The sequence below is a fragment of the Oncorhynchus tshawytscha genome, linkage group LG30 (assembly GCF_018296145.1).
Source record: "Oncorhynchus tshawytscha isolate Ot180627B linkage group LG30, Otsh_v2.0, whole genome shotgun sequence".
NCBI classification, from domain to species: domain Eukaryota; kingdom Metazoa; phylum Chordata; class Actinopteri; order Salmoniformes; family Salmonidae; genus Oncorhynchus; species Oncorhynchus tshawytscha.
The window spans coordinates 13,226,526-13,298,614 of NC_056458.1; the positions used below are offsets into that span (position 1 = coordinate 13,226,526).

Below are 72,089 nucleotides of genomic sequence, written 5' to 3' on the forward strand. Positions count from 1 at the left end.
AGTGTAAGCAAAGCAAAGTAGATGGTGAGACTTAAAGACCATTCTCTCATATACGGTACATTGACATGGAGATAATCAGCAGCTTCAGGTTCCTGGGCACCCTGATATCCTTTTCACCCTTAGTCACTTCACTCAAAAAGTCCCACCAGTGCTTCTCCACTACCCTCATCAACTTGCTGCACCACGACCTATGTACCAACTACAGCAGGTGTGGGTAATTCCAGTCCCGGAGGGCCTGATTGGCGTCAGTTTTGCCACAGCCCCAGCTAACACAACTGACTTCAATAATCACCTAATCATGATCTTCAGTTTAGAATGCAATTTGATTAATCAGCTGTGTTTGGTAGGGATGGAGAAAGAGTGTGACACCAATCAGGCCCTCGAGGACTGGAGTTGCCCACCGATGAACCACAGGGTCTGTTTTTATTGCCATAACACATGTAAATTAAATGTTGTCCATATTTACTGTAAGATTTATGGTAACATTGCACATATTGTAATATTATAGCCCCTTGACATTCATGACTTAACTACTTTGCATAATGCCCAGTCTACCCACTCTACTAATAAATCATAGATTTATTAAAATATTAAAGCTGCATTATGTATTACTGTCCAATTGATTCTGGTTGGTTGTTTTTGAAAACTTTCACTACACAACTGTTTTTTTGCTGATGGCCAATCTTGTCGGAAACTTTCATAATATCAATCATTTTGGCACACATCACCAATTAACATTGGCTGCAGTATTCTGAACTTACTAGGTGGTCATGCAATAAACGTTTTGGATAATTCCCCTTAAATGAATTCCCTTTAAATCAAATGTTATTTGTCACATGCGCTGAATACAACAGGTGTTGACCTTAGAGTGAAATGCTTACTTACAAGCCCTTAACCAACAATGTAGTTAAGAAAAATACAAAAAAATTAAATAACAATAATAATTAGAGCAGCAGTAAAATAACAATAGCGAGGCTATATACAGGGGGTACTGGTACAGAGTCAATGTACTGGGGCACCGGTTAGTTGAGGTAATATATACATGTAGGTAGAGATAAAGTGATATTAAAGTGACTATGCATAGATAATAACAAAGTAGCAGCAGCATAAAAGAGAGAGAGGGGGGGGTCAATGGAAATAGTCTGGGTAGCCGTTTGATTAGGGGTAGAAGCTGTTCAGAAGCCTCTTTGACCTAGACTTGGCGCACCGGTACCACTTGCTGTGCGGTAGCAGAGAGAACAGTCTATGACTTGAGTGGCTGGAGTCTTTGACAATGACACCTAATGTTGGTGACTGTAGAATTCAACTCTCCATTTCCTCCCTGAAGGCTGCGTAGGGTTGGGTGAATTGGTAGCCTTAAAACAATGCTGCATGTATCTGCTTCTGGGAAGATCCTGGCAGCCTTATTCTCTTGTGTGTGTAAGAACTGGATGTGGCTCCACTGGCAATCCCAGCCGAGGAATGGCTGAAGCCACCGAAGTGAAAAGGAGAACCTTCTCTAGGGTCAAAGGGTATGTGTTTCCCTCTGAAAAAAGAAGGGAAAGGGAGGGGGGGACATTAAAGTCCATAAGTAACACTTATTGGAGAACACGATACAGGGGCAAAAACAGAGTGAACCTTGCTGCTCACTAACTTCAGCAGTGTTTGGAGGTCAATGCTTAAAAATAGGCATTCAAAATAACAAAGCTCAGATACTTCCCTCAATTTATCTGTAAAAATGTTACAAGACGACGCTGTTCACTGCGGCTATGGCCACTGTTTGCGGCTAAGGAACATTAGCAAACGAACTAGTAACTAATTTAGCAATCCAGCCATGTAAATACCAGTATTCCTTTAAAAATATATATTTAAATATTACTAGCTACATATATAAAATACTCCCTTGGCCTAATCAGACTTACAATATTAGCGACACATAAAGTCAGGCCTAAGTTAATTGCACTGCTGTCTCAGCGTCTGAGCCTCCAACATAGCTGCATAGCCATGAACAGATCTGTACTCTGTGTTAGCTAGGTGATCAACTTTATGATGAAGTAATAATAATAATTGTGGCAACCTGGTTCATAGTCACGTGATTGCGGCATATAATAGCTGTAGCATCAGCAGAGGCATTCGGGAAGTTAGAGGGACATAAATTAGGTGACTTACATTATGTCTACCACTGCCCCTTGTATAATGTACATTTGCTAAAGCATTATGATGACTCAGCGACACAGTGGTAGGGATTTATTGATCTGGGTTTGAGAGTGTATAGAGAGTGCAAAAAGAAAAAAGAAAAGCGGATGGCTTGACCGTGTTTCAATTAGTGTGAAACAATGATGACCGCATGAGTCATTGTGAGAGAAATGTATAAAAGTGCCAGAAGAGAACCACCGAACGTCTACGCGCTGCACTCTAGATTCACCATAAAGTCAAACCCACAGATCAGAGCCACACTGCAGCATGGATCAGCAACCCTTCTGCAATCCGGTAACAATTCTACTTTGACATTATTTACATGTACTTTTCAGGCCCCATTATGTGTGAGTTTTGGGAGTCATTTTGATACTTCTTTTTGGTGTAATGTTCCACAATATTTTTATATTCTGGACCCACAGATGTTCCTCTAGCCCAGCACGCACTAGCACAACCGATGCAACTAAAATCAGGTGCAATGGGTTTGTTAGTGATGCATTTCGTGGACTAGAATAAAAATGGGTTCCTCAGGAACAGGACTGAAAAACATTGAATAGGTCTCTCTATATTTCCTGTCATTTTCATATCCACCTTTGACACCTAAAAACTTAAGTGATTGATATAATTAATGAAAGAAGGTAAGAAGAAAGGAAACTATAACCTTTTAGGTGGTTTTAATTAATCTAGGATTAGAGCTAATCTAGGTTTTGTAAATCTAGGTTTATAATTAATCAGAGCTGTGTGGCACCACTTCATTTTAAATCTGGCTCAGTAAATCTACAATTAACGGTTTTAAACTATGATTAGTGACGTGTTGCACCAATATATGAGTTTTTTCTTGAGTTGAAACGAAGTAGCTAGCCTACTTGACAAATGAGGCCACAAAATTACTGCTCCTTGATAAAATAATAACAATGTAACGTTTGAACTATTGCAACTCCATCGTGAAAGGATCTCATGGGTTAGCTACTGTAGCTAGCTAGTTTATAAACAAAGCTAGCTAGCATTAAATACAATGTATTATTGTCATTACTTATTTTGACATGTATTATTTGTCAGCTACACACCTGATCATGGCTTGTTAAAGTTGTTCACATTTCTCCGCTTATGAAAACCTCGTCGGAACTGATGGAGGAATTTAGTAATGTACTGGAGGATAAAAAGACAGACAACACGACTGTCAAAAATGAGGAAGACACCTGGGCCATTTTATGCCACAGATTTAATGGATCGACAAGGATTAAAGAAAAAAGGAACCCAAATCAAATGAAGGTGTGCTGGAAAAACGTCAAGCGAAAGCAAAAAAAAGGATGCAGCAGAGGCGAGTGCTATTTCAGTCCGCAGGGGGCCTCCGTCCAAGAGAATTGATCCTCTCTCCCAGAAGATTTGAGAGATGATTTCCCCAGCAGTTTGCCCCTCTCCTTAACCCTTATGATGACAACGGACAACTCGGCCCACCAATATTTAGTAAACATAAATAACTGGTAAATATCAATGACTATAATGCACGTTAAAACTAACTTACAATGTTAATTAACACAATCATCGCGGGATGAACGGTGTCAGCCACCGGTAACGTGTGGGTGCTTTATATGCGCTACAGTCAATTATGATTGCATGTATACTTATATTAAATATAACAGGAATATGTTAGTTCATGTAGAGACAAACTATTATGCTTATTTTTTTATCATAAAGTTAATTTCCGATCATCTCGATTTAGCAAACTAGCTGACTAGCTAACATTAGTCAGCTAGCTTTATGGGTGTTGTGACATGCGTATGAAATTGTAATTCTGGTTGTTTAATGTTTTAGGGACTCCTGAAACAACCAGCAAACCAGGCTGTTTAATGTGAATCAGTGGATGTAAAGAATCTAGCTAGCTAAAGCATTTTACTGCAAATTGAATGTACAATTTTGGAAGCTTGCCTTGCTGATATTTGCCATGCAGAAAGATGAAGTAACGTAGTTATTATGTTCTTGCTTATTGTGCAGTGGAGGATACAAATACCTGTATTGTAACCTGTACATTTAATATATTCACTGATCATGTATTCTACCTTGGCAAATAAAGGTGCAGCTCAGGTATGAATGTCTTTGAGATTATTTCAGTCATATCCAATACCAGGAGTATCAAATTCCAGTGTTTGAATGATGCTGTGTCTGCATTACAATTATACACTTCAACAGTGTTTACCAATCTTGGTCCCGGGACAGTGGTTACACATGGTTCCCTACGACTAGAAAAAGGATTTAACTACTTAAAAGCTGATTTGTAATTCATATATATATTTAAACAGAACATTACACTTCCTATGCATCATGTAAATACTCTAAAACCAGTTAATCGCAATATCTAATGCCCTTCACTTGCATTGATCTGATTAACACAGGATATGTTTAGTATTTCAACCAGTAGAGAATGTGACTCTTTATTGAAAGAAGTTAATTATCCAAGTGTTATAAATACATACATTATAAATATAATTGTAATATTGTAAATTCAAGTTCAATCTGTATTTCAATGCACATCTGTTGTGCATTATAAAAACAGAGGAAGAAAGGAGGTGAGAGGTGTAAGAGACAGAAAGGGAAAGAGGTAAGAACATGGGAGCATACAATTTATGAATCACAGTGCTCCCCAAATATTCTCTCAGTTCAGTTCATCACAATTGCATAATTGCGTCTAGTCGGCCCGAAGTTTATCTTAAAAGCGGATGAGGTGGCTGATGGGACTGGGGGGTGGCATCCTCTCTCACATCAAAACATATCTAAGGACGAGAGACAGATGGAGAGAGAGCATGTTTAAGCCTTGTGTTTTTATTTTTATTCTAACATTGTTAGTCATAATCAGGAGGTGAAATGCAAAACTGACCTTGGATCATTAAGTCTGGGACTACAGCATCTCTTTCTGTTTTTCAATGTAAAGCATCTCTTTAATAAATGTTCCTGTTGACCTGACCAAGTGATCTCTCACCTCTGATCATGCTGTGCCCTCTATGTTTTATTTTTTATTTAACCAGGTAGGCTAGTTGAGTACACGTTCTCATTTACAACTGCGACCTGGCCAAGATAAAGCAAAGCAGTGCGACACAAACAACAACACAGAGTTACACATGGAATAAACAAACATACAGTCAATACTACAATAGAAAAGTCTACATAAATTATGTGCAAATGAGGTAAGATAAGAGAGGTAAGGCAATAAATAGGCCATAGTGGTGAAGTAATTACAATATAGCAATGAAACACTGGAATGATAGATGTGCAGAAGATGAATGTGCAAGTAGAGATAATGAGGTGCAATGGAGCAAAATAAATAACAGTATAGGGATGAGGTAGTTGGATGGGCTATTTACAGTTGGGCTATGTGCAATGATCTGTGAGCTGGTGCTTAAAGTTAGTGAGGGAGATATGAGTCTCCAGCTTCAGTGATTTTTACAATTCGTTCTAGTCATTGGCAGCAGAGAACTGGAAGGAAAGGCGGCCAAACGAGGAATTGGCTTTGGGGGTGACCAGTGAAATATACCTGATGGAGCGTGTGCTGCGGGTGGGTGCTGCTATGGTGACCAGTGAGCTGAGATAAGGCGGGGCTTTACCAAGCAAAGACTTGTAGATGTCCTGGAGCCAGTGGGTTTGGCAACAAGTATGAAGCGAGGGCCAACCAACGAGAGCGTACAGGTCGCAGTGGTGGGTAGTATATGGGGCTTTGGTGACAAAACAGATGGCACTGTGATAGACTGCATCCAATTTGTTGAGTAGAGTGTTGGAGGCTATTTTGTAAATGACATCGGCGAAGACAAGGATCGGTAGGATAGTCAGTTTTACAAGGGTATGTTTGGCAGCATGAGTGAAGGATGCTTTGTTGCGATATAGGAAGCCGATTCTAGATTTAATTTAGGATTGGAGAGGCTTAATGTGAGTCTGGAAGCAGTTACTATCTAACCAGACACCTAGGTATTTGTAGTTGTCCACATATTCTAAGTCAGAACCGTCCAGAGTAGTGATGCTAGATGGGCGGGCAGGTGCGGGTAGCGATCAGTTGAAAAGCATGCATTTACTTTTACTTGTATTTAAGAGCAGTTGGAGGCCACGGAAGGAGAGTTGTATGACATTGAAGCTCGTCTGGAGGTTAGTTAACACAGTGTCCAAAGAAGGGCCAAAAGTATACAGAATGGTGTTGTCTGCGTAGAGGTGGATCAGGGAATCACCAGCAGCAAGAGAGATCATTGATGTATACAGAGAAGAGAGTCGGCCCGAGAATTGAACCCTATGGCACCCCCATAGAGACTGCCAGAGGTCCGGACAACAGGCCCTCCGATTTGTCAGGCTGAACTCTATCTGAAAAGTAGTTGGTGAACTAGGCGAGGCAATCATCTGAGAAACCAAGGCTGTTGAGTCTGCCCATGACCAGCTCGGAAACAGATTGCATACCGGAGAAGGTACGGTAGCGTTCGAAATGGTCGGTGATCTGTTTGTTAACTTGGCTTTTGAAGACCTTAGGAAGGCAGGGTAGGATAGATATAGGTCTGTAGCAGTTTGGGTCTAGAGTGTCTCCCCCTTTGAAGAGGGGGATGACCGCGGCAGCTTTCCAATCTTGGGGATCTCAGACGCTACGAAAGAAAGGTTGAACAGGCTTGTCATAGGGGTTGTAACAATTTTGGCAGATCATTTTAGAAAGAGAGGGTCCAGATTGTCTAGCCTGGCTAATTTGTAGGGGTCCAGATTTTGCAGCTCTTTCACAACATCAGCTATCTGAATTTGGGTGAAGGAGCAATGGGGAGACTTGCTGTGGGAGGTGCAGGGCTGTTGACCGGGGTAGGGGCAACCAGGTGGAAAGCATGGCCAGCTGTTGAAAAATGCTTATTTAAATGTTCAATTATTGTGGATTTATCAGTGGTGACAGTGTTTCCTAGCCTCAGTGCAGTGGGCAGCTGCTCTTATTCGCCATGGACTTTACAGTGTCCCAGAACTTTTTTGAGTTTGTGCTACAGGATGCAAATTTCTGTTTGAAAAAGCTAGCTTTTGCTTTCCTAACTGCCTGTGTATATTAGTTCCTAACTTCCCTGAAAAGTTGCATATCAAGGGGGCTTTTCGATGCTAATGCAGTACGCCACAGGATGTTTTTGTGCTGGTCAAGGGCAGTCAGGTCTGGAGTAAACCAAGGGCTATATCTGTTCCTGGTTCTACATTTTTATGTTGCAGTTCAGATGCGGGAGGGCTTCAGCGACACAGCTTATATTGCACCTGTACATAGCCCATCTGTAAACAGCCCATTATCTACCTACCTCATTCCCATACTGTATTTATTTATTTATCTTGCTCCTTTGCACCCTAGTATCTCTACTTGCACATTCATCTTCTGCACATCTACCATTCCAGTGTTTAACTGGAATATTGTAATTACTTCACCACCATGGCCTATTTAGTGCCTTAACTCCCTTATCTTACCTCATTTGCACTCACTGTATATAGACTTTTTGTTTACTTTGTTCGACCGTATTATTGACTATGTTTTGTTTATTCCATGTGTAACTCTGTGTTGTTGTATTGTGTCGAATTGCTATGTGTCACGTTCTGACCTTAGTTCCTTTGTTTTGTCTTTGTTTTAGTATGGTCAGGGCGTGAGTTGGGGTGGGCAGTCTATGTTTGTTTTTCTATGTTGGTTTTTGTGTTCGGCCTAGTATGGTTCTCAATCAGAGGCAGGTGTCGTTAGTTGTCTCTGATTGAGAATCATACTTAGGTAGCCTTATTCCACCTGGGTTTCGTGGGTGTTTATTTCTTGTTTAGTGTTTTGTCATTCACCTTACGGGACTGTTAGTTTGTTGTTTTTGTTCAGTGTTCATTTTGCTTCATTAAATTATGGACACTTACCACGCTGCGTTTTGGTCCTCCGATCCTTATTCGCTATTCCTCCTCAGAAGGGGAGGACGAGATCCCTGACACTATGCTTTATCTTGGCCAGGTCGCAGTTGCAAATGAGAACTTGTTCTCAACTAGCCTACCTGGTTAAATAAAGGTGAAATAAAATAAAACATAAATATAACCTAGAGGTTTTAAGGAGAAGAGAATAGACGGATGAAGAGAAGGAGAGAGACTGTTATGGAGAAAATAAGGTAGTTAAAGAGACAGTGTTCAACAGGAATCTGTGTGTCCACACCACTCTAAGTGGCTGCAAAACATTTTTTTACCTTTATTTAACTAGGCAAGTCAGTTAAGAACCAATTCTTATTTTCAATGACGGCCTAGGAACAGTGGGTTAACTGCCTGTCCAGGGGCAGAACAACAGATTTGTACCTTGTCAGCTCAGGGGTTTGAACTTACAACCTTCCGGTTACTAGTACAATGCTCTAACCACTAGGCTACCCTGCCGCCCCAACATAAACAGACACATGAGGACAAACAATATAGCGTAGTTATATATATAATTAAGTGTCTCACTATTCTCCATGGTTGGTCCTCTTGCCTATTCTTTGAAGGTGGAAGGAGCCACAGTAATACACCTGAGCCTGCTTACTGCACAACACAATCCATCAATCAGATTGATACATGAGTGTGTAGGTGTGGGTTATAGAGTGTGTCATTGTTTTGTTTTTGTACAGACATCACAGCATCCTCACCTGAGAAGTAGAAATCAAAGGGAGAGAAACTGGGAACTGAATAACTGCAGTTGACATTAGTAAATGGAAGAATACTCTTATTGCAATGTGAATTACTCTTAAAAGAGCCTTTGGTTGTGCATAGTGTAGTCTATGGTGTTGCCAGGGAACAGCATCCTCTTCAAAGAAGTAGGAGGTGAAGATCTCCTGTACACAGATTGCCTCTTGCTTGCTGGACCCCATCCTTGAAACATCCTGCAGAGCAGCAGACTTCTCTGGCACACGGCGGCGAGCTGCAGATCCCCTTCTGGTCCTCGTGTCCATCCTCAAATCAAATCCAATTTTATTTGTCACATACACATGGTTAGCAGATGTTAATGCGAGTGTAGCGAAATGCTTGTGCTTCTAGTTCCGACAATGCAGTAATAACCAATGAGTAATCTAGCTAACAATTCCAAAACTACTACCTTATACACATAAGTGGAAAGGGATAAAGAATTTGTACAAAGATATATGAATGAGTGATGATACAGAGCGGCATAGGCAAGATGCAGTAGATGGTATCGAGAACAGTATATACATATGAGATGAGTACGTAAACAAAGTGGCATAGTTTAAAGTGGCTAGTGATACATGTATTACATAGAGATAGAGTAGATGATATAGAGTACAGTATATACGTATACATATGAGATTAATAATGTAGGGTATGTAAACATATTAAGTAGCACTGTTTAAAATGGCTAGTGATATATTTTACATCATTTCCCATCAATTCCCATTATTAAAGTGGCTGGAGTTGAGTCAGTGTGTTGGCAGCAGCCACTCAATGTTAGTGGTGGCTGTTTAACAGTCTGATGGCCTTGAGATAGAAGCTGTTTTTCAGTCTCTCGGTCCCAGCTTTGATGCACCTGTACTGACCTCGCCTTCTGGACGATAGCGGGGTGAACAGGCAGTGACTCGGGTGGTTGTTGTCCTTGATGATCTTTATGGCCTTCCTGTGACATCGGGTGGTGTAGGTGTCCTGGAGGGCAGGTAGTTTGCCCCCGGTGATGCGTTGTGCAGACCTCACTACCCTCTGGAGAGCCTTACGGTTGTGGGCGGAGCAGTTGCCGTACCAGGCGGTGATACAGCCCGACAGGATGCTCTCGATTGTGCATCTCTAGAAGTTTGTGAGTGCTTTTGGTGACAAGCCAAATTTCTTCAGCCTCCTGAAGTTGAAGAGGCGCTGCTGAGCCTTCTTCATGATGCTGTCTGTGTGGGTGGACCAATTCAGTTTGTCTGTGATGTGTACGCAGAGGAACTTAAAACTTACTACCCTCTCCACTACTGTTCCATCGATGTGGATAGGGGGGTGTTCCCTCTGCTGTTTCCTGAAGTCCACAATAATCTCCTTAGTTTTGTTGACGTTGAGTGTGAGGTTATTTTCCTGACACCACACTCCGAGGGCCCTCACCTCCTCCCTGTAGGCAGTCTTGTCGTTGTTGGTAATCAAGTCTACCACTGTTGTGTCGTCCGCAAACTTGATGATTGAGTTGGAGGCGTGCGTGGCCACGCAGTCGTGGGTGAACAGGGAGTACAGGAGAGGGCTCAGAATGCACCCTTGTGGGGCCCCAGTGTTGAGGATCAGCGGGGTGGAGATGTTGTTACCTACCCTCACCACCTGGGGGCGGCCCGTCAGGAAGTCCAGTACCCAGTTGCACAGGGCGGGGTCGAGATCCAGGGTCTCGAGCTTGATGACGAGCTTGGAGGGTACTATGGTGTTGAATGCTGAGCTGTAGTCGATGAACAGCATTCTCACATAGGTATTCCTTTTGTCCAGATGGGTTAGGGCAGTGTGCAGTGTGGTTGAGATTGCATTGTCTGTGGACCTATTTGGGCGGTAAGCAAATCAAATCAAATCAAATCAAATCAAATCAAATTTTATTTGTCACATACACATGGTTAGCAGATGTTAATGCGAGTGTAGCGAAATGCTTGTGCTTCTAGTTCCGACAATGCAGTAATAACGAGCAAGTAATCTAACTAACAATTCCAAAAAAACTACTGTCTTATACACAGTGTAAGGGGATAAAGAATATGTACATAAGGATATATGAATGAGTGATGGTACCGAGCAGCATAGGCAAGATACAGTAGATGATATCGAGTACAGTATATACATATGAGATAAGTATGTAAACCAAGTGGCATAGTTAAAGTGGCTAGTGATACATGTATTACATAAGGATGCAGTCGATGATATAGAGTACAGTATCAACGTATGCATATGAGATGAACAATGTAGGGTAAGTAACATTATATAAGGTAGCATTGTTTAAAGTGGCTAGTGATATATTTACATCATTTCCCATCAATTCCCATGATTAAAGTGGCTGGAGTAGAGTCAGTGTCATTGACAGTGTGTTGGCAGTAGCCACTCAATGTTAGTGGTGGCTGTTTAACAGTCTGATGGCCTTGAGATAGAAGCTGTTTTTCAGTCTCTCGGTCCCAGCTTTGATGCACCTGTACTGACCTCGCCTTCTGGATGACAGCGGGGTGAACAGGCAGTGGCTCGGGTGGTTGATGTCCTTGATGATCTTTATGGCCTTCCTGTAGCATCGGGTGGTGTAGGTGTCCTGGAGGGCAGGTAGTTTGCCCCCGGTGATGCGTTGTGCAGACCTCACTACCCTCTGGAGAGCCTTACGGTTGAGGGCGGTGCAGTTGCCATACCAGGCGGTGATACAGCCCGCCAGGATGCTCTCGATTGTGCATCTGTAGAAGTTTGTGAGTGCTTTTGGTGACAAGCCGAATTTCTTCAGCCTCCTGAGGTTGAAGAGGCGCTGCTGCGCCTTCCTCACGATGCTGTCTGTGTGAGTGGACCAATTCAGTTTGTCTGTGATGTTTATGCCGAGGAACTTAAAACTTGCTACCCTCTCCACTACTGTTCCATCGATGTGGATGGGGGTGTTCCCTCTGCTGTTTCCTGAAGTCCACAATCATCTCCTTGTTTTGTTGACGTTGAGTGTGAGGTTATTTTCCTGACACCACACTCCGAGGGCCCTCACCTCCTCCCTGTAGGCCGTCTCGTCGTTGTTGGTAATCAAGCCTACCACTGTTGTGTCGTCCGCAAACTTGATGATTGAGTTGGAGGCGTGCATGGCCACGCAGTCGTGGGTGAACAGGGAGTACAGGAGGGGGCTCAGAACGCACCCTTGTGGGGCCCCAGTGTTGAGGATCAGCGGGGAGGAGATGTTGTTGCCTACCCTCACCACCTGGGGGCGGCCCGTCAGGAAGTCCAGTACCCAGTTGCACAGGGCGGGGTCGAGACCCAGGGTCTCGAGCTTGATGACGAGCTTGGAGGGTACTATGGTGTTGAATGCCGAGCTGTAGTCGATGAACAGCATTCTCACATAGGTATTCCTCTTGTCCAGATGGGTTAGGGCAGTGTGCAGTGTGGTTGAGATTGCATCGTCTGTGGACCTATTTGGGCGGTAAGCAAATTGGAGTGGGTCAAGGGTGTCAGGTGGGGTGGAGGTGATATGGTCCTTGACTAGTCTCTCAAAGCACTTCATGATGACGGAAGTGAGTGCTACGGGGCGGTAGTCGTTTAGCTCAGTTACCTTAGCTTTCTTGGGAACAGGAACAATGGTGGCCCTCTTGAAGCATGTGGGAACAGCAGACTGGGATAGGGATTGATTGAATATGTCCATAAACACACCAGCCAGCTGGTCTGCGCATGCTCTGAAGGCGCGGCTGGGGATGCCGTCTGGGCTTGCAGCCTTGCGAGGGTTAACACGTTTAAATGTTTTACTCACCTCGGCTGCAGTGAAGGAGAGTCCGCATGTTTTGGTTGCGGGCCGTGTCAGTGGCACTGTATTGTCCTCAAAGCGGGCAAAAAAGTTATTTAGTCTGCCTGGGAGCAAGGCATCCTGGTCCGTGACTGGGCTGGTTTTCTTTTTGTAATCCGTGATTGACTGTAGACCCTGCCATATACCTCTTGTGTCTGAGCCGTTGAATTGCGATTATACTTTGTCTCTATACTGACGCTTAGCTTGTTTGATTGCCTTGCGGAGGGAATAGCTACACTGTTTGTATTAGTCATGTTTCCGGTCACCTTGCCCTGATTAAAAGCAGTGGTTCGTGCTTTCAGTTTCACGCGAATGCTACCATCAATCCACGGTTTCTGGTTTGGGAATGTTTTAATCGTTGCTATGGGAACGACATCTTCAACGCACGTTCTAATGAACTCGCTCACCGAATCAGCGTATTCATCAATGTTGTTGTTTGACGCAATACGAAACATATCCCAGTCCACGTGATGGAAGCAGTCTTGGAGCGTGGAATCAGATTGGTCGGACCAGCGTTGAACTGACCTCAGCGTGGGAGCTTCTTGTTTTAGCTTTTGTCTGTAGGCAGGGAGCAACAAAATGGAGTCGTGGTCAGCTTTTCCGAAAGGAGGGCGGGGCAGGGCCTTATATGCATCGCGGAAGTTAGAATAGCAATGGTCCAAGGTTTTACCAGCCCTGGTTGCGCAATCGACATGCTGATACAATTTAGGGAGTCTTGTTTTCAGATTAGCCTTGTTAAAATCCCCAGCTACAATGAATGCAGCCTCAGGATATGTGGATTCCAGTTTGCAAAGAGTCAAATAAAGTTCGTTCAGAGCCATCGATGTGTCTGCTTGGGGGGGAATATATACGGCTGTGATTATAATCCTCAAGGTCCTAAACGATATCTTAACCGCCATCGATAAGAAACATTACTATGCAGCCGTATTCATTGATCTGGCCAAGGCTTTCAACTCTGTCAATCACCACATCCTCATCGGCAGACTCGACAGCCTTGGTTTCTCAAATGATTGCCTCGCCTGGTTCACCAACTACTTCTCTGATAGAGTTCAGTGTGTCAAATCGGAGGGTCTGCTGTCCGGACCTCTGGCAGTCTCTATGGGGGTGCCACAGGGTTCAATTCTTGGACCGACTCTCTACTCTGTATACATCAATGAGGTCGCTCTTGCTGCTGGTGAGTCTCTGATCCACCTCTACGCAGACGACACCATTCTGTATACTTCTGGCCCTTCTTTGGACACTGTGTTAACAACCCTCCAGGCAAGCTTCAATGCCATACAACTCTCCTTCCGTGGCCTCCAATTGCTCTTAAATACAAGTCAAACTAAATGCATGCTCTTCAACCGATCGCTACCTGCACCTGCCCGCCTGTCCAACATCACTACTCTGGACGGCTCTGACTTAGAATACGTGGACAACTACAAATACTTAGGTGTCTGGTTAGACTGTAAACTCTCCTTCCAGACCCATATCAAACATCTCCAATCCAAAGTTAAATCTAGAATTGGCTTCCTATTTCGCAACAAAGCATCCTTCACTCATGCTACCAAATATACCCTTGTAAAACTGACCATCCTAACAATCCTCGACTTTGGCGATGTCATTTACAAAATAGCCTCCAATACCCTACTCAACAAACTGGATGCAGTCTATCACAGTGCAATCCGTTTTGTCACCAAAGCCCCATGCACTAGCCACCATTGCGACCTGTACGCTCTCGTTGGTTGGCCCTCGCTTCATACTCGTCGCCAAACCCACTGGCTACAGGTTATCTACAAGTCTCTGCTAGGTAAAGCCCCACCTTATCTCAGCTCACTGGTCACCATAGAAGCACCCACTCGTAGTGTGACAAGAGATGAAAAGAATCTACCCACGCCATCAAGCAATGGGGACAACAACACAGGGCATTCATGGGACCTCATGGAACCATGGACCGCACCTGCAGAAACTGGACAACAGGGGGAAGCAGAGGAGATACCTATCATAGACTTCTCCCAGCTGACGCTTGACATACCACCTACGCCACCTCCAGTGGTAGAAACAACCAGCTGGTATGATTGAGTAGAATCAGCCAACAGCAACACGGAAGCAGCAATGTGAGAGTCAGTAGTGCATGACCTTAAATGGTAATAATAGGAAGCTTCCGTTTAACACACAGGCCTAAGGTTACGTAGGTCTACAGCCCCAGTGGGAACTTCCCCTGTAAAAAAGTATATAAAGAGAACAGAGATCATAAGACAGCATGATCCTCGAGACAGACTTCATATGGAGAATCATCACAGGTAAATTTACTATTGCACTATACTCTTTTTGTTAGACTATAACAATATTTGAGAACTGGATTATTTTGCCTAAGTACTTATTGGATCACTATCTGAATATACTTGGTGGAATTTAGTGACCCCGAGACTGAGTCTACGAAACAGAGGTCTAAATGCCTCATGAATACAGACGAAGTGGCAGTCACTCAGTGAGACATCAGGTACAGATGTGATTGGCAATACAAGGAAACAGCAACGTACCAGTTACAATATATTGAGTCCATACACAGAGTTGGAAGTGTATTAAGATATTGGAATTCGGAATCTAGCGTCATAGCTGTGAGAATACCAATTACAGGAAAGTGACCAAGGGGCTGAACATTTAAGGTAATTTAACTATTTTTGCTATTTAGTCTATTGTTAGAAGCGTTAACGCATTTAAAGTTTTGCAATATTATCTGGCATAGCTTAAAGCATTAAGGATTGATTGAGCATTATTGTTGTATTGAGAAACTGTATAACCATTGAATTGTGATGTGTATAAGACAAAAAACCGAGTGACTAAATAAAAGCTTAAAACTTTGACAACTAGGCCAGATTAACGATCTGGAGAGCAAACGCCTTTGGCACTCTCACTGAACAAAAGTAACCCTGGCTATAGGTTAAAGTGATTGTACTAAAGAATATTTCATTGTGTGGACAATAATATATTTTTAAGAGTCAAAACATATACCAATACTAGTTTCCGAGTGACTACTAGCTGACGAGCATAATAATAATAACTAATAGGAGTTATTAGGTATTGATATAGACATAGGTAAAGAAATATAGAAGGAATCCATAACGCTTAAGAATATTTAAATAGGAGTATATCTATCCAAGGCCTCATACTAGACCGGAAAAATAAGGGAGTGACAATGTGAACAAACCCAACTCACGCGAAGGGCCATTACGAATAAAAAGGAAGGTTGGTAGGGCCGCACGGCAAGGCCCTTGTTACACCGAAGTAACTAAAATCCTAAAGTACTCAGCCTAGCCAGAGGACGGGGTAGAGGCTTTTGCTGCAGGTATTGGGCAAAAGTCAGCACCGTGACAGTAGCATGCGCTCCAGCAGGTATACATCACTGGTCACCCCCAAAGCCAATTCCTCCTTTGGTCGTCTTTCCTTCCAGTTCACTGCTGCCAATGACTGAAAAGAACTGCAAAAATCTCTGAAGCTGGAGACTCATATCTCCCTCACTAGCTTTAAGCACCAGCTGTCAGAGCAGCTCACAGATCACTGCTCCTGTACATAGCCCAATCTTGGTCCTGGGACAATGGATACACATTGTAATGAATAGACTAGAAAAAGGATTTAACTAGTTAAAGGCTGATTTGTAAATAAATATATATATATACACAGAAACATAATTCCTTCTAGTCGGCCCGAAGTTTATCTTAAAAGCGGGTGAGGTGTTGATGCGAATGGGGTATGGCAACCTCTCACATCAAAAAAATCTAAGGATGAGACAGATGGAGAGAGAACATGTTTATGCCTTGTGTTTTTATTTTTTATTCTAACATTGTTAGTCATCATAATAATTAGAGAAACTGGGAATTGAATAACTGCAGTTGACATAGCTAACTAAATGGAAGAATACTCATATTGCAATGTGAATGGCTCTTAAAAGAGCCTTTGGTTGTGCATAGTGTAGTCTATGGTGTTGCCAGGGAACAGAGCCCTCTTTGAAGAAGTAGGAGGTGAAGATCTCCCGCACACAGATTGCCTCTTGCTGCGTTGTTGGACCCCATCCTTGAAACATCCTGCAGAGCAGCAGACTTCTCCTCTGGCACACGGCGGCGAGCTGCAGATCCCCTCCTTGTCCTCGTGTCCATCCTCATGAAGTTATGCAGGACACAGGTAGCCTTCACACACCTGAATTCCTCCAGGAGGCAGTCCAGATGGCCCTGGTCACCCAACCTTGCAGTGCCCTACACATTAAATGTAGGCAATTGTTTTGAATTTGTAGGCAATCGTTTTGAATCTGTAGGAATATGGAAGACAATGTAGTTATACTTTTACATCACCAGGTCATTGTGATTACTAAAGTATAATATCCCTGATAACAAATCATGATAACATTGGATTGATAGATGCATGGGCGCACACATGTGCATGTGACAATAACAGGATCATATCAAGGATAGCATCACAAATGAATACATAAATACCAGTCAAAGCTTGATGAGTTGATCATTTGAGTCAGCTGTGCAGTGCTGAGACAACAACAACCTTCACCCCTTTGAGACCCCAGGACTGAGAACCACTGCTCTTCATGGGGACCTCTTCATGTGTAGAGAGGCTTTCAAAGCTCTCTATCTGAGGACAGAAAACCACAACAGACTTCATTATAGTCAAATTACATCGCACTGAATATTATGTTACTATTATCTCCGTCCTTACTTCTAGGGTTAGGTACTACACAAAAGTACCTGCCCTATCCAGAATAGCCTACTCTCTCACTTTGAGTTGGGGTAGCTATCCTTTCACCCCCCTCCATGACTGTTCGCTAGCTACCTACAAATGCATTTGGAGTTAGTTTTTTACAGTGATAAATACATCAAGATAGCTAGCTGATATGAAGTTAGCTAGCTAAGTAAATTAAATATCACCAGCTACCTATCTATACAGTATGTGAAGTTGGCTAGATAGCTAGCTCATTTAAGTTAGTCTGCACTGTAGCTAGTTAGCTAATAATAGATTCATTTTTATTTATTTTTAAAAACATTTTTTAAATGTATTTACTTACTTGAATAGGTTCTCCCAGCCATGTGGACAGTTGGAAACAGGGCAGCAAAGTTTGTTTGTCACCAGCGCATTTTAGAGGATATTACTATAGACTATGTCCCTATTTACTAACCAGACCTTCATACAAACTTGCTATGCTGAATTCTCTTGAGGCCAGCATGCCCTCAAGAGTCACAATGGCCGGCCTAAGCGGCAATTCACCGCTATTTAGTGTACATGCACCGTTAGCCACCCTATCCATGAATCTCTAGTGACATCCCTGGTAGGTAATATGACCAGGTAACAGCTAGGATGTGGTGCTGAGGCAGCCATGGACCAAAGAGGCCATGCAGGTTCTAGGGTGGGCTCCATAGACAGAGGCCTAGGACTGTCCAAAAAAATGTTAGGTGTAAATGGGCACTTGTGAAGCCAGGTATGCCCATGTGGTGACCTTCAGATCCTTTTCCAATTTAAATTCCTTAAATACTTCTGGTCCTAGAGTAATATGTGAAAGTAATATACCAATTAACCAATCAATTCTCACGAAGGAACGGTTACAATGGAACTAAACCATTTCAATGGGAAGTGAATTGCAATCACCAATCGGCAAAGGCCGCTGCGCAATGCAGGTATACTTGGCATAAAATGTGTCAGTTGCCATCTTATCTGAGCGTCACCGTTTCAATTACTACGTTCAAGTTAGACTACACTTGCAAAACTGGGTCAAGCCATCCACTCTTCAGTTTCCTCCTGAATTTGTATGCGCGGAATCACAACACTTTATGATATTGCGTGTTTTCTGGAAACTGAGTCGGATGCACTCACGCACAGATATAGACCATAGCTACAAATCATTCCAAGCAAACCGTTTGAATTACACTTACTCGATCTTCCATAATTATAACAAATCGTTTATTTCATTTTCGTGCTTTATCAAAAAATACTTTTGATATCACGGATAAAGTGAGGCAGCTAATGGGGTGATGTTAAGCAAAAGTTAAATTGTTAAAGCAAGATGTTTTTAATTTTGGCTAACTTATAAAAATTTTAAAAAACACTTATTTACATAAGTATTCAGACCATTTGCTATCACACTTGAAATTGAGCTCAGCTGCATCCTGTTTCCGTTGATCATCCTTGAGATGTTTCTTCAACTTGATTGGAGTCCACCTGTGGTAAATTCAATTGATTGGACATGACTTGGAAAGCATACACCTGTCTATATAAGGTCCCACAGTTTATAGTGCATGTCAGAGCAAAACCAAGACATGAGGTCGAAGGAATTGTCTGTAGAGCTCTGAAACAGGATTGTGTCAAGGCACAGATCTGGGGTAGGGTACCAAAACATTTCTGCAATAGTGAAGGTCCCCAAGAACCCAGTGGCCTCCATTTTTCTTAAATGGATCAAGTTTGGAACTACCATGACTATTCCTGGAGCTGGTTGCCCAGCCAAACGGAGCAATCGGGGGAGAAGGGCCTTGGTCAGGGATGTGACCAAGAACCCAATGGTCTTTATTTAACCAGGCAAGTCAGTTCAGAACAATTTCTTATTTACAATGACGGCCTACCAAAAGGCAAAAGGCCTCTTGCTGGGACGGAGGCTGGGATTAAAAAAAATAAAATATGACAAAACACAACATTGAGACCTAAAACAACATAGCAAGGCAGAAACGCATGACAACACAGCATGGTGGCAACACAAGGCAGCAACACAAAACATGATACAAACATTATTGGGCACAGACAACAGCACAAGGGGCAAGAAGGTAGAGACAATACGTCACGCAATGCAGCCACAACTGTCAGTTAGCGTGTCCATGATTGAGTCTTTGAAGGAAGAGACAGAACTGTCCAGTTTCAGTGCTTGTTGCAGCTCGTTCCGGTCGCTAGCTGCAGCAAACTGAAAAGACTAGCGACCCAGGGATGTGTGTGGTTTGGGGACCTTTAACAGAATGTTAGACAGGTGTTGTATGTGGAGGATGAGGACTCCAGTAGATATCACAGATAGGGGGAAGTGAGGCCTAAGAGGGTTTTTAAAAATAATCACCAGTGGGTCTTGCGATGGGTATACAGAGATGAGGAGTGCAGTGATCCAGTGCCTTGCAAAAGTATACATCCCTCTTGGCGTTTTTCCTATTTTGTTGCATTTCAACCTGTAATTTAAATAGATTTTTATTTGGACTTCATGTAATGGACAAACACGAAATAGTCCAAATTAGTGAAGTGAAATTTTAAAAAATGTAATAAAATATATAAATGAAAAGTGGTGCGTGCATTTGTATTCACCCCCTTTGTTATGAAGCCCCTAAATAAGATCTGGTGCATCCAATTACCTTCAAAAGTCACAAAATTTGTTAAACAAAGTCCACCTGTGTGCTATCTAAGTGTCACATGATCGTTTTTCAACAACTCCACAAATTTTGGGAAAATTCCAGAAAATTCCACCATGGCTTTGGAAGCTTCTGATAGGCTAACTGATGCCAAGCATCACGTCTGGAGGAAACCTGGCACCATCCCTACGGTGATGCATGGTGATGGCAGCATTAAACTGTGGGGATGTTTTTCAGCGACTGGGACTAGGAGACTAGTTAGGCACGGTCGATTAATTAGGGCCGATTTCAAGTTTTTATAACAAATCGTAATCAGCCTTTTTGGATGCTGATTATGGCTGATTACATTGCAATCCACGAGGAGACAGCGTGGCAGGCTGTGACCACCTGTTACGTGAGTGCAGCATCAAAAGGACCTTGTGGCTGCAAGGAGCCATGGCTAGTTGCTAGCAAGCATTAAACTTATCAAATAAAAAACAATCAATCTTCACATAATCACTAGTTAGCTACACATGGTTGATAATATCACTAGCTTAAATAGCTTGTCCTGCGTTGCATATAATCAATTCGGTGCCTGTTAATTTATCATTGAATCACAGCCTACTTCAACTTTGCCTAACTTGTGATGATTTAACAAAATCACATTTGCAAAAAAAGCACAGTCGTTGCACAAATGTGCCTTACCATAAACATCAATGCCTTTCTTAAAATCAATACACATAAGTATATATTTTTAAACCTGCATATTTGGTTAAAAGAAATTCATGTCAGTTGGCAATATTAACTAGGGACATTTAGTCACTTCTCTTGCGTTCAGTGCAAGCAGTCAGGATACATACCGCAGTTTGGCCTCCTGGCTTGTTGCGAACTGTGTGAAGACCATTTCTTCCTAACAAAGACCATAATTCATTTTCCAGAATTTTACATAATTATGACATAACATTGAAGGCTGTGCAATGTAAAATCAATATATAGACTTAGGGATGCCACCCGTTCGATAGAATACATAACGGTTCCATATTTCACTGAAAGAATACGCGTTATGTTTTATAGATGATAGTTTCCAGATTTTCCCATAATAATGACCAAAGACTCGTATTTCTGTGTTTTTATTATATTATAATTAAGTCTATGATTTGATATTTGATAGAGCAGTCTGAGCGGTAGTAGGCAGCAGCAAGCTCGTAAGCATTCATTCAAACAACACTTTACTGCGTTTGGCAGCAGCTCTTAGCAATGCTTGAGGCACAGCGCTATTTATGACTTCAAGCCTATCAACTCCCGAGATTAGGCTGGCAACACTAAAGTGTCAATAAGAACATCCAATAGTCAAAAGGTATATGAAATACAAATGGTATAGAGAGAAATAGTTGACGAGTCAAAATTCCTATAATGGATCGAATCCCCGAGCTGACAAGGTAAAAATCTGTTCTGCCGCTGAACAAGGCAGTTAGCCTACCAGGGAGCAGTGGGTTGTCATTGTAAATAAGAATTTGTTAAATAAAAGATCCTCTCTAATCTTTACAGGAATGTGGTTCTGAATACAAACAGCAACACCTCCACCACTGGCATTTCTGTATTTTCTGTAAATGTTATGACCTTGTATTGCTCCCACTTTATCAAAGGTATTGTCTAAGTGTGTTTCAGAGATAGTCAGAATATGAATGTCGTCTGCTACTTGCAAGTTATTCATTTCATGAACCCTGCTACATACAGTGCCTTGCGAAAGTATTCGGCCCCCTTGAACTTTGCGACCTTTTGCCACATTTCAGGCTTCAAACATAAAGATATAAAACTGTATTTTTTTGTGAAGAATCAACAACAAGTGGGACACAATCATGAAGTGGAACGACATTTATTGGATATTTCAAACTTTTTTAACAAATCAAAAACTGAAAAATTGGGTGTGCAAAATTATTCAGCCCCTTTACTTTCAGTGCAGCAAACTCTCTCCAGAAGTTCAGTGAGGATCTCCGAATGATCCAATGTTGACCTAAATGACTAATGATGATAAATACAATCCACCTGTGTGTAATCAAGTCTCCGTATAAATGCACCTGCACTGTGATAGTCTCAGAGGTCCGTTAAAAGTGCAGAGAGCATCATGAAGAACAAGGAACACACCAGGCAGGTCGAAGGGGGCCGAATACTTTCACAAGGCACTGTATGTTAATGTAGGCTATTTTGAGCACTTTTCTGGGATGCTTGCTTGTTTTCATTGATTTACTGGGAAGCTTAGCAGAAGTAGATATTCTCATGTTATTTATGTTAGTGTATGGTGAGCTGCACACAGTGGACTTCCTACTAGGGCACACCGCCTCAGTGCTAACAGCATAAATCTGGTTCATAGACCCGTGATTGCGGCAAACTGGTTCATAGTCACGTGATTGCGGCATATAATAGCTGTAGCATCAGCAGAGGCATTCGGGAAGTTAGAGGGACATAAATTAGGTGACTTACATTATGTCTACCACTGCCCCTTGTATAATGTACATTTGCTAAAGCATTATGATGACTCAGCGACACAGTGGTAGGGATTTCTTGATCTGGGTTTGAGAGTGTATAGAGAGAGTGCAAAAAGAAAAAAGAAAAGCAGATGGCTTGACCGTGTTTCAATTAGTGTAAAACAATGATGACCGCATGAGTCATTGTGAGAGAAATGTATAAAAGTGCCAGAAGAGAACCACCGAACGTCTACGCGCTGCACTCTCTAGATTCACCATAAAGTCAAACCCACAGATCAGAGCCACACTGCAGCATGGATTATCAGAAACCCTTCTGCAATACGGTAACAATTCTACTTTGACATTATTTACATGTACTTTTCAGGCCCCATTATGTGTGAGTTTTGGGAGTCATTTTGATACTTCTTTTTGGTGTAATGTTCCACAATATTTTTATATTCTGGACCCACAGATGTTCCTCTAGCCCAGCACGCACTAGCACAACCGATGCAACTAAAATCAGGTGCAATGGGTTTGTTAGTGATGCATTTCGTGGACTAGAATAAAAATGGGTTCCTCAGGAACAGGACTGAAAAACATTGAATAGGTCTCTCTATATTTCCTGTCATTTTCATATCCACCTTTGACACCTAAAAACTTAAGTGATTGATATAATTAATGAAAGAAGGTAAGAAGAAAGGAAACTATAACCTTTTAGGGTGGTTTTAATTAATCTAGGATTAGAGCTAATCTAGGTTTTGTAAATCTAGGTTTATAATTAATCAGAGATGTGTGGCACCACTTCATTTTAAATCTGGCTCAGTAAATCTACAATTAACGGTTTTAAACTATGATTAGTGACATGTTGCACCAATATATGAGTTTTTTTCTTGAGTTGAAACGAAGTAGCTAGCCTACTTGACAAATGAGGCCACAAAATTACTGCTCCTTGATAAAATAATAACAATGTAACGTTTGAACTATTGCAACTCCATCGTGAAAGGATCTCATGGGTTAGCTACTGTAGCTAGCTAGTTTATAAACAAAGCTAGCTAGCATTAAATACAATGTATTATTGTCATTACTTATTTTGACATGTATTATTTGTCAGCTACACACCTGATCATGGCTTGTTAAAGTTGTTCACATTTCTCCGCTTATGAAAACCTCGTCGGAACTGATGGAGGAATTTAGTAATGTACTGGAGGATAAAAAGACAGACAACACGACTGTCAAAAATGAGGAAGACACCTGGGCCATTTTATGCCACAGATTTAATGGATCGACAAGGATTAAAGAAAAAAGGAACCCAAATCAAATGAAGGTGTGCTGGAAAAACGTCAAGCGAAAGCGAAAGCAAAAAAAGGATGCAGCAGAGGCGAGTGCTATTTCAGTCCGCAGGGGGCCTCCGTCCAAGAGAATTGATCCTCTCTCCCAGAAGATTTGAGAGATGATTCCCCAGCAGTTTGCCCCTCTCCTTAACCCTTATGATGACGACGGACAACTCGGCCCACCAATATTTAGTAAACATAAATAACTGGTAAATATCAATGACTATAATGCACGTTAAAACTAACTTACAATGTTAATTAACACAATCATCGCGGGATGAACGGTGTCAGCCACCGGTAACGTGTGGGTGCTTTATATGCGCTACAGTCAATTATGATTGCATGTATACTTATATTAAATATAACAGGAATATGTTAGTTCATGTAGAGACAAACTATTATGCTTATTTTTTTATCATAAAGTTACTTTCCGATCATCTCGATTTAGCAAACTAGCTGACTAGCTAACATTAGTCAGCTAGCTTTATGGGTGTTGTGACATGCGTATGAAATTGTAATTCTGGTTGTTTAATGTTTTAGGGACTCCTGAAACAACCAGCAAACCAGGCTGTCGTAATGTGAATCAGTGGGTGTAAATAATCTAGCTAGCTAAAGCATTTACTGCAAATTGAATGTACAATTTTGGAAGCTTGCCTTGCTGATATTTGCCATGCAGAAAGATGAAGTAACGTAGTTATTATGTTCTTGCTTATTGTGCAGTGGAGGATACAAATACCTGTATTGTAACCTGTACATTTAATATATTCACTGATCATGTATTCTACCTTGGCAAATAAAGGTGCAGCTCAGGTATGAATGTCTTTGAGATTATTTCAGTCATATCCAATACCAGGAGTATCAAATTCCAGTGTTTGAATGATGCTGTGTCTGCATTACAATTATACACTTCAACAGTGTTTACCAATCTTGGTCCCGGACAGTGGTTACACATGGTTCCCTACGACTAGAAAAAGGATTTAACTACTTAAAGGCTGATTTGTAATTCATATATATATTTAAACAGAACATTACACTTCCTATGCATCATGTGAATACTCTAAAACCAGTTAATCGCAATATCTAATGCCCTTCACTTGCATTGATCTGATTAACACAGGATATGTTTAGTATTTCAACCAGTAGAGAATGTGACTCTTTATTGAAAGAAGTTCATTATCCAAGTGTTATAAATACATACATTATAAATATAATTGTAATATTGTAAATTCAAGTTCAATCTGTATTTCAATGCACATCTGTTGTGCATTATAAAAACAGAGGAAGAAAGGAGGTGAGAGGTGTAAGAGACAGAAAGGGAAAGAGGTAAGAACATGGGAGCATACAATTTATGAATCACAGTGCTCCCCAAATATTCTCTCAGTTCAGTTCATCACAATTGCATAATTGTGTCTAGTCGGCCCAAAGTTTATCTTAAGCGGGTGAGGTGGCTGATGGGACTGGGGGGTGGCATCCTCTCTCACATCAAAACATATCTAAGGAAGAGAGACAGATGGAGAAAGAGCATGTTTAAGCCTTGTGTTTTTATTCTAACATTGTTAGAACCTCTGATCATGCTGTGCCCTCTGTTTTATTTTTTATTTAACCAGGTAGGCTAGTTGAGAACACGTTCTCATTTACAACTGCGACCTGGCCAAGATAAAGCAAAGCAGTGCGACAAAAACAACACAGAGTTACACATGGAATAAACAAACATACAGTCAATAACACAATAGAAAAAAGTCTACATACAGTGTGTGCAAATGAGGTAAGATAAGAGAGGTAAGGCAATAAATGGGCCATAGTGGTGAAGTAATTACAATATAGCAATGAAACACTGGAATGATAGATGTGCAGAAGATGAATGTGCAAGTAGAGATAATGAGGTGCAATGGAGCAAAATAAATAACAGTATGGGGATGAGGTAGTTGGATGGGCTATTTACAGATGGGCTATGTACAGGTGCAGTGATCTGTGAGCTGCTCTGACAGCTGGTGCTTAAAGTTAGTGAGGGAGATATGAGTCTCCAGCTTCAGTGATTTTTGCAGTTCGTTCCAGTCATTGGCAGCAGAGAACTGGAAGGAAAGGCGGCCAACGAGGAATTGGCTTTGGGGGTGACCAGTGAAATATACCTGCTGGAGCGTGTGCTGCGGGTGGATGCTGCTATGGTGACCAGTGAGCTGAGATAAGGCAGGGCTTTACCTAGCAAAGACTTGTAGATGTCCTGGAGCCAGTGAGTTTGGCAACAAGTATGAAGCGAGGGCCAGCCAACGAGAGCATACAGGTCGCAGTGGTGGGTAGTATATGGGGCTTTGGTGACAAAAGAGATGGCACTGTGATAGACTGCATCCAATTTGTTGATTAGAGTGTTGGAGGCTATTTTGTAAATTACATCGGTGAAGACAAGGATCAGTAGGATCGTCAGTTTTACGAGGGTATGTTTGGCAGCATGAGTGAAGGATGCTTTGTTGCGATATAGGAAGCTGGTTCTAGATTTAATTGTGGATTGGAGTTGCTTAATGTGAGTCTGGAAGCAGAGGTTATAGTCTAACCAGACACCTAGGTATTTGTAGTTGTCCACATATTCTAAGAACCGTAAAGAGTAGTGATGCAAGACGGGCGGGCAGGTGCAGGCAGCTATCAGTTGATAAGCATTCATTTAGTTTTACTTGCATTTAAGAGCAGTTGGAGGCCACGGAAGGAGAGTTGTATGGCATTGAAGCTCGTCTGGAGGTTAGTTAACACAGTGTCCAAAGAAGGGCCAGAAGTATACAGAATGGTGTCGTCTGCGTAGAGGTGGATCAGAGAATCACTATCAGCAAGAGAGATAATTGATGTATACAGAGAAGAGAGTCGGCCCGAGAATTGAACCATGTGGCACCCCCATAGAGACTGCCAGAGGTCCGGACAACAAGCCCTCCGATTTGTCAGACTGAACTCTATCTGAGAAGTAGTTGGTGAACTAGGCAAGGCAATCATGTAAGAAACCAAGGCTGTTGAGTGTAACGATATGAATGTGGTGATTGACAGAGTCGAAAGCCTTGGCCAGGTCGATGAATACAGCTGCACAGTACTGTCTCTTATCGATGACTGTTATGATATCGTTTAGGACCTTGAGCATGGCTGAGGTACACCCATGACCAGCTCGGAAACCAGATTGTATAGCGTAGAAGGTCCGGTGGGATTCGAAATGGTCGGTGATCTGTTTGTTAACTTGGCTTTCAAAGACCTTAGAAAGGCAGGGTAGGATAGATATAGGTCTGTAGCAGTTTGGGTCTAGAGTGTCTCCCCCTTTGAAGAGGGGGATGACCGCGGCAGCTTTCCAATCTATGGGTATCTCAGACGATACAAAAGAGAGGTTGAACAGGCTAGTCATAGGGGTTGCAACAATTTCGGCAGATCATTTTAGAAAGAGAGGGTCCAGATTGTCTAGCCTGGCTAATTTGTAGTGGTCCAGATTTTGCAGCTCTTTCACAACATCAGCTATCTGAATTTGGGTGAAGGAGCAATGGGGGATGCTTGGGCGAGTTGCTGTGGGAGGTGCAGGGCTGTTGACCGGGGTAGGGGTAATCAGGTGGAAAGCATGGCCAGCTGTTGAAAAATGCTTGTTTAAATTTTCAATTATCGTGGATTTATCGATGGTGACAGTGTTTCCTAGCCTCAGTGCAGTGGGCAACTGGAAGGAGGTGCTCTTATTCTCCATGGACTTTACAGTGTCCCAGAACTTTTTGAGTTTGTGCTACAGGATGCAAATTTCTGTTTGAAAAAGCTAGCCTTTGCTTTCCTAACTGCCTGTCTATATTGGTTCCTAACTTCCCTGAAAAGTTGCATATCAAGGGGGCTATTCGATGCTAATGCAGTACGCCACAGGATGTTTTTGTGCTGGTCAAGGGCAGTCAGGTCTGGAGTGAACCAAGGGCTATATCTGTTCCTGGTTCTACATTTTTATGTTGCAGTTCAGATGCGGGAGGGCTTCAGCGACACAGCTTATATTGCACCTGTATATAGCCCATCTATAAACAGCCCATTATCTACCTACCTCATTCCCATACTGTATTTATTTATTTATCTTGCTCCTTTGCACCCCAGTATCTCTACTTGCACATTCATCTTCTGCACATCTACCATTCCAGTGTTTAATTGCTATATTATAATTACTTCACCACCATGGCCTATTTATTGCCTTAACTCCCTTATCTTACCTCATTTGCACTCACTGTATATAGACTTTTTGTTTTCTTTGTTCGACCGTATTATTGACTATGTTTTGTTTATTCCATGTGTAACTCTGTGTTGTTGTATTGTGTCAAATTGCTTGTTCTCAACTAGCCAACCTGGTTAAATAAAGGTGAAATAAAATAAAACATAAATATAGGCAAGGCTTTGGCTCATTAAGCCAGGGAGTGCTTGGGGATAAAGGAGGAAGTAGCCTGGATAAAGGGGCAGAGAATGGAGATAGAAATGTGTGATATGTCGAGTGGGAGAAGAGAGAACAGTGGCTGTGAGATTACCTGTTGTGAACCGGACTGTTGGATTACCCCCTTTGTGTACCAAACCGGATTGGCTGAGGGTCCGAGTTTAAGGATTACCCTTGGAAAATGGAACGGACAACGAGCAGCTTGTGAACTGAAGTAATTGATGAATTCCCCTTCTTCACCCGTGTACAAAAATCCCTAATAAACTCCCAATTTGTGTTCTAGTTGTGCTACTGGTGCATGTTTTGTTATTGAACTTGGTGACATGGAAAACCCACACCCTTGAGCCTGCTACACAAGTTTATGAGTTAATCCATGTTGGTGCAACCCACCTTAGATTGTTATAGGTTACAAAATGCTTGATGTAGCCATTGTGTACATTTAATGTTTTCAACTACCATAAGTCTATTGCAAAGTCCCTAACCTAATCAGGCAGACAACCTAACTACTAGCTGGTGAAAGAGATGAGACACCCAGCCTGGTCAAGTGTTTCTTTGCTTCATGTCCTAGAGCGTGCCATTCACTGGCTGTATCCAGGGAGGTCTGCATGAGGGGAAGACCATCACTGTGACAGGGAGAGTCCTGCCAAATGCCAAGAGGTAGACCTACCTAGTAGTGCATACATATTTTTTTAACTAGGACAGCCATGTCTTTTTTAGCTCAGTCTTGTCACTCACTATCAGCACAAGGGATCTTGTTAAACCTAATCACTTTAAAATATGGCCCCATTTCTTCTCTCTAGGTTTCATGTGAATTTGCAATGTGGCTCAAAAGAAAAACCTGACGTAGCCCTCCACTTCAACCCCCGATATGATGAATCCAAACACCATGTGGCCTGCAACACCATGCTGAGCTCTAAGTGGGGCCCAGAGGAGCGTAAATATTATATACCCATGACCCAGGAGGAAAGATTTACCCTCCTGTTCCTGGTCAACCGAGATACATATTCGGTCAGTAGACTTTTATCACTTATACTTAGGCTACACATTTTTGTTTTACTGTCGACTTATTGAATTGTTATCAATATTCTAGAGCAAAAAAGATTCAAACCATAATTTTTTTCTCCATGTGCCATTGATTTCTTGTCTCTCCTAAATCCGGTCTTATCCCAGGTGATTGTGAATGGTGCCCACTTCATGGAGTACCTGCACCGGATGTCAATCACCCAAGTGGACACCATCTTCGTGTCTGGGGACGTGGAGATCGAATCCATTGCCTTCTCCAACTCTGCAGTGAGTGAGTATCTGACAGGTCCTCCGTTTAGGAGAGTACTGTACATCTTTGCAGTATTCTAGAGAAACTATTATGCATATTTTCTTATCATAAAGTTAATTTCCGAAAATCTCGAATAAGCTAGCTAACATTAGTCAGCTAGCTTTATGTGTGTTGTGACATGCGTATGAAATTGTAATTCTGGTTTAATGTCTTAGGGACTCCTGAAACAACCAGCAAACCAGGCTGTCGTAATGTGAATCAGTGGATGTAAAGAATCTAGCTAGTGTGGGATCCTGTATTTTACATTATAGCTATTAGCATATTATATGATTAAATATTATCTGATGTTGGTTGTGTGAGGTGTCTGCATTTGTGCACTGGAGCATCATTATGAGATTAAACAACTGCTTACTACTTGCCTGTTTGTGTGTGACAAGAACTGAGTAACATGGTGTGACCTGCATGTTGCAAAACTGTAGATAACAGCCCAGCAGATGCTTTGTCCTTGTGTTTGTATTTAACAATATTGAGCACATGGTGTGACTTGCTGTATCTTACAAAGTTGTGATAGGGAGGGGTGGTCATCACAAGGTTTAACTGAGATGGAAAAATACTGAACAACACAATAGCAGGAACTGAGCAACTGTTATAACTAGGGGGTGATACCAGAACAGTAGGAATCTTTCCATCGACGGAGGGAGGACTCGGGGACCCGCCTGAGCGCCTGCGATAGGCTGGGCAACTTTAAACCACGCCCAGCCTCTACTGTGATAGTTCCAACCCGTCTGTTGGCCTATGTCTATCACAGTATAAGAACTGTTTACGTACATCCTGTCAGTTCTCTGTTCTGCCCTACGTGGTATTACAGTGAGCCCGTATAAACGAAAGTTGCATTTGCCATTTATTACTTAGCTAATAAAAAATACATAGTATACAATCGGTGACTCAGTGTTATATTTATCCTGATACCAGATTCGAATTTACGCCACTCTAACACTAGCTAAAGCATTTTACTGCAAATTGAACGTACAATTTTGGAAGCTTGCCTTGCTGATATTTGCAATGCAGAATATGAAGTAACGTAGTTATTATGTTCTTGCTTATTGTGCAGTGGAGGATACAAATACCTGTATGGCTGTTTAGCTAGTTATTTAGCTGATCTGTGTATGGGCCCAAACAATTGGTATACATATCAGTTCAGAACCTAGCTAGGAACCTCAGCTGTCATAGCCAGTTGTCATTCAGACGGGTTTGAAGTTGATATTTTAATGAAGCCTGTGGATTGAGTAGAATATAATATAACTTTGTGCCAAGGATGCAAGTCGTATATACATGTAGTTATTACCATGCATGAGATCCATCCCCACACTGTAGCCTGTACATTTAATATATTCATTGATCATGTATTCTACCTTGGCAAATAAAGGTGCAGTTCAGGTATGAGTATCTGAGATTGAATCGAAAATCAAATCAAGAGTCGGCTTTCTATTCCGCAACAAAGCCTCCTTCACTCACGCCGCCAAACTTACCCTTGTAAAACTGACTATCCTACCGATCCTCGACTTCGGCGATGTCATCTACAAAATTGCTTCCAACACTCTACTCAGCAAACTGGATGCAGTTTATCACAGTGCCATCCGTTTTGTCACTAAAGCACCTTATACCACCCACCACTGCGACTTGTATGCTCTAGTCGGCTGGCCCTCGCTACATATTCGTTGCCAGACCCACTGGCTCCAGGTCATCTACAAGTCCATGCTAAGTAAAGCTCCGCCTTATCTCAGTTCACTGGTCACGATGGCAACACCCATCCGTAGCACGCGCTCCAGCAGGTGTAGCTCACTGATCATCCCTAAAGCCAACACCTCATTTGGCCGCCTTTCGTTCCAGTTCTCTGCTGCCTGTGACTGGAACGAATTGCAAAAATCGCTGAAGTTGGAGACTTTCATTTCCCTCACCTAACATCTGCTATCTGAGTAGCTAACCGATCACTGCAGCTGTACATAGTCCATCAGTATATAGCCCACCCATTTTTACCTACCTCATCCCCATACTGTTTTTATTTATTTACTTTTCTGCTCTTTTGCACACCAATATCTCTACCTGTACATGATCATTTATCACTCCAGTGTTAATCTGCAAAATTGTAATTATTCGCCTACCTCCTCATGCACACAATGTATATAGACTCCCCTTTTTTTTCTACTGTGTTATTGACTTGTTAATTGTTTACTCCATGTGTAACTCTGTGTTGTCTGTTCACACTGCTATGCTTTATCTTGGCCAGGTCGCAGTTGCAAATGAGAACTTGTTCTCAACTAGCCTACCTGGTTAAATAAAGGTGAAATAAAAAAAATAAAAAATAAAAAATCATGATAACATTGGATAGATAGATGCATGATAGATGCATGGGCACACATATTGACAATAACAGGATCATATCAAGGATAGCATCACAAATTAATACATAAATACCACTCGAAGCTTGATGATGAGTTGATCATTTGAGTCAGCTGTGCAGTGCTAAGACAACAACAACCTTCACCCCTTTGAGTCCCCAGGACAAGGACTGAGAACCACTGCTCTTCATATGTAGATAGGCTTTCATAGCGCTCTTTAACTGAGGAAAGATAACCTCACCATAAACAGACTTCATTATAGTCAAATTACACCGCACTGAATATTATGTTACTATTATCTCCGTCCTCACTTCTAGGATAAGGTACGACACAAAAGTACCTGCCCTATCCAGAATACAGTCGTGGCCAAAAGTTTTGAGAATGACACAAATGAATGTTCAAAGTCTGCTGTCTCAGTTTGTATGATGGCAATTTGCATATACTCCAGAATGTTATGAAGAGTGATCAGATGAATTGCAATTAATTGCAAAGTCCCTCTTTGCCATGCAAATGAACTGAATCCCCCCCAAAACATTTCCACTGCATTTCAGCCCTGCCACAAAAGGACCAGCTGACATCATGTCAGTGATTCTTTCGTTAACACAGGTCTGAGTGTTGACGAGGACATGGCTGGAGATCACTCTGTCATGCTGATTGAGTTCGAATAACAGACTGGAAGCTTCAAAAGGAGGGCGGTGCTTGGAATCATTGTTCTTCCTCTGTCATCCATGGTTACCTGCAAGGAAACACGTGCCGTCATCATTGCTTTGCACAAAAAGGGCTTCACAGGCAAGAATATTGCTGCCAGTAAGATTGCACCTAAATCAACAATTTATCGGATCATCAAGAACTTCAAGGAGAGCGGTTCAATTGTTGTGAAGAAGGCTTCAGGGCGCCCAAGAAAGTCCAGCAAGCGCCAGGACCGTCTCCTAAAGTTGATTCAGCTGCGGGATCGGGGCACCACCAGTACAGAGCTTGCTCAGGAATGGCAGCAGGCAGGTGTGAGTGCATCTGCACGCACAGTGAGGCAAATACTTTTGGAGGATGGCCTGGTGTCAAGAAGGGCAGCAAAAAAGCCACTTCTCTCCAGGAAAAACATCAGGGACAGCCTGATATTCTGCAAAAGGTACAGGGATTGGACTGCTGAGGACTGGGGTAAAGTCATTTTCTCTGATGAATCCCCTTTCTGATTGTTTGGTGCATCCGGAAAAATAGCTTGTCCGGAGAAGACGAGGTGAGCGCCACCATCAGTCCTGTGTCATGCCAACAGTAAGCATCCTGAGACCATTCATGTGTGGGGTTGCTTCTTAGCCAAGAGAGTGGGCTCACTCACAGCAACTTCTCCCAACCACCCAGGAACAGTTTGGTGATGAACAATGCCTTTCCCAGCATGATGGAGCACCAGCTACCTATCTATACAGTATGTGAAGTTGACTAGATAGCTAGCTAGCCAACTAGCTAGCTCATTTGAGTTAGTCTGCACTGTAGCTAGTTAGCTAATAATACATCGTTTTTTAAAAACATTTTTGAAATGTATTTACTTACTTTTATAGGTTCTCCCAGCCATGTGGACAATTGGAAACAGGGAAGCAACGTTTGTTTGTCACCAGAGCGTTTTAGAGAATATTATTATTGAACTATGTACCCATTTAATAACTAGACCTTCATACAAACTTGCTATGCTGAATTCTTGACGCACAATGGACCAAATAGGCCGTGTAGGTTCTAGGGTGGGCTCGATAGACAAAGAGGCCTGTGAGGTGTAAATGAAGCCAGGTATGCCCATGTGGTGGCCTTCAGACTAGATGCAATCCTTTTCCAATTTAAATTCCTTAAATACCTCTGGTCCTAGGGTAACTTATGTGAAAGTAATATATCCAGTCACCTATCAATTCTCACGAAGGAACGGTTACAATGGAACGAAACCATTTCAATGGGAAGTGAATTGCAATCACCAATCGGCAAAGGCCGCTGGGCAATGCAGGTATACTTGGCATAAAATGTGTCAGTTGCCATCTTATCTGAGCGTCACCGTTTCAATTACTACGTTCAAGTTAGCCAACACTTGCAAAACTGTATGGAACGTCATTTCGGTCAGAAAGCACATGTTAAAAATGCAATCTTTTTAATGCTACGAGTGTAAAGTAAGCAGGTTCAGGAGCTAAGTTAGCGCGGTCACTCGTTAAGTTAACGCACACGCACATTAAATAACACACATTAAATTAATTTGTATGCGCGGAATCACAACACTTTATGATATTGCGTGTTTTCTGGAAACTGAGTCGGATGCACTCACGCACAGATATAGACCATAGCTACAAATCATTCCAAGCAAACAGTTTGAATTACACTTACTCGATCTTCCATAATTATAACAAATCGTTTATTTCATTTTCATGCTTTATCAAATAATACTTTGGTATCACGGATATAGTGAGGCAGCCCTAGCCTAATGGGGTGATGTTTAGCAACTGTTAAATTGTTAAAGCAAGATGTTTTTAATTTTGGCTAATTTATTAAAAAATATATTTAAAAAATGAAAGACCTTATTTACATAAGTATTCAGACCCTTTGCTATAACACCCGAAATTGAGCTCAAGTGCATCCTGTTTACATTGATCATCCTAGAGACGTTTCTACAAATTGATTGGAGTCCACCTGTGGTAAATTCAATTGATTGGACATTATTTGGAAAGACACACACCTGTCTATATAAGGTCCCACAGTTGATAGTGCACGTCAGAGCAAAAACCAAGCCATGAGGTGAAAGGAATTGTCTGTAGAGCGCTGAGATAGGATTGCGTTGAGGCACAGGTCTGGGGAAGGTTACAAAAAATGTCTGCAACATTGAAGGTCCCCAATAACCCAGTGGCCTCCATTTTTCTTAAATGGATCAAGTTTGGAACTACCATGACTATTCCTGGAGCTGGTTGCCCAGCCAAACGGTGCAAACAGGAGAGAAGGGCCTTGGTCAGGGATGTGACCAAGAACCCGATGGTCTTTATTTTATTTAACCTTTATTTAACTAGGCAAATCAGTTCAGAACAAATTCTTATTTACAATGACGGCCTGCCAAAAGGCAAAAGGCCTCCTGCGGGGACGGGGGCTGGGATTAAAAATATGACAAAACACAACAAGAGAGACAACACAACACTACATAAAGAGAGACCCAAGACAACAACATAGCAAGGCAGAAACACATGGCAGCAGTACAAAACATGGTACTAACATTATTGGGCACAGACAACACAAAGGGCAAGAAGGTAGAGACAACCATACATAATGCAATGCAGCCACAACTGACAGTAAGAGTTTCCATGATTGAGTCTTTGCATGAAAAGACTGAGATTAAACTGTCCAGTTTCAGTGTTTGTTGCAGCCCGTTCCGGTCGCTAGCTGCAGCAAACTGAAAAGACTAGCGACCCAGGGAGGTGTGTGCTTTGGGGACCATTAACAGAATGTTAGACGGGTGTTGTATGTGGAGGATGAGGGCTCCAGTAGATATCACAGATAGGGGGAAGTGAGGCCTAAGAGGGTTTTTATAAATAAGCATCAACCAGTGGGTCTTGCGATGGGTAAACAGAGATGAGGAGTGCAGTGATCCAGTGCCTTGCGAAAGTATTAATCTCCCTTGGCGTTTTTCCTATTTTGTTGCATTTCAACCTGTAATATAAATAGATTTTTATTTGGACTTCATGTAATGGAAAAACACAAAATAGTCCAAATTGGTGAAGTGAAATCATCTGTCACATAGAGTTATTAAAACTTGTTTTTCAACCACTCTACAAATGTCTTGTTAACAAACTATAGTTTTGGCAAGTTGGTTAGGACATCAACTTTGTGCATGACACAAGTCATTTTTTCAACAATTGTTTACAGACAGATTATTTCACTTATAATTCACTGCATCACAATTCCAGTGGGTCAGAAGTTTACACACACAAAGTTGACTGTGCCTTTGCAGCTTGGAAAATTATGTTATGGCTTTAGAAGCTTCTGATAGGCTAATTGACATCATTTGTGTCAATTGCAGGTGTACCTGTGGATGTATTTCAAGGCCTACCTTCAAACTCAGTGCCTCTTTGCTTGACATCATGGGAAAATCAAAAGAAATCAGCCAAGACCTGTAGACATCGACAAGTTTGGTTCATCCTTGGGAGCAATTTCCAAACACCTGAAGGTACCATGTTCATCTGTACAAACAAAAGTACGCAAGTATAAACACTATGGGACCACGCGGCCGTCATACCGCTCAGGAAGGAGACGCGTTCTGTCTCCTAGAGATGAACGTACTTTGGTGCAAAAAAGTGAAAATCAATCCCAGAACAACAGCAAAGGACCTTGTGAAGATGCTGGAGGAAACAGGTACAAAAGTATCTATATCCACAGTAAAACGAGTCCTATATCATCATAACCTGAAAGGCCGCTCAGCAAGGAAGAAGCCACTGCTCCAAAACCCGCCATAAAAAAGCCAGACTACGGTTTGCAACTGAACATGGGGACAAAGATCGTATTTTTTGGAGAAATGTCCTCTGGCCTGATGAAACAAAAATTGAACTGTTTGGCCATAATGACCATTGTTATGTTTGGAGGAAAAAGGGGGAGGCTTGCAAGCCCAAGAACACCATCCCAACCGTGAAGCACGGGGGTGGCAGCATCATGTTGTGAGGGTGCTTTGCTGCAGGAGGGATTGGTGCACTTCACAAAATAGATGGCATCATGAGGCAGGACAATTATGTGGATATATTGAAGAAACATCTCAAGACATCAGTCAGGAAGTTAAAGCTTGGTCACAAATGGGTCTTCCAAATGGACAATGACCCCAAGCATACTTCCAAAGTTGTGGCAAAATTGCTGAAGGACAACAAAGTCAAGGTATCGGTGGGGCCATCACAAAGCCCTGACCTCAATTCTATAGAAGATTTGTGGGCAGAACTGAAAAAGCGTGTGCCAGCAAGGAGGCCTACAAACCTAACTCGGTGACACCAGCTCTGTCAGGAGGAATAGGCCAAAATTCACTCAACTTGTTGTGGGAAGCTTGTGGAAGGCTAGCTGAAACATTTGACTCAAGTTAAACAATTTAAAGGCAATGCTACCAAATACTTGTCACGCCCTGGTCTTAGTATTTTGTGTTTTCTATATTTATTTGGTCAGGCCAGGGTGTGACATGGGTTTATTTTGTGTTGTGTTTATGTATGGGGGTTTTTCGTAGGTTTTGGGATTGTGGCTTAGTAGGGTGTTCTAGCAAAGTCTATGGTTGCCTGAGGCGGTTCTCAATCAGAGGCAGGTGATTCTCGTTGTCTCTGATTGGGAACCATATTTAGGCAGCCATATTCTTTGAGTGTTTCGTGAGTGATTGTTCCTGTCTCTGTGTTTGCACCAGATAGGACTGTTTCGGTTTTCACGTTCCGTTTGTTGTTTTTGTATTGATCGTGTTTTGTCTTCATTAAACATGTATCGAATTAACCACGCTGCATTTTGGTCCGACTCTCCTTCAACGGAAGAAAACCGTAACAATACTAATTGAGTGTATGTACATTTCTGACCCACTGGGAATGTGATGAAAGAAATAAAAGCAGAAATAAATCCTTCTATCTACTATTATTCTGACATTTCACATTATAAAAATAAAGTGGTGATCCTAACTGGCCTTAGACACGGAATTTGTACTAAGATTAAATGTTAGGAATTGTGAAAAACTGAGTTTGAATGTATTTGGCTAACTTCCGACTTCAACTGTATATACACCTGTTCTGAAAGGCCCCAGAGTCTGCAACACCACTAAGCAAGGGGCAACACCAAGCAAGCAGCACCATGAAGACCAAGGAGCTCTCCAAACAGGTCAGGGACAAAGTTGTGAAGAAGTACAGATCAGGGTTGGATTATAAAAAAAGATCAGTAACTTTGAACATCCCACGGAGCACCATTAAATCCATGATTAAAAAATTGAAAGAATATTGCACCACAACAAACCTGCCAAGAGAGGGGCGCCCACCAAAACTCTCGGACCAGGCAAGGAAGGCATTCATCAGAGAGGAAACAAAGAGACCAAAGATAACCCTGAAGGAGCTGTAAAACTCCACAGCGGAGATTGGACTATCTGTCCATAGGACCACTTTAAGCCGTACACTCCACAGAGCTGGCTTTACAGAAGAGTGTACAGAAAGAAAATAAGAAAACAGGTTTGGTGTTTGCCAAAAGGCCTGGGAGACTTCTCAAACATATGGAAGAAGGTACTCTGGTCAGATGAGACTAAAATTGACCATCAATAAAAACGCTATGTCTGGCGCAAACCCAACACCTCTCAACACCCCGAGAATTCTATCCCCACAGTGAAGCATGGTGGTGGCAGCATCATGCTGTGGGGATGTTTTTAATCGGCAGGGACTGGGAAACTGGTCAGAATTTAAGGAATGATGGATGGCGCTAAATACAAGGAATTCCTTGAGGGAAACCTTTTCCAGAGATTTGAGACTGGGACGGCGGTTCACCTTCGAGTAGGACAATGACTCTAAACATACTGCTAAAGCAACACTCAAGTGGAAACATTTAAATGTCTTGGAATGGCTTAGTCAAAGCCCAGACCTCAATCCAATTGAGAATCTATGTTATGACCGCTGGAGCAGTTTTGCCTTGAAGAATGGGCAAAAATCCCAGTGGCTAGATGTGCCAAGCTTATAGAGACATACTCCAAGAGACGTGCATCTGTAATTGCTGCAAAAGGTGGCTCTACAGAGTATTGACTTTTGGGGGGGGGATTAGTTATGCACGAGAGGTCCGTGGGGCGACGCACAATTGGCCTAGCGTCGTCCGGGTTAGGGAGGGTTTGGCCGGTAGGGATATCCTTGTCTCATCGCACACCAGCAACTCCTGTGGCGGGCCGGGCGCAGTACGTGCTAACCAAGGTTGCCAGGTGCACAGTGTTTCCTCCGACACATTGGTGTGGCTGGCTTCCCGGGTTGGATGCGCGCTTTGTTAAGAAGCAGTGCGGCTTGGTTGGGTTGTGTATCGGAGGACGCATGACTTTCAACCTTCGTCTCGTACAAGCCCGTACGGGAGTTGTAGCGATGAGACAAGATAGTAGCTACTAACAATTGGATACCACGGAATTGGGGAGAAAAAGGGGTAAAAATTCACACACACACAAAAAAAAAAAAGAGAATCTATGTTATGACTTAAAGATTTCTGTACACCAGCGGAACCCATCCAACTTGAAGGAGCTGGAGCAGTTTTGCCTTGAAGAATGGGCATAAATCCCAGTGGCTAGATGTGCCAAGCTTATACTTATATACATACATACATTATACATACTCCAAGAGACGTGCATCTGTAATTGCTGCAAAAGGTGGCTCTACACAGTATTGACTTTGGGGGGGTGAATAGTTATGCACGCTCAAGTTTTCTGTTTTTTTTTGTCTTATTTCATGTATGTTTCACAATAAAAAAAATGTTGCATCTTCAAAGTGGTCGGCATGTTGTGTAAATCAACAATCAATTTCAGGTTGTAAGGCAACAAAATAGGAAAATTGCCAAGGGGGGTGAATACTTTCGCAAACCACTGTATGTCCTATAACAGGGCTGCCCAAACCTCTTCCTGGAAATCTACTGTCCTGTAGGTTTTCTTTCCAACCCTAATTTAGCTGTTCTGATTCAGCTAATTAAGGTATTGTTGAGCAGCTAATTAGTAGAATCCGGTGTGTTAAATTAGGGTTGGACTGAAAACCAACAGGATAGTAGATCTCCAGGAAGAGGGTTGGGCAGCCCTGTCCTATAAGGAGCATTGGTGGCAAATCTGATGGCCGTATGGTAAAGAACATTTAGCTGCTCGAGAGCACCCTTAACTGCCGATCTATAAATTACGTCTCCGCAATCGAGCATGGGTAGGATGGTCATCTGAATCAGGGTTAGTTTGGCAGCTGGGGTGAAAGAGGAACGATTACAATAGAGGAGACTAAGTCTAGATTTAACTTTAGCCTGCAGCTTTGATATGTGCTGAGAGGGACAGTATACCATGGTGAGACAGCTGAGACAGCAGATGTTCTGACTTTATACACTGCACTCTTTGAGAGAGGTAGTTAGCAAATCAGGCCAAAGACCCGTCAGAGACACCAATACTCAAGAATGCAATGGTCTACTGTATCAAAAGCTTTGGCCAAGTCAATAAAAATGCAGCACAACATTGCTTAGCATCAAGGGCAATGGTGACATCATTGAGGACCTTTAAGGTTGCAGTAACACGTCCATAACCTGAGCGGAAACCAGATCGCATTCCAGAGAGAATACTATAGACATCAAGAAAGCCAGTCAGTTGATAATTGACAGGTTTTTCCATCACTTTTGATGAGAGAGGAGAGACAGGTAAAAACAATGTCAAGAGATATGCTTGGAGATGATAGGGGCAGCAACCTTAAAGACGAAAGGGTCTAAACCATCTGACCCAGAAGTTTTTTGGGTCAAGTTTAAGGAGCTCCTTTAGCACCTCGGACTCAGTGACTGCCTGCAGGGAGAAACTTTGTAGCGGGCAAGGGAAAAAGAGGGAGGAGCGTTGGGGCTAGTCGCATTAGAAGGGGTGGGAGATGAGGAAATGTTGGAAGGGCAAGGAGGCATGGCTGAGTCAAATAGGAATCCTGACTTAATGAAGGGGTGATTAAAATAGCTCAGCTATGTGTTTCTTGTCAGTAACAACCACATCAACATTAAGGGACATGGGCACTCTAACAGAGCTCCAGAGTTCCTTTGTGGAGATGGGAGAACCTTCCAGAAGGACAGCCATTTCTGCAACACTCCACCAATCAGGCCTTTATGGTAGAGTGGCCAGACGGAAGCCACTCCTCAGTAAATGGCACATGACAGCCCACTTGGAGTTTGCCAAAAGGAATCCAAAGGACTCTCAGACCACGAGAAACAAGATTCTATGGTCTGATGAAACCAAGATTGAATATTTTGGCCTGAATGACAAGCGTCACGTCTGGAGGAAACCTGGTACCATCCCTACGGTGAAGCATGACGATGGCAGCATCATGCTGTGGAGATGTTTTTCAGCAACTGGGACTGGGAGACTAGTTAGGATCGAGGGAAAGATGAACGGAGCAAAGTACAGAAAGATCTTTGATGAAAACCTGCACTAGAGCACTCAGGACCTCAGACTGGGGTGAAGGTTCACCTTCCAACAGGACAACAACCCTAACCACACAGTCAAGACAACACAGGGGTGGCTTCAGGACAAGTCTCTGAATGTCCTTGAGTGGTCGGGTCAGAGCCCGTACCAGAACCAGACCGAACATCTCTGGAGAGACCTGAAAATAACTGTGCAGCGACGCTCCCCATTCAACATGATAGAGCTTGAGAGGATCTGCAGAGAAGAATGGGAGAAACTCTCCAAATACAGGTGTGCCAAGCTTGTAACGTCACACCCAAGAAGACTCGAGGCTGTAATCGCTGCCAAAGCTGCTTCAACCTCAATTTGCTCAATTGTGTGTGTGTGCTGTTTGTAAGTCATGACCGTGAACACATCTTGCTTTAACAATTTAACATTCGCTAAACAGCATACTCGTTAGGCTACTGCATCCTCTGCGACCTCACCTGTGATATCAAAGTCATTTTTGATAAGGCAAGAAAATAAAATTAACGATTTGGTATCATTTTGATTATGGAAGATTGAATAAATGCGGTTCAAACTGTTTGCTTGGAATGATTTGTTGCTATCGTCTCTATCTGTGCATGAGAGTGCATCCGACTCAGTCTCCCTACCAGAAAATACGTATAACAACGATGACCGCATGAGTCATTATCTGAGAAACGAAACTAATGGAAGAGGAAACAAAATACTAAATAATTTACGAATGCCGCGTTCAACACAACTGGGAACTCGAAAATCTCCGACATCATTTTGTTCAAAACAAATCGGAACTCGGAAAAAATACTAGCTCCGACCTGGAATTATCGATTTGGACAGTCAACCAACTCGGATTTCCAACTGGGGAACTTGTGCCTCTTTCTAGAGCTCCGAATTTCCGACCTGAAGTTCACTGACGTCATGATTTCCCCTCGTATTTTTCCGAGTTACCAGTTGTTTTGAATGTGGCAGAAGAGAACCGCCGGACCTCGATGTGCTACACTCTCTAGATTCACCAAACAGTCGCACAGACACACTGGAGCATGGCTTGTCAGCAACCCTTCTTCAATCCGGTAAAAATCTAATTTGACAGTATTTACATGTCTTTTTTAGCCCCCATTATGTTTGAGTTATAGGAGTCATTTTGGTGATTATTTTTGGTGTAATGTCCACAATATTTTTATATTCTGGACCCACAGATTTTCCTCTAGCCCAGCACGCACTACCACATCCGCTGCAACTAAAATTAGTTGTAATTGGGTCTGTTAGTGATGAGTTTAGTGGACTAGAACAGGACTGAAAAACATTGAATAGGTCTGTCGATATTTCCTGTCATTTTCATATCCACCTTTGACACCTAAAACCTTAAGTGATTGATATAATTAATTTAAGAAGGTAAGGAGAAAGGAAACTAACCGTTAGAATGTTATCGGTTACACAATGCTTGATGTGTTGATTGTTAGTGTAACGGATGTGAAATGTCTAGCGGTAGCCTAGTGGTTAGAGCATTCGACTAGTAATCGAAAGGTCGCAAGTTCAAATCCCCGACCTGACGAGGTACAAATCTGGCGTTCTAACCCTAAACAGGCAGTTAACCCACTGTTCATAAGCCGTCATTGAAAATAAGAATTTGTTCTTAACTGACTTGCCTAGTAAAATAAAGGTATAATTTTTTTTTAAGCGTTTCAATCGGTGACGTCACTTGCTCTGAGACCTTGAAGTAGTATTTCCCCTTGTTCTGCAAGGGCCGCGGCTTTGTGGAGCGATGGGTAACGATGCTTCGAGGGTGACTGTTGTTGATGTGTACAGAGGGTCCCGGGTATGGGCGAGGGGACTGTCTAAAGTTATACTGTTACATTAACGTTTAACGTTTTCAACTAAGTCTATTGCAAAGTCCCTCGCCTTATCAGGCAGACGACCTAACTACAAGCTGGTGAACGACATTAGCTACCCAGCCTGGTCAAGTGTTTTTTGCTTCATGTCCTAGAGATTGCCATTCACTGGCTGTATCCAGGGAGCTCTGCATGAGGGGAAGACCATCACTATGACAGGGAGAGTCCTGCCAGGATCCCAGAGGTAGACCTACCTAGTAGTACATCTCTTTTTCACTGTAGGACAGCCATGTCGTCTTTAGCTCAGTCTTGTCACTCACTATCAGCACAGAAGGGATCTTGTTAAACCTAATCACTTTAAAATATGCCCCCCTTTTTTCTCTCTGTAGGTTTTATGTGAATTTGCAATGTGGCTCAAGAGGAAATCCCGATATAGCCCTCCACTTCAACCCCCGATATGATGAATCCAAAGACGTTGTGGTCTGCAACACCATGCAGCACTCTAAGTGGGGCCCAGAGGAGCGTGAATACCCAGCACCCATGACCCGGGGGGCCAACTTTACCCTCATGTTCCTGGTCAACAGAGATTCATATTCGGTCAGGAGACTTTTATCACTTATACTTAGGCTACACATTTTTTTTTACTGTGGACTCATTGAATTGCATTGTATCTCTGTTCTAGAGCAAAAAAAGATTCAAACCCTTATTCATTTTATTTTTCCTCCATGTGCCATTGATTTTCTTGTCTCTCCTAAATCATGTCTTATCCCAGCTGATTGTGAATGGTGCTCACTTCATGGAGTACCTGCACCGGCTGTCGTCCTCCAGAGTGGACACCATCTTCGTGGATGGGGGAGTGGAGATCCAATCCATTGCCTTCTCCAACCCTGCAGTGACAGTGAGTATCTGAAAGGTCCTCCGTTTTGGAGAATACTGTACATCTTTGCATTCCAAAGGATCAGTCTTGAACAAGGACAGATGGTCAGTTGTTTGGAATGCTACCCAGTCTGCAAAACAAGTTGCAACTTGCAATGGTCATGGTCGGAGTGTATAATGATTGTAAGGATGTTTTGGACATATATTTAGTGTCCAAAAAAAGTATTTCCCTCAGTTCCTACTTTAATCAATTAAATAAATTGTTTTCAGACTTACAAACCAAGGGTTTGTCCATATCCTACACAGACAAATGAAATGTGTTTTCTTTTCTCCAGCCACCTCCTCCCCAACCAGGATATCCTGTCCATCCACACAGTGTGAGTATTCTCCAGACAGACTGATCAACAGGTTTCTTAGTTAAACAAGTGTTAACGAGTTTTAGTATTTGGATTTACATAAGGCCTGCAGTTGTATGGAAACACTTGTTACTACTAAGCACATTACTACATATGTGTCCTCACAAAACAGTAGCATAGGCCATTACTCAAGAGAGACATTTTGTTTACAGGGTCAACGGAACCAAGCCATGTCTCATCAAAGTAAATCAGGTCCCAAAACTCCTCCTCAATGGTGTAATGCCACACAGGTAGATTATAGCATTCTGGGTTGGAGGCTAATTTGGTGTATTTAGCTTTTTTCCTTGTGGTGGGTGTTGTCATAAGATGGCTGGATTTCATTCCATTCAGTCAATTTTAACTTTGATGGTTGATCATGCTTTCCTTGTATTCATGGTTTCCTTGTTTAATTTGATACTTGTTTGACAACTGTTTGTTTGTTTTGTAGGCTTTCTCGGCTGCGTTTTGTGCCCCAGGATTTTTTCAGGTGCATTGCATTCAAATGAATCAACTTTTTAGAGTTCAAAATTTGTAGAGTAGAGGCCAACATCAGGAACTTTATTGGAGTCGTATCATTGATCTATCTAAAGGAATAAAGCTGATATGAAAATGAAGCTCTGACCAGATTAAATAGTTTAGAGAATGTACTGAAAGGTGCTATTCTTCAGATGGTAATGTACAAGGTTTATTTTACAGACACCCCCTCCATACACCCCCCAGCCATCCTTCGTAAGTACCCCTTCTTTAACCTACAGACTAAGTGCAGACTGAACAATTACATTAATTGATTTAGTATCGATCGAGTAAAGTTTCGTATCGAGTAAACCGATTGTTATGGACCCTGTGTTCTCAGGTTGTGCCATATAAAAATATAATGGTAGGTGGACTTTACCCAGGCAGAAACATCATCGTCCAGGGTGTGGTCAACCACAACGCTGATAGGTAAGTAACGATTACTCATTTTAAACACATCTGGCATTATTAATTTGTTTGTCACCTGCTATGGGTCGGAATTGGTACTATGAATTGTGTACCTGTACATTACAGACAATCCAGATAGATGGTAAGTCCTTTTTAGATTAGTCTCACCCTCCAAATGATTTGCATAATTTTTCTTTCACGATTGTGTAACACTCACCACCAGCAAAGTTCTCCCTCTCTAGAAACAGTACATTACAGAGCTATACAGTACTATGTCATTCCTTCAGCATATCAATGGCCGACATGGGTAAGGGTGATACTCTTTGTAGGCTTACCTTTGCACACCCTTTCCTGTATCTACCACAGAGCGTTCATTTATTTGGTCATCTAACATATTCCTGGCCAAGCCTTATGACCATGATCATGGTCTTTATGGTTCCAGGTTCTATGTTAACCTGCGTTTCAACTCGGAGGTGGCGCTCCACTTCAACCCCAGGTTTGATGAGAACACTGTCGTGCGTAATAGTCTCCTGAAGGAACAGTGGGGTCCAGAGGAGAGGAAAGGGGGCATGCCCTTCTACAGAGGCCAGCCTTTTACGGTATAAACTCCATTATACCTGATTGTAGACTGTATTATGGAAGCTAGCTATATTTTCATTTTTGTTTTGTTTTTGTGCATTGACAAGAATTTGAGCTGAAATTAGTTCTGAATGTGTTTTAGCTGCAATACTACTGTGTGCTTTTCCTTGGATGAACTCAGCACTCATGTCGGGCTCTCTGATTCAGGTGACCATTACGTGTGACACCAAGTGCTACAGGGTGATGGTGAATGGAGTCCAGATGTTCAGCTACAACCACCGCCACTTCCTGCTCCAGCAGATAGATATCCTGGAGGTGGAAGGGGACGTAAGCCTGTCCTCTGTGCTGTTCTAAGTAATGACTCTGTCCTCTGTTATGGTTTGAGTCACATACACTGGGGTCAAAGGTCAACAGGGGTAGGATCTGATCAGGACATTATAAAGACCGATGGGTGAGAAACCATCTCTTCTGTGTGTGGATGTTTTGCTATGTGGCTGATGGCGAATATTGATATCATGTTGGGCAAGATGTTTTCATCAATATTTTTATCTCTTTCATAAACTATTTAATTTAGAGTAGACTATGTAAAATATTGTCTTCTATTTATCAAATTCCACATACTTACTGTATGTCTGTTCTCTCTGTACCGACAATGTTTCTACATCAAATAAACTTCAATATTGGAACTTAGATGTTGTCATAATTCTACATCACCGCTAGGGGGCAGAGAGGTTCTGATAAAATTACTAACTTTGCCCTGCTTCAGATTGCCGTGGGAGGGATCAGATTTTTTATTAAAAACTCAATTCTAAGGATTTTGACAAAGTAAATACTGATGACATTAACGGAGCTGTGAATCATTATAATTACATGAAGTGTATTCAAATGACTCTGGGAGTTCCAGGTGGTTAGAAATGGGCTAGTAGGCCGGTCAACAGATGTATGCCCTAGTCGGCTGGCCCTCGCTACATATTCGTCGCCAGACCCACTGGCTCCAGGTCATCTACAAGTCTATGCTAGGTAAAGCATCGCCTTATCTCAGTTCACTGGTCACGATGGCAACACCCACCCGTAGCACACGCACCAGCAGGTGTATCTCACTGATCATCCCTAAAGCCAAAACCTCATTTGGCCGCCTTTCCTTCCAGTTCTCTGCTGCCTGTGACTGGAACGAATTGCAAAAATCGCTGAAGTTGGAGACTTTTATCTCCCTCACCAAACATCTGCTATCTGAGTAGCTAACCGATCACTGCAGCTGTACATATTCCATCGGTATTTAGCCCACCCAATTTACCTACCTCATCCCCATACTGTTTTTATTTGATATACTTTTCTGCTCTTTTGCACAACAGTATCTCTACCTGCACATGTTCATCTGGTCATTTATCACTCCAGTGTTAATCTGCTAAATTGTAATTATTCACTCCTATGACCTATTTATTGAATACCTCCTCATGCCTTTTGCACACAATGTATATAGATTTGTTTTTTCTACTATGTTATTCTATTATGATACTCCATGTGTAACTCTGTGTTGTTGTTTGTTCACACTGCTATGCTTTATCTTGGCCAGGTCGCAGTTTTAAATCAGAACTTGTTCTCAACTAGCCTACCAAATAAATTTGAACACTGTGAAGCTTTTATTTGGGCTGCAATTTCTGAAGCTGGTAACTCTAATGAAAATATCCTCTGCAGCAGAGGTAACTCTGGGTCTCCCATTCCTGTGGCGGTCCTCATAAGAGCCAGTTTTATCATAGCGCTTGATGGTTTTTGTGACTGCACTTGAAGAAACTTTCAAAGTTCTTGAAATGTTCCGTATTGACTGACCTTCATGGCTCAAAGTAATGATGGACTGTCATTTCTCTTTGCTTATTTGGTATTTTACCAAATAGGGCTGTCTTCTGCCTTATCCCTACCTTATCACAACACAACTGATTTGCTACAACAAATGAACTTTTAAGAAGGCTCGCCTGTTAATTGAAATGCATTCCAGGTGACTACCTCATAAAGCTGGTTGAGAGAATGCCAAGAGTGTGCAAAGCTGTCATCAAGGCAAAGGGTGGCTATTTTAACAATCTCAAATATGAAATATATTTTGATTTGTTTAACACTTTTTTGTTTACTACATGATTGAATATGTGTTATTTCATAGTTTTGATGTTTTCACTATTATTCTACAATGTTGAAAATAGTAAAAATAAAGACAAATCCTGGAATGAGTAGGTGTTCTAAATCTTTTGACCGGTAGTATATATATTTTTCTCTCACAAAGTACCTTGTAGCCATCCTTTTCATCTGTATGCCTCCGGGCAGCCCTACATCCTTACTGCCACCAGTCATTTTTCACTGTGCTATTTAAGAGGTAGCTCAGTGGTTGCGTAGGGGTGCTTTCAATCTATGGTGTGCATTCGTGCATGTATAAATACATTCTTTCATGGGGGTGCTAGGCCTATTCTTTGCAGGGCTTCAGCACTGTCTTGCCCCTCCCTGAAGCTGCCCATGACTGCCTGGTTGTACCAAAATTATTTAGACCAGTGCTGCACAAGTTGGCCTTTCTTTCACTAAAACAGATGCCTATGCAACATTCTTTAGATTAGTGAAATGAGTTCATTTTGCAGCATGTGATTTGATATGCTTTCTGAGGAGACCAAAATGGCATTTATTCACAAAGAGCCCCTTCACACAGGATCAAAGCATGGTAACATTACATGTCAACAAATTTGGATGACAAAGTATGTCAAATCAAAGTTTAGGGCGGATGCAGCGAAATGCTTATGGTACTGGCTCCTAACAAAGCAGTAAAATGTCAATCAAGTACACAAATAATACAAATAAATAAATAAATTTAGAACGAATCTAATTAACAACCCAAATAGCACTGTAACAGAATTGAATTTTCACGATATTAAGAATGGTATGTACAGCAGTAGATACAGTGAGCTCCAAAAGTAATGGGACAGTGACAATTTTTGTTGTTGTTTTGGCTCTGTACTCCAGCACTTTGGATTTTAAATGATACAATGACTATGAGGTCAAAGTGCAGTCTGTCAACTTTAATTTGAGAGTATTTTCCTCTATAGCGGGTGAACTGTTTGGGAATTACAACACTTTTTGTACATTGTCCCCAATTTTAGGTGACTAAAAGTATTGGGACAAATGCACTCATATGTGTATTAAAGTAGTAAAAAAGTCAGTGTTTGGTCCCATATTCCTAGCACGCAATGATTACATCAAGCTTGTGACTCTACAAACTTGTTTGGTTGCGTTTGCTGTTTGTTTTGGTTGTGTTTCAGATAATTTTGTTCCCAATAGAAATGAATGATAAATAATGTATGGTGTCATTTTGGAGTCACTTTTATTGTAAATAAGAATAGAATATGTTTCTAAACCCTTTACATTATCATACCCCCAAGACATGCTAACCTCTCACCATTACAATAACAGTGGAGGTTAGCATTTTTGCAGCAGTAGGATATTTGTGTGTCTGTAACGTTCTCACTCATCATTATAGAACAGCAGCAAAAAAAGCTCTATTTTCATGTTGCTTATGAGTGCATTTCACACTTCTTTTGGATTATAATTGGATTTTAAGGCTTGTATGAATGTCCTGCTTAATATAATGTTTGTCTCATCATCGCAAATCAGTTGCATTGTACTTTTAAAAAATGGCTCTTTGGCTAGCTTTTGCCATAGCCAATTCCAATGAGCGTTAGCATTCTAGCTAACAACGGCTGCCTCCAAAATAGTTTATTTGCAAGGATCACAACCAAATATAATCTTACGCTTCGATCACACTGACAGCGTCATTGTCATTGTGCAAAATAGTACGCAGCATCATCTGGATATGTCTGCAACAAAAGTTCATCATTCACCTTCTGCTACCATTTCTGTCAAGAGGTCAATGCATACAGTTTGATGCATACATTATGCACCACACCGAACGCACTGCAACTGCCTGTGCAACGCAATGCTGCGAGTCAAATGCAGCCGTTTCATTGGAAATTAATTTAATTCTGGTGTACCAAAATGCAATGACGGTGTCGGTGTGATTGGAGCGTTAGAGACTGTTCACGCAAGAATCAAAACATAATTGTTAGCATATGAGAACCCCAAAAACGTATTTTGTTTAGAAATAATACAAACGTAAATCTAGGCTATGTTGAATGGGCGCAGATTGCGATGGCTTTCTTACTGCCGCCAAGAGTCACGCATATCTCTGCCTGCTGTCAGTGTGTCGTGTACTGGAAAAGGGTCAATAGGTTGCACCTCTGTCACTCGGTCCCGTCGGAGTGTGGCGTCAGGAAAATAACCTCACACTCAACGTCAACAAAACTAAGGAGATGATTGTGGACTTCAGGAAACAGCAGAAGTTGCGCAAGTCGTCAAATATACAAGGGCTGCATAGCGAACATAACAAATACAACTGTTTATATGGATTCTCATGACAATTTAAATTGGCATACGCTACAGTGTATGGGAATTGACGCTGTTGACTGCGTCTCCTCTTGTGGTTTTGAGCTCTTCAAACACACCGACAGCTCATTGCATTTTGGTACACCGGTATTACATTCATTTCCAATGAAACGCTGCGTTTCCCTTGCAGAATTGCGCTGCAGAAGCAGTTGCAGTGTGTTCGGTGTGGTGCATACGTTGACGTATGCGTCAAACTGTATGCGTGGACGTCTTGACAGAAATGGCAGCAGAAGGTGAATGTTTCACTTTTGTTGCATACATATCCAGATGATGCTGCGTAATATTTTGCGCAATGTCGGTGTGTTCGAGTGGCCTGCTTTCAGTACGTTTTTAATGTTCTGGAATGTTCAATTGAACGGAAACGGTGCTGTACTGAACTACCAGTTGAAAACCAGGGAGGTTCGGGAACGCTGTCAGCATGGTCACTTCCCTTTAAATGCATCACTCATTGTTTCAAGCCACACCCACCAAACGGGAGCAGATGCACCTCAAAGTCTGTTCAAGAACGTTTTGGGGAAACGTCTTGTTCAGTACAAACCGTTCTGCAACGTAGCAAACGATCAAGCGAACTGAACACACTTCTGATTTTATAGACTAGTAACATGGTAAACGTAAATCCGGGACACTCAAATGGGTATGTTATGTTCGGTGTGGTTACACAAGATTGATAGAAGGTTACTTACTAACAACCCAAAAGTTACGTGTTTGAATTTCATCACGGGCAACTTTAGCATTTTCGCTAACTACTTACTACAAAGCAAGTCTAGCTTTGGCTTTGATAAATGCAACATGTAAAGTGTTGGTCCCTGTTTTATGAGCTGAAATAAAATACCCCATACATTTTCCATATATACAAAAACAATTATTTATCTTAATTTTTGTGCACACATTTTAGTAAGAATTTCTCCTTTGTCAAGATAATCCATCCACCTGACAGGTGTTGCATATCAAGATGATTAAACAGCATTATCATTACACAGCTGCACTTTGTGCTGGAGACAATAAAAGGCCACTTTAAAATGTTCAGTTTTGTCACACAACACAATTCCACAGATGTCTCAAGTTTTGAGGGAGTGTGCAATTGGCATGCTGACTACAGGAGTGTCCAACAGAGCTGTTGCCAGAAAATTGTATGTTCATTTCTTTACCATAAGTAATTTTAGAGAATTTGGCAGTACATCACAAGCACATGTAACCACACCAGCCCAGGACTTCCACATCCAACTTCTTCACCTGAGGGATCGTCTGAGACCAGCCACCCGGACAGCTGATGAAACTGAGGAGTATTTCTGTCTGTAATAAAGCCCTTTTGCAGGGAAAAACTCATTCTGAGTGGGTAGGCCTGGCTCCCAAGTAGGTGGGCCTTTGGCCTCCCAGGCCCACCCATGGCTACGCTTCTCTGCCCAGTCATGTGAAATACATAGATTAGGGCATAATGAATTCATTTCAATTGACTGATTTCCTTATAGGAACTATAACTCAGTAAACTAATTGAAAATGTTACATTTATATTTTTGTTCTGTATAGTAAAACAATAATTGTTCTTATGCAATGGATAGACTGTGTCCTTAGGTTGTCATAAGAAATACTATGTACACTTTGTGAGAGAAAAATTCACTGCTAAAAAAGTAAAGGGAACACTTAAACAACACAATGTAACTTCAAGTCAATCACACTTCTGTGAAATCAAACTGTCCACTTAGGAAGCAACACTGATTGACAATAAATTTCACATGCTGTTGTGCAAATGGAATAGACAACAGGTGGAAATTATAGGCATTTAGCAAGACACCCACAATAAAGGAGTGGTTCTGCAGGTGGGGACCACAAAACACTTCTCAGTTCCTATGCTTCCTGGCTGATGTTTTGGTCACTTTTGAATGCTGGCGGGTGCTTTCACTCTAGTGGTAGCATGAGACGGAGTCTACAATCCACACAAGTGGCTCAGGTAGTGCAGCTCATCCAGGATGGCACATCAATGCGAGCTGTGGCAAGAAGGTTTACTGTGTCTGTCAGCGTAGTGTCCAGAGCATGGAGGCGCTACCAGGAGACAGGCCAGTACATCAGGAGACGTGGAGGAGGCCGTAGGAGGGCAACAACCCAGCAGCAGGACCGCTACCTCCGCCTTTGTGCAAGGAGGAGCAGGAGGAGCACTGCCAGAGCCCTGCAAAATGACCTACAGCAGGCCACAAATGTGCATGTGTCTGCTCAAACGGTCAGAAACAGACTCCATGAGGGTGGTATGAGGGCCCAACGTCCACAGGTGGGGGTTGTGCAGGACGTTTGGCATTTGCCAGAAAACACCAAGATTGGCAAATTCGCCAATGGCGCCCTGTGCTCTTCACAGATGAAAGCAGGTTCCGACTGAGCACATGTGACAGACGTGACAGTCTGGAGACGCCGTGGAGAACGTTCTGCTGCCTGCAACATCCTCCAGCATGATCGGTTTGGCGGTGGGTCAGTCATGGTGTGGGGTGCCATTTCTTTGGGGGGCCGCACAGCCCTCCATGTGCTCGCCAGAGGTAGCCTGACTGCCATTAGGTACCGAGATGAGATCCTCAGACCCCTTGTGAGACCATATGCTGGTGTGGTTGGCCCTGGGTTCCTCCTAATGCAAGACAATGCTAGACCTCATGTGGCTGGAGTGTGTCAGCAGTTCCTGCAAGAGGAAGGCATTGATGCTATGGACTGGCCCGCCCATTCCCCAGACCTGAATCCAATTGAGCACATCTGGGATATCCTGTCTCGCTCCATCCACCAACGCCACGTTGCACCACAGACTGTCCAGGAGTTGGCGGATACTTTAGTCCAGGTCTGGGAGGAGATCCCTCAGGAGACCATCCGCCACCTCATCAAGAGCATGCCCAGGCGTTGTAGGCAGGTCATACAGGCACTACTGAACCTCATTTTGACTTGTTTTATGGACATTACATCAAAGTTGGATCAGCCTGTAGTGTGGTTTTCCACTTTAATTTTGAGTGTGACTCCAAATCCAGACCTCCATGGGTTGATAAATTTGATTTCCATTGATAATTGTTGTGTGATTTTGTTGTCAGCACATTCAACTATGTAAAGAAAAAAGTATTTAATAAGAATATTTCATTCATTCAGAACTAGGATTTGTTATTTTAGTGTTCCCTTTATTTTTTGAGCAGTGTATATTACATACAATTAGATACAAAACTTCTGACTTTATCATTGGCTATTAAGGAACTCCCCTTTTCTCATGCATTCAGCCACCCCCCCCCCCTCCCCCTCACAGCCAGTAGGCAACTCTATTCATACTGTAGGTACGAAAGGCTCATCTGTAGGTGAATGAGGGAAATATATTTTCTAAGGAACAATCTGCTAAGAGATCATTCATAGGTTTAAAGGCAAGCCCATCATCCTTTCTTAAATATTAACATTGAATTATTTCCTGGGAGAAAAGAGGCAAGGAGGGACATCAGAAAAAAAGGTTACACAACAGCGTAGAATACCAGCACATATGGCCACAAGAAGAGACTAGAGGTCGACTGATTAATCGGAATGGCCAATTAATTAGGGCTGATTTCAAGTTTTCATAACAGTTGGAAATCTGTATTTTTGGGAGCCGATTTGCCGATTTTTAAAAACATTTTTATACCTTTATTTAACTATGCAAGTCAGCTAAGAACACATTCTTATTTTCAATGACGGCCTAGGAACGGTGGGTTAATTGCCTCGTTCAGGGGCAGAACGACAGATTTTCACCTTGTCAGCTCAGGGGATACAATCTTGCAACCTTACAGTTAACTTGTCCAACGCAATAATGACCTGCCTCTCTCTCGTTGCACTCCACAAGGAGACTGCCTGTTACGCGAATGCAGTAAGCCAAGGTAAGTTGCTAGCTAGCATTAAACTTATCTTATAAAAAACATTCACAATCACTAGTTAACTACACATGGTTGATGATATTACTAGATATTATCTAGCTTGTCCTGTGTTGCATATAATCTGACTGAGCATACAAGCATACAAGTATCTAAGTATCTGACTGAGCGGTGGTGGGCAGAAGCAGGCGCGTAAACATTAATTCATACAGCACTTTTGTGCGTTTTGCCAGCAGCTCTTCGTTGTGCGTCAAGCATTGCGCTGTTTATGACTTCAAGCCTATCAACTCCCGAGATGAGGCTGGTGTAAGCGAAGTGAAATGGCTAGATAGTTAGCGCGCACTAATAGCGTTTCAAACGTCACTCGCTCTGAGCCTTCTAGTAGTTGTTCCCCTTGCTCTGCATGGGTAACGCTGCTTCAATGGTGGCTATTGTCGTTGTGTTGCTGGTTCGAGCCCAGGGAGGAGCGAGGAGAGGGACGGAAGCTATACTGTTACACTGGCAATACTAAAGTTCCTATAAGAACATCTAATATTCAAAGGTTAATGAAATACAAATGGTATAGAGGGAAATAGTCCTATAATTCCTATAATAACTACAACCTAAAACTTCTTACCTGGGAATATTGAAGACTCATGTTGAAAGGAACCACCAGCTTTCATATGTTCTCATGTTCTGAGCAAGGAACTGAAACATTAGCTCCTTACATAGCACATATTGCACTTTTACTTTCTTCTCCAACACTTTGTTTTTGCATTATTTAAACCAAATTGAACATGTTTCATTATTTACTTGAGGCTAAGTTTCTGGCCTTTAAAAAAAAAAAAAGATCATCACTGGGAGCTGGCGGATGGAGGACAGCTGTTAGTGTGTTCTTCAAGTCCTCCTTATTCTTGAAATCTGAATGCTTTTTGCTGGCTATTTTACCTTTGTAAATAGTTTTTTTATTTTTTATTTACACACAGGGCTGTGACGGTCATAGAATTTTGGATGACTGTTATTGGTCAGCCAAATGACGGCGGTCGTTGTTCTAATTTTTTGAATTGCAAAACATTTATTTGTTTGTTTTTTAAAGCACATTTTGTACACTCCTCCACTCCTGACTGCATGTGCTGCTTAGCAGGGAGAAGGGCGCTGCCTAGGCAACCAAATACTTATTTTATACAACACCTTGCTTGTTTCAGCAAGGAGCAACCAAATTTCATCACGTTTTAAAGAGTCCGTGCTACCGCAGAAACTGACTCAATGCCCGGCCCGGCCGCCCCGTCTTCAGTCAGCTGTTTGTTTATTATATATTTTTCTTTTTCGATGGTATTTATTCATAATCGTGAGTTACATATACGGCTTAAATATACAGCTTTCCACTTTGTTGCCCATGTCACTGCCAGTCAATTTAAAAGCATGACATATTAAACCCTTACTAGTAATTAGAAAATCCTTATATTTTCAATTAAATATTTAACTTAATGATCCACCACTATTGTCCCCAAGTAGAACCCTCTTTGTCCCCAGTCCTCCCACGGTGTGCTGGGGTAATGGCAGATCCCAGGGGGAAAAATACAGAACAAACTATTTTGGTGTCCTCTGGTACATTCTAATGCCTTGATTCCATCTGAAATACACAGCTAAATTGTTGAATTCTTTAATGACTGCCTCCTAGATTGGGGAAATGAGTTGTGGTATTGAGTAGAAATATATGACTTTAAAATAGCAGAAAATGTAAGAATTCAGTGTGTTGTAAGTTGTTTTGGATATGGTCTAGGCCTGTATGTTCTAGGGCTGTGACGATACCAATATCACAATATTTTATTCCATGGCAAAAATGAGAACAAGCATGCAACTCTCTGGTCCTTTAAAAACCTGCTGTATGCAAAATATTGTGCTAAAGCTTGGAAAATAAGTAAATGTGACTCTGGATGACAACATAATGATTTTGTTTCCAACATTGGGGCTATTCTCCTAAAGAAGTTAAATCCGCTTCTTGTTTTGTTTCCTTGCCATGATACTATCGTGATACTGGTATCGTCCCGACCCTAATATGTTCAGGACTATTTTCTAAGTAAGATAACCTTTTGTTTAACATTTTCTGCTAGTTTTACTGCAAGATATGAATTGCCACGATGTTTGTTCTTCAAATTATGTATTTTATTGGCTCTGACTGTGGACCCTAATTTGGGTGAACTATCCCTTTAACAGTTAGGCCTGTCATTCACTGTGGGTGGGATTGTCAGGGGAGGGAGAAGGTTGCTTGTGAGTCACAGAGTTGGTAGGGGGTCAGACCTGTCAATCAATCACTGCGGGTGGACTTTGAGGGAAGGCAGTAGATTCGTCAGAAAAACTAGTGTAGTCTACTCTTTGAATTTATTGTGGCAAAAACCTAAGACAAAAGGTTGTGTTCTGTAAAGTAAACATGGATTCCTTGTTGAGAAACAACATTTTCAGGGGGATGACCCACAGATTGTGCACCCCCATTTTATACGAAGTCAGGGGCCCATTATAGCCTACAGGTATGCTTGAAGAATGAAGCAGGTTAAACATGTGCTTGGCTACACAGAAAGCATCAGCAGTATTTTGGACCAAAATTAGGCTTTTTCTCGGCTACTTATTGTTCCTACAGTGAGGATTCAACATCTTAATTAAATGTTTTCATAATTTATCTGCAGATAATCGCCAAAAAGCAGTAGTAGCCTACTACTATGTAAATTAGGGAGCCAAATGAACAGCTCTCTCTCTGACTCAGTTCCGACATTCAGTTAAAAAATGGCTGTCACTTGTGAACAACTCATCACTAGGCTACACTGACAAGTCACTTTAGCGCTCACTGGCAAGTGTCGACATGGACTTCACATCTTAGGAAAATAAAAGCAAGATTTGGTTTACTTGTCCCGATGCGATACCATGGACATTTAACTATGGTGTATGAATAGCAAAGGGATATAGGATATTGACTTTATTCAGTCAGTTCGACACCTTTTTATAAACTAGTCTGCTGTTAAAACACTTGCTGTTCGGTCGTCAATCAAAGCACAGTAAATAGCCTTTGCGCCCTGACTCCTTGGCTGGCTATATGAAACACGCTAAATACATTGATTTGCGCTAAACATTAATTAAGTGGATTTCAATTAATTGTTACCACTTACATGGGACTTGTAAATTCACTCACAGGGGACGATGAAGCGCCATGCTCTCCCTGCTCCGTGAAAATACATTTTGACTGCAGCCAACCACAGCAAACATAAATAACACGGATACTGAGAGGCAGGACAGACAGCAGACTGACAAACCAGCAGTTACCCTGTCATCGCTCACTTTGTGACTGACAGGCGCCTGTTCTGTCAATAGATTACTAGAAGATGTACTGTGTATCGTTCATTCTAGCGGGAGAAGGCTATACAGACTTTTCTGACGAGGGAATTGAACTTTTTAAATTAAAAGAATCCTAGTTAATTTATGAAGTGGAAAAGTAGGCGCTTAGAGAGCACTGAATGTGTGGCTTCATTTTTATGCAGAGCTCTCTCTGCTTTCGTGGTGCTCCGCACTGTCCATGGTGTAGTTGTTCAGGGATGCCAGCCTTGTCACTGGAGCTGACTGACTGACTGACTATTCTCTGTGTGGGATGGCTTTGATCCTCATCCTCAGCTATCAGTGGTTTCTCTCCTCTGGGTTAAGAGGGCAGTGCGGACATCGATTTAAAGGTTTTCTTCTTTTTGACCTCTAACCTTTCCTTCCTCCTCTTCTCCCTTCCCTCCATCCCTCAGCAACCGAAGGACTGCATGCGTCTGGACGAGACCATGCTGGTGAAGCAGCTGCTGCCAGAAATCTGTCACTTCATCCACAACTACCGCGAGGGCCACCAGCATAGACAACCCACCCAACTCACGCTCTGACCATACTAAAACAAAGACATAACAAAAGGTCAGAATGTGACAGGTGGGTAGTATATGGGGCTTTGGTGACAAAACAGATGGCACTGTGATAGACTGCATCCAATTTGTTGAGTAGAGTGTTGGAGGCTATTTTGTAAATGACATCGGCGAAGACAAGGATCGGTAGGATAGTCAGTTTTACGAGGGTATGTTTGGCAGCATGAGTGAAGGATGCTTTGTTGTGATATAGGAAGCCAATTCTAGATTCAATTTTGGATTGGAGTTGCTTGATGTGAGTCTGGAAGCAGAGTTTACAGTCTAACCAGACACCTAGGTATTTGTAGTTGTCCACATATTCCAAGTCAGAACCGTCCAGAGTAGTGATGCTAGATGGGCGGGCAGGTGCGGGCAGCTATCAGTTGAAAAGCATGCACTTAGTTTTCCTTGCATTTAAGAGAAGTTGGAGGCCACCGAAGGAGAGTTGTATGGCATTGAAGCTCGTCTGTAGGTTAGTTAACACAGTGTCCAAAGAAGGGCCAGAAGTATACAGAATGGTGTCGTCTGCGTAGAGGTGGATCAGGGAATCACCAGCAGCAAGAGATATCATTGTTGTATACAGAGAAGAGAGTCGGCCCGAGAATTTAACCCTATGGCACCCCCATAGAGACTGCCAGAGGTCCGGACAACAAGCCCTCCAATTTGTCAGACTGAACTCTATCTGAGAAGTAGTTGGTGAACTAGGCAAGGCAGTCATTTGAGAAACCAAGGCTGTTGAGTCTGCCCATGACCAGCTCGGAAACCAGATTGCATAGAGGAGAAGGTATGGTGAGATTCGAAATGGTCGGTGATCTGTTTGTTAACTTGGATTTTGAAGACCATAGAAAGGCAGGGTAGGATAGATATAGGTCTGTAGCAGTTTGGGTCTAGAGTGTCTCCCCCTTTGAAGAGGGGGATGACCGTGGCAGCTTTCCAATCTTTTGGTATCTCAGACGATACGAAAGAGAGGTTGAACAGGCTAGTCATAGGGGTTGTAACAATTTTGGCAGATCATTTTAGAAAGAGAGGGTCCAGATTGTCTAGCCCGGCTAATTTGTAGGGGTCCAGATTTTGCAGCTCTTTCACAACATCAGCTATCTGAATTTGAGTGAATGAGCAATGGGGAGGCTTGGGCGAGTTGCTGTGAGAGGTGCAGGGCTGTTGACCGGTGTAGGGGTAACTAGGTGGAAAGCATGGCCAGCTGTTGAAAAATGCTTATTTAAATGTTCAATTATCGTGGATTTATCGGTGGTGACAGTGTTTCCTAGCCTCAGTGCAGTGGGCAGCTGGGAGGAGGTGCTCTTATTCTCCATGGACTTTACAGTGTCCCAGAACTTTTTTGAGTTTGTGCTACAGGATGCAAATTTCTGTTTGAAAAAGCTAGCCTTTGCTTTCCTAACTGCCTGTGTATATTGGTTCCTAACTTCCCTGAAATGTTGCATATCAAGGGGGCTATTCGATGCTAATGCAGTACGCCACAGGATGTTTTTGTGCTGGTCAAGGACAGTCAGGTCTGGAGTGAACCAAGGGCTATATCTGATATTGCACCTGTACATAGCCCATCTGTAAACAGCCCATTATCTACCTACCTCATTCCCATACTGTATTTATTTATTTATCTTGCTCCTTTGCACCCCAGTATCTCTACTTGCACATTCATCTTCTGCACATCTACCATTCCCGTGTTTAACTGGTATATTGTAATTACTTCGCCACCATGGCCTATTTATTGCCTTAACTCCCTTATCTTACCTCATTTGCACTCACTGTATATAGACTTTTTGTTTTCTTTGTTCTACCGAATTATTGACTATGTTTTGTTTATTCCATGTGTAACTCTGTGTTGTTGTATTGTGTCGAATTGCTTTGCTTTATCTTGGCCAGGTCGCAGTTGTAAATGAGAACTTGTTCTCAACTAGCCTACCTGGTTAAATAAAGGGGAAATAAAATAAAACATAAATATAACCTAGAGGATTTAGGGAGAAGAGGAGAGAGGGATGAAGAGAAGGAGAGAGACTGTTATGGAGAAAATAAGGTAGTTAAAGAGACAGTGTTCAACAGGAATCTGTGTGGCCTCACCTGGTGTCCACACCACTCTAAGTGGCTGCAGAGAACTTTATGCTGAAAAACAAACGGACACACGAGGGCAAACAATATAGCATAGTTATAGAAATAATTTAGTGTTTTACTTTTCTCCAAGGTTGGCCCTCTTGCCTAATCTTTGAAGGTGGAAGGAGCCACAGTATTACACATGAGCCTGTTACTGCATAACACAATCCAATCAGATTGATAAATGTGTGTGGGTTATAGGGTGTCTCTTTGTTTTTGTACAGACAGCACCCTCACCTGAGAAGAAGAAATCAAAGGGAGAGAAACTGGGAACTGAATAACTGCAGTTGACATAAGTGAATGGAAGAATACTCTTATTGCAATGTGAATGGCTCTTAAAAGAGCCTTTGGTTGTGCATAGTGTAGTCTATGGTGTTGCCAGGGAACAGAACCCTCTTCAAAGAAGTAGGAGGTGAATATCTCCTGTACACAGATTTCCTCTTGCTGCAATGTTGGACCCCATCCTTGAAACATCCAGCAGACTTCTCTGGCACATGGTGGCGAGCTGCAGATCCCCTCCACGTTCTCGTGTCCATCCTCATGAAGTTATGCAGGACACAGGTAGCCTTCACACACCTGAATTCCTCCAGGAGGCAGTCCCAGATGGCCCTGGTCACCCAACCTTGCAGTGCCCTACACGTTAACTGTAGGCAATCGTTTTGAAGGAATCTCCAGTTACAAGGTATCTAGGAATATGGAAGATAATGTAATTATTTGACTTTTACATCACCAGGTCATTGTGGATTGCTAAAGCATAAAAACATTGGATTGATAGATGCATGGGCACACATATGTGCATGAGACAATAACAGGATCATATCAAAGATAGCGTCACAAATGAATACCACTCGAAGCTTGATGAGTTGATCGTTAGTGTCACGCCCTGGGGGGGAGCTCAGGGCTCAGGGAGAGTGTGGCAGAGTCAGGAGTCAGACCTGAGCCAACTCCCCCTGTTTATCGTGAGGAGCCAAGGAGGAGACCAGAACCAGAGCCGGTGTTGGAGGTGAGCGAAGCAGAGACTGTGAAGGAGTTAATGGGGAAATTGGAGGAGAGAGTAATGAGGGAGTTGCTGTGTTGGTGTTTTAAACATGGAATTCGCCCGACGGAGCGTGTCGGAGTTTTGATGGCACCTGGGTCAGCGCTCCATACTCGTCCTGAGGTGCGTGTTAGTCGGCTGGTGAAGATGGTGCCAGCCTCACGCACCAGGCCTCCTGTGCACCTCCCTAGCCTTGCACGTCCTGTGCCAGCACTGCTCTCAAGATCTCCAGTATGCCTTCACGGTTTAGCCCATCCTGTGCCACCTCCACACACCAGTCCTCCGGTGGCAGCTCCCCGCACCAGGCTTCCTGTGCGTGTCCTCGGCCCAGTACCACCAGTGCCAGCACCACGCATCAGGCCTACAGTGCGCCTCACCTCTCCAGCGCTGCCGGAGCCTTTCTCCTCTCCTGCGCTGCCGGAGTCTCCCGCCTGTTCAGTGCTGCCAGAGCCTTCCTCCTCTACAGCACTGCTGGAGTCTCCTGCCTGTTCAGCGCAGCCAGAGCTGCCAGCCTGCATGGAGCAGCCAGAGCTGCCAGCCTGCATGGAGCAGCCAGAGCTGCCAGTCTGCATGGAGCAGCCAGAGCTGCCAGTCTGCATGGAGCAGCCAGAGCTGTCAGTCTGCATGGAGCAGCCAGAGCTGTCAGTCTGCATGGAGCAGCCAGAGCTGTCAGTCTGCATGGAGCAGCCAGAGCTGCCAGTCTGCAAGGAGCTGCCAGTCTGCAAGGAGCTGCCAGTCTGCAGGGAGCTGCCAGTCTGCAGGGAGCTGCCAGTCTGCAAGGAGCTGCCAGTCTGCACGGAGCCGCCAGAGCTGCCAGTCTGTAAGAAGCCGCCAGAGCTGTCAGTCAGCGTGGAGCAGCCAGAGCCGCCAGTCAGCATGGAGCAGCCAGATCCATCAGTCTGCCAGGATCCGCCAGTCAGCCAGACTCTTCCAGATCCGCCAGTCAGCCAGACTCTTCCAGATCCGCCAGTCAGCCAGACTCTTCCAGATCCGCCAGTCAGCCAGACTCTTCCAGATCCGCCATTCAGCCAGACTCTTCCAGATCCGCCAGTCAGCCAGACTCTTCCAGATACGTCAGTCTGCCTGAGCTTCCTCTCAGTGCTGGGCTTCCTCTCAGTGCTGGGCTTCCCCTCAGTGCCGGGCTTCCTCTCAGTGCTGGGCTTCCCCTCAGTGCCGGGCTTCCCCTCAGTGCCGAGCTTCCCCTCAGTGCCGAGCTGCCCCTCAGTCCAGTGGGGTTCTGGGTGAGGACTACTAGGCCATGGTCGGCGGCGAGGGTGGACTATCCTAGGACGCGAGGGGGATGAACTAAGACATTGATAGAGTGGGGTCCACGTCCCGCGCTGGAGCCGCCACCATGGACAGACGCCCACCCGGACCCTCCCTATTGTTTTGATGTGCGTCCGGGAGTCTGCACCTTAGGGGGGGGGTGGGGTTCTGTCACGCCCTGGTCGAAGTATATTATGTTTGTCTTCATTTATTTGGTCAGGCCAGGGTGTGACATGGGTTTTTGTGGTGCGTTTTTGTCTTGGGGTTTTGTGGGGTGTCTAGCATAGTCTATGGCTGCCTGAGGCGGTTCTCAATCAGAGTCAGGTGATTATCGTTGTCTCTGATTGGGAACCATATTTAGGCAGCCATATTCTTTGAGTATTTCGTGGGTGATTGTCCTTATTGTCCTTATTGTTCATGTCTCTGTGTTTGTTTGCACAAGATAGGCTGTTTCGGTTTTCACGTTACGTTTATTGTTTTTGTATAGTTCGTGTTTATTTCTTCATTAAACATGTATCGTATTAACCACGCTGCATTTTGGTCCGACTCTCTTTCACCCGAAGAAAACCGTAACAGTTAGAGTCAGCTGTGCAGTGCTAACAACGTTCCCCCCTTTGAGTCCCCAGGACAAGGACTGAGAACCACTGCTCTTCATGGGGACCTCTTCATATGTAGATAGGCTTTCATAGCGCTCTTTAACTGAGGAAAGATAACCTCACAAGAAGCAGACTTCATTATAGTCAAATTACACCGCACTGAATATTATGTTACTATTATCTCCGTCCTCACTTCTAGGGTAAGGTACGACACAAAAGTACCTGCCCTATCCAGAATACAGTCGTGGCCAAACGTTTTGAGAATGACACAAATGAATTTTCACGAGGTCTTCTGTCTCAGTTTGTATGATGGCAATTTGCATATACTCCAGAATGTTATGAAGAGTGATCAGATTAATTGCAATTAATTGCAAAGTCCCTCTTGGCCATGCAAATGAACGGAATCCCCAAAAAACATTTCCACTGCATTTCAGCCCTGCCACAAAAGGACCAGCTGACATGACAGTGATTCTTTCGTTAACACAGGTCTGAGTGTTGACGAGGACATCGCTGGAGATCCCTCTCTCATGCTGTTTGAGTTCAAATAACAGACTGGAAGCTTCAAAAGGAGTGTGGTGCTTGGAATCCTTGTTCATCCTCTGTCAGTCATGATTACCTGCAAGGAAACACGTGCCGTCATCATTGCTTTGCACAAAAAGGGCTTCACAGGCAAGGATATTGCTGCCTGTAAGATTGCACCTAAATCAACCATTTATCGGATCATCAAGAACTTCAAGGAGAGCGGTTCAATTGTTGTGAAGAAGGCTTCAGGGCGCCCAAGAAAGTCCAGCAAGCGTCAGGGCCGTCTCCTAAAGTTGATTCAGCTGCGGGATCGGGGCACCACCAGTACAGAGCTTGCTCAGGAATGGCAGCAGGCAGGTGTGAGTGCATCTGCATGCACAGTGAGGCAAAGACTTTTGGAGGATGGCCTGGTGTCAAGAAGGGCAGCAAAGAAGCCACTTCTCTCCAGGAAAAACATCAGGGACAGACTGATATTCTGTAAAAGGTACAGGGATTGGACTGCTGAGGACTGGGGTAAAGTCATTTTCTCTGATGAATACCAACTTTAAACATCTGCTATCTGAGCAGCTAACCAATCGCTGCAGCTGTACATAGTCCATTGGTAAATAGCCCACCCAATTTACCTACCTCATCCTCATACTGTTTTTATTTATGTACTTTTCTGCTCTTTTGCACACCAGTATCTCTACATGCACATGACCATCTGATCATTTATCACTCCAGTGTTAATCTGCTAAATTGTTTAAAAAAAAATTATACTGTGTTATTGACTTGTTTATTGTTTACTCCATGTGTAACTCTGTGTTGCTGTCTGTTCACACCGCTATGCTTTATCTTGGCCAGGTCGCAGTTTTAAATCAGAACTTGTTCTCAACTAGCCTACCAAATAAATTTGAACACTGTGAAGCTTTTATTTGGGCTGCAATTTCTGAAGCTGGTAACTCTAATGAAAATATCCTCTGCAGCAGAGGTAACTCTGGGTCTCCCATTCCTGTGGCGGTCCTCATAAGAGCCAGTTTTATCATAGCGCTTGATGGTTTTTGTGACTGCACTTGAAGAAACTTTCAAAGTTCTTGAAATGTTCCGTATTGACTGACCTTCATGGCTCAAAGTAATGATGGACTGTCATTTCTCTTTGCTTATTTGGTATTTTGCCAAATAGGGCTGTCTTCTGCATTATCCCTACCTTATCACAACACAACTGATGGGCTACACAAATGAACTTTTAAGAAGGCACGCCTGTTAATTGAAATGCATTCCAGGTGACTACCTCATGAAGCTGGTTGAGAGAATGCTAAGAGTGTGCAAAGCTGTCATCAAGGCAAAGGGTGGCTATTTTAACAATCTCAAATATGAAATATATTTTGATTTGTTTAACTCGTTTTTGTTTACTGCATGATTGAATATGTGTTATTTCATAGTTTTGATGTTTTCACTATTATTCTACAATGTTGAAAATAGTAAAAATAAAGACAAATCCTGGAATGAGTAGGTGTTCTAAATCTTTTGACCGGTAGTATATATATTTTTCTCTCACAAAGTACCTTGTAGCCATCCTTTTCATCTGTAGGCCTCCGGGCAGCCCTACATCCTTACTGCCACCAGTCATTTTTCACTGCGCTATTTGAGAGGTAGCTCAGTGGTTGCGTAGGGGTGCTTTCAATCTATGGTGTGCATTCGTGCATGTATAAATACATTCTTTCATGGGGCTGCTAGGCCTATTCTTTACAGGGCTTCAGCACTGTCTTGCCCCTCCCTGAAGCTGCCCATGACTGCCTGGTTGTACCAAAATTATTTAGACCAGTGCTGCATAAGTTGGCCTTTCTTTCACTAAAACAGATGCCTATGCAACATTCTTTAGATTAGTGAAATGAGTTCATTTTGCAGCATGTGATTTGATATGCTTTCTGAGGAGACCAAAATGGCATCTTATTCACAAAGAGCCCCTTCACACAGGGTCAAAGCATGGTAACATTACTTGTCAACAAATTTGGATGACAAAGTATGTCAAATCAAAGTTTATTGATCGCATACACAGTTTAGTAGATGTTAGGGGGGATGCAGTGAAATGCTTATGTTACTGGCTCCTAACAAAGCATTAAAATGTCAATCAAGTACACAAATAATACAAATAAAGAAATAAATTTAGATGAATCTAATTAACAACCCAAATAGCACTGTTACAGAATTGAATTTACACGATATTAAGAATGGTATGTACAGTAGTAGATACAGTGAGCTCCAAAAGTAATGGGACAGTGACAATTTTTGTTGTTGTTTTGGCACAGTACTCCAGCACTTTGGATTTTAAATGATACAATGACTATGAGGTCAAAGTGCAGTCTGTCAACTTTAATTTGGGAATATTTTCATCTATAGCAGCTGAACTGTTTAGAAATTACAACACTTTTTGTACAATGTCCCCAATTTTAGGTGACTAAAAGTATTGGGACAAATGCACTCATATGTGTATTAAAGTAGTAATGCAGTGTTTGGTCCCATATTCCTAGCACGCAATGATTACATCAAGCTTGTGACTCTACAAACTTGTTTGGTTGCGTTTGCTGTTTGTTTTGGTTGTGTTTCAGATGATTTTGTTCCCAATAGAAATGAATGATAAATAATGTATTGTGTCATTTTGGAGTCACTTTTATTGTAAATAAGAATAGAATATGTTTCTAAACACTTTACATTCATGTGGATGCTACCATGGTTACGGATAGTCCTGAATGAATCGTGAATAATGTTGAGTGAGAAAGTTATAGACGCACGAATATCATACCCCCAAGACATGCTAACCTCTCACCATTACAATAACAGTGGAGGTTAGCATTTTTGCAGCAGTAGGATATTTGTGTGTCTGTAACGTTCTCACTCATCACTATAGAACGGCAGCAAAAAAAGCTCTATTTTCATGTTGCTTATGAGTGCATTTCACATTTCTTTTGGATTATAATTGGATTTTAAGGCTTGTATGAATGTCCTGCTTAATATGTTTGTCTCATCATTGCAAATCAGTTGCATTGTACTTTTAAAAAATGGCTCTTTGGCTAGCTTTTGCCATAGCCAATTCCAATGAGCGTTAGCATTCTAGCTAACAACTGCTGCCTCCAAAATAGTTTATTTGCAAAGCTCACAACCAAATATAATCTTACGCTTCGATCACACTGACAGCGTCATTGTCATTGTGCAAAATAGTACGCAGCATCATCTGGATATGTCTGCAACAAAAGTTCATCATTCACCTTCTGCTACCATTTCTGTCAAGAGGTCAATGCATACAGTTTGATGCATACATTATGCACCACACCGAACGCACTGCAACTGCCTGTGCAAAGCAGTGCTGCGAGTCAAATGCAGCCATTTCATTGGAAATGAATGTACTTCTGGTGTACCAAAATGCAATGACGGTGTCGGTGTGATTGGAGTGTTAGAGACTGTTCACGCAAGAATCAAAACATAATTGTAAGTGTATGAGAACCCCAAAAACGTATTTTGTTTAGAAATAATACAAACGTAAATCTAGGCTATGTTGAATGGGCGCAGATTGCGATGGCTTTCTTACTGCCGCCAAGAGTCACGCATATCTCTGCCTGCTGTCAGTGTGTCGTGTACTGGAAAAGGGTCAATAGGTTGCACCTCTGTCACTCGGTCGCGTCATGTGGTTATTATGAATGTTGTCAACCTGCCTTCTATCAGTGGCACCATAGTGATGCCCTAAAGAGGTGATAAACCCAGTCATTTTGGATTGAGGATACTGTTTAGTCTAAATTAAACTATAGTGCCTGGAAATTCGCTGAAGTTGCGCAAGTAGTCAAATATACAAGGGCTGCATAGCGAACATAACAAATACAACTGTTTATATGGATTCTCATGACAATTTAAATTGGCATAAGCTGCAGTGTATGGGAATTGACGCTGTTGACTGCGACTCCTCTTGTGGTTTTGAGCTCTTCGAACACACGGACAGCTCATTGCATTTTGGTACACCAGTATTACATTAATTTCCAATGAAACGCTGCGTTTCCCTTGCAGCATTGCGCTGCAGAAGCAGTTGCAGTGCGTTCGGTGTGGTGCATACGTTGACGTATGCGTCAAACTGTATGCGTGGACGTCTTGACAGAAATGGCAGCAGAAGGTGAATGTTTCACTTTTGTTGCATACATATCCAGATGATGCTGCGTAATATTTTGCGCAATGTCGGTGTGTTCGAGTGGCCTGCTTTCAGTACGTTTTTAATGTTCTGGAATGTTCAATTGAACGGAAACGGTGCTGTACTGAACTACCAGTTGAAAACCAGGGAGGTTCGGGAACGCTGTCAGCATGGTCACTTCCCTTTAAATGCATCACTCATTGTTTCAAGCCACACCCACCAAACGGGAGCAGATGCACCTCAAAGTCTGTTCAAGAACGTTTTGGGGAAACGTCTTGTTCAGTACAAACCGTTCTGCAACGTAGCAAACGATCAAGCGAACTGAACACACTTCTGATTTTATAGACTAGTAACATGGTAAACGTAAATCCGGGACACTCAAATGGGTATGTTATGTTCGGTGTGGTTACACAAGATTGATAGAAGGTTACTTACTAACAACCCAAAAGTTACGTTTTTGAATTTCATCACTGACAACTTTAGCATTTTAGCTAACTACTTACTACAAAGCAAATCTAGCTTTGGCTTTGATAAATGCAACATGTAAAGTGTTGGTCCATGTTTTATGAGCTGAAATTTAAATATCCCATACATTTTCCATACACCATACATTTTCCATATGTACAAAAACAATTATTTCTCTTAAATTTTGTGCACACTTTTTAATGAGAATTTCTCCTTTGTCAAGATAATCCATCCACCTGACAGGTGTTGCGTATCATGATGATTAAACAGCATTATCATTACACAGCTGCACTTTGTGCTGGAGACAATAAAAGGCCACTTTAAAATGTTCAGTTTTGACACACAACACAATTCCACAATGTTGATCTTATGCAATGGATAGACTGTGTCATAAGGTTGTCATAAGAAACACTATGTATATTATGTAACACTAGATACAGAACATCCGACTTTACCAATTGGGGCGGCACGTTCGCCCTTTTTCCCCCTAAAATTACATACCCAAATCTCACTGCCTGTAGCTCAGGCCCTGAAGCAAGGATGTGCATATTCTTGGTACCATTTGAAAGGAAACACTCTGAAGTTTGTGGAAATATGAAAGAATGATAGGATAAAATAACACAATAGATCTGGTAAAACATAATACAAAGAAATAACCAACTGTTCTTTCGTATTTTTTTGTACCATCATCTTTAAAATACAAGAGAAAGGACATTATGTATTATTCCAGCCAGGTGTACTTTAGCAGTGTATGTGCAAAGTTTTAGACAGATCCAATGAACCATTTAATTTCTGTTCAAAATTTTGTATCAAGACTGCCCAAATGTGCCTAATTTGTTTATTAATAACTTTTCATCAAACAATAGCTGTAATAGCTACTGTAAATTGGACAGTGCAGTTAGCTTAAATTCTTGTTAATCTTTCTCCCAAAATCAGATATGTCTATGTCCTGGGAAATGTTATTGTTACTTACAACCTCATGCTAATCGCATTAGCCTACGTTAGCTCAACCGTTCCGTGGACGTTAACTGACGCCTAGATAAATATAGGTAAAACATTATTTAAAAAAAATATCATTAGCTATTAAGGAACTCCCTCCCCTTTTCTCTCGCATTCAGCCCCCCACTCCTCACTCCACAGACACATTCACAAATAGCAGCCAGTAGGCTACTCTATTCATACTGTAGGAACGAAAGGCTCATCTGTAGGTGAATGAGGGAAACATATTTTCTAAGCAACAATCTGCTAAGAGATCATTCATAGGTTTAAAGGCAAGCACATCCTCCTTTCTTAAATATTAACATTGAATTATTTCCTGGGAGAAAAGAGGCAGGGAGGGACATAACAGGAGAAAAAGGTTACACAACAGCGTAGAATACCAGCACATATTACGGACTGGAGTATTATATTGTACATATTGATGATGTACACAGATCGAATGGCTATCTGGTGTACTGTTACCATGCATTTTCTTATAATGTAACTGCAAAATGTTTATGGTTCTGTTTCTTCCGTATCTAAAATCACAAGGCAGTGTGACATCATCGGTTTGTTATCTAAAGCCTGTCATTGATGAAAACACACGGCATTGGTCCAATCCCCCGTTTTTACATTCATACTAGTCGCCGCAAAGATTCTTGCGACGCACGCGCAGTAATGTTAGCTGTTTCTCAAACAGCATCAGTGCCTGCTTCATTTCATTGAGAAGGAGGATTCAAACTTCCGGTACTGTCATGGCGACATGGTGGTGTGTCTGCTAAAATAAAGAAAAATAACCCCATCAACATTGGATTTTGAGCATTAACTGGTTGCAAATAGCAGAGGAATCATTATTTATACGGATAATTCAGGTGGCCCATCGCGGCTCGCACCCGGCCGGCCATGGCGGCGCATAAACCCGTGGAATGGGTTCAGGCCGTAATTAGTAGATTCGACGAGCAGGTAAGAATAACACATCGTATCAGACATTGTGCCTCTGCCTTGTCCCTGTAACATCATGGAGGTCGTGGCTTTGGCGACGGGATCATTTGAAGAAAGCTGCACTGTCATGACTGGTGTGTTTTGTGCCGATCTAGCTCGTTCGCTCGCTCAACACACCGCTCCTGCAGAGCCGCATCATCACACACAGGACTCGGGAGCAAGTGACAGCGACAGAGGGCGAAATAGCACATGGCAAATTTGTCCCAAACATTTGAGATACCATTTAAAATTCATAAGGATAATACCACGAGGATGTACTCTCTATATAAACAAAGGAGTCGACAGAGTACGCATTTCGCTGTTAAAAAGGAAGAACTAGCTAGATGTAGACTTAAGCAGCGAGTTGTTAGCTTGGTTAGCAATACATTCAGCTTCTGCCAGTAACACTGTGCTAACTATAGATAGCTAGCTAGCCACTGCGAGCTTTGTTGATATCCAATTTGTCATCCTGAAGCTAGTGTCCAGTAATTCATGCGCAAATTCAATTTCCATTTACCTACCTAGTAACTCCTCTTGGACTACAAATCAAATTGTTTGTCTATACTACAAATAGTTTGTTTATAGCCTGTTGGCTATTACAGTAGCTGCTAGCTAGTCATATCCTGTGTTATTTTAGCTGCGTCCAGTTTGTTTAGCCAACAGTGTGTGTGTGTGGACTGTGGACTTTTCTATGCAGACTGACAAGCATGTTCTCATCCATTGCATTGGGAAACATTGGTGATGATGGGTATCGAAGCTTTTTTCTGAATGAATTTATTGATCTACTTTGCTCCCCTCACAAAATCTCACCAATATCTCAATTTTCCTTCTCGTGCTATCCTATATGATGCAGTATGGGCTATGGTTGTACAGTATTCGGCTTGTATGCAAAGCAGTGATTTCATTGTATCGTCCTTATACGTGTTCACATTGTAATGTATAGGCCGAGCTAGTCTGTAATTCTGATCAGTGACGTTTGTAGTATATTGCAGTATACACGGAGTGTACAAAACATTAGGAACACCTTCTCTTTTCATGACAAACTGACCAGGTGAAAGCTATGATCCCTTAATGATGTCACCTTCAATCAGTGTAGATGGGGAGGAGACAGGTTAAAGAAGGATTTTTATGCCTTGAGACGTGGATTGTGTATGTGCGCTATACAGAGGGTAAATGGGCAAGACATAAGATTTAAGTGCCTTTGAACGAGGTATGGTAGTAGGTGCCAGGCGCACCAGTTTGAGTGTGACAAGAACTGCAATGCTGCTGGTTTTTCACTCTCAATTGTTTGAGAAGCATTGGAGTCACCATGGGCCAGCTTCCCTATGGAATGCTTTTGACACCTTGTAGAGTCTATGCCCCTACAAGTTGAGGCTGTTCTGATGTCAAAAAGGGATGCAACTCAATATTAGGAAAGTAATCCTAATGTTTCGTGAACTCGGTGTATATGTTATGCCTACATGATGAACCTGTGGGATGGGAAATTCCATATTTCATATGTAAAAATAAATATAGGCTAATGAACCTTATCAAATGACAAATTAGTGGATTAGCGAACCGGAAATCTCAGCCCTGGGAGCATTCGTTTTTGTGCTTGTTCATTGTTGCAAGAGGAAAGTGACTTGTGTGACCATATTGGAACACACTTCTAATTTGTTTACACATTCAATTACTATCAACTATTTCTTTAGTATAAAATCTCAGTGGATATGAGCGAGATTAGTAATTGTGGATGTTTAGGCTACTGTGTCCAAGTTGGTTTGTTTTGGGGATGTGGTTACTTCAAAACTCCATGCAGGGCAGGCTAATCGGATGAATGGTTAATTTTAACAGTTCTATCTAAGCTGTTGGTAAACACATCAGTGACATTCCTACAGTGCATGACATGAGGTTAGACAGTATGCAACAGGCCGGATGTCTGTTATTGAGACAGTATCACAACACTTGGTTTCTGAGATCCGCTATTCATAGTTTTGACAGGGTCTGTGGTTGCATAGTCCTAACTAGTCCAATGTCCCCAGTAATCTCCGTCTTCCAGGGTTGGGATCGTCTGAGGACTATTCCACCGAATATCAAGCCGATAGGCCTACCTGTCCCTTGTAGCAGATATCCTGTTGAAGTTGTTCCCCCCTCCATTAGCTCACTGTTCTTCAGTCAGTGTAGATGGGGAGGAGACAGGTTAAAGAAGGATTTTTATGCCTTGAGACGTGGATTGT

General features: G+C 42.4%; 3 protein-coding genes across 4 annotated transcripts in view; all 3 read left to right on the forward strand.

Moving 5' to 3' along the window:
• Window positions 1-2,090: 2,090 nt before the first annotated feature.
• Window positions 2,091-29,820, forward strand: LOC112249870 (galectin-9-like). 2 transcript variants are annotated; one of them, XM_042309312.1, is made up of 5 exons: window positions 2,091-2,469; window positions 28,720-28,808; window positions 28,952-29,159; window positions 29,322-29,445; window positions 29,640-29,820. In XM_042309312.1, the coding sequence occupies exons 1-5, from the start codon at window positions 2,443-2,445 to the stop codon at window positions 29,693-29,695; spliced, it is 504 nt and encodes a 167-aa protein (XP_042165246.1). In that variant the 5' UTR covers window positions 2,091-2,442; the 3' UTR covers window positions 29,696-29,820. The 2 variants fall into 2 exon arrangements, with proteins under 2 accessions (XP_042165246.1, XP_042165247.1); XM_042309313.1 differs by having other exon boundaries at window positions 29,322-29,441.
• Window positions 29,821-41,652: 11,832 nt separating this feature from the next.
• Window positions 41,653-46,227, forward strand: LOC112250275 (galectin-9-like). The gene is made up of 11 exons (XM_024420289.2): window positions 41,653-42,011; window positions 42,926-43,014; window positions 43,160-43,367; window positions 43,543-43,668; window positions 43,982-44,023; window positions 44,215-44,292; window positions 44,490-44,528; window positions 44,738-44,770; window positions 44,895-44,983; window positions 45,405-45,561; window positions 45,749-46,227. The coding sequence occupies exons 1-11, from the start codon at window positions 41,982-41,984 to the stop codon at window positions 45,893-45,895; spliced, it is 1,038 nt and encodes a 345-aa protein (XP_024276057.1). The 5' UTR covers window positions 41,653-41,981; the 3' UTR covers window positions 45,896-46,227.
• A 23,344-nt stretch (window positions 46,228-69,571) lies between these two features.
• Window positions 69,572-72,089, forward strand: part of LOC112250272 (neurofibromin) — a 76,326-nt gene continuing 73,808 nt past the window's right edge. The window contains 1 exon segment of the mRNA XM_024420284.2: window positions 69,572-69,855. Within this exon segment, the coding sequence (XP_024276052.2) occupies window positions 69,796-69,855 (60 nt within the window). The 5' untranslated portion in view covers window positions 69,572-69,795.

What these genes read in the sequence shown, in the direction of transcription:
- LOC112249870 (XM_042309312.1), top strand. Translation starts at nt 2,443, where the DNA reads ATGGATCAGCAACCCTTCTGCAATCCG. An exon ending in GTCCTGCCAAATGCCAAGAG is followed by an intron (nt 28,809 to 28,951) that starts GTAGACCTACCT and finishes TCTTCTCTCTAG; the next exon opens with GTTTCATGTGAATTTGCAAT. An exon ending in CTTCTCCAACTCTGCAGTGA is followed by an intron (nt 29,446 to 29,639) that starts GTGAGTATCTGA and finishes TTAATGTCTTAG; the next exon opens with GGACTCCTGAAACAACCAGC.
- LOC112250275 (XM_024420289.2), top strand. Translation starts at nt 41,982, where the DNA reads ATGGCTTGTCAGCAACCCTTCTTCAATCCG. An exon ending in TCAACAGAGATTCATATTCG is followed by an intron (nt 43,368 to 43,542) that starts GTCAGGAGACTT and finishes GTCTTATCCCAG; the next exon opens with CTGATTGTGAATGGTGCTCA. An exon ending in ACACCCCCCAGCCATCCTTC is followed by an intron (nt 44,771 to 44,894) that starts GTAAGTACCCCT and finishes CTGTGTTCTCAG; the next exon opens with GTTGTGCCATATAAAAATAT.